The sequence below is a fragment of the Macaca mulatta genome, chromosome 10 (genome assembly GCF_049350105.2).
Source record: "Macaca mulatta isolate MMU2019108-1 chromosome 10, T2T-MMU8v2.0, whole genome shotgun sequence".
Classification (NCBI taxonomy): Eukaryota; Metazoa; Chordata; class Mammalia; order Primates; family Cercopithecidae; genus Macaca; species Macaca mulatta.
Window position 1 is genome coordinate 81,653,654 of NC_133415.1, and position 58,727 is coordinate 81,712,380.

At 45.1% G+C, this 58,727-nt stretch overlaps 1 protein-coding gene across 1 annotated transcript; it reads right to left on the bottom strand.

Moving 5' to 3' along the window:
* Positions 1 to 596: 596 nt before the first annotated feature.
* On the bottom strand, positions 597 to 57,050 carry TGM6 (transglutaminase 6). Its single transcript, XM_015149406.3, has 13 exons — positions 56,960 to 57,050; positions 43,016 to 43,189; positions 42,208 to 42,450; positions 40,739 to 40,857; positions 39,321 to 39,449; positions 37,622 to 37,799; positions 36,921 to 37,059; positions 33,849 to 33,952; positions 33,525 to 33,767; positions 17,381 to 17,722; positions 4,281 to 4,435; positions 3,863 to 3,996; positions 597 to 2,406 (listed from the first exon to the last, which is right to left on the bottom strand). Exons 1-13 carry the CDS (start codon positions 56,964 to 56,966, stop codon positions 2,253 to 2,255), a joined length of 2,121 nt encoding a protein of 706 aa, XP_015004892.3. The 5' UTR covers positions 56,967 to 57,050; the 3' UTR covers positions 597 to 2,252.
* Positions 57,051 to 58,727: the final 1,677 nt, after the last annotated feature.

A 58,727-nucleotide genomic window follows, 5' to 3' on the forward strand; every position in this document is an offset into this window, starting at 1 on the left:
CTACATTCCCCTCCCTAAACACCTACAAGGGGACTTCAAAAGATGCATGGAAAAGTAACGTTAAAATATAAACATAAAAAGTAGAAACTTTATTTCTCAATATGAGCTCTGTCAAGTTCAAGATATTTTTGTAAACAATAATACCTGCCATTTAGTCCATCCCTAAGGAACTGAGGGTCCAAGGGATTTAACCATGTTAACATAGTCTTTTTTTTTTTTTAAACACAATTAACTGAAGAGAAATGGGCACCTTTAAAGATTTTGTTTTTAAGATTAGGAAACAGGCCGGGCACAGTGGCTCATGCCTGCAACACTTTGGGAGGCCGAGACAGGAGGATCACTTGAGGTCAGGAGTTTGAGACACACCTGACCAACCCCGTCTCTACTAAAAATGCAAAAATTAGCTGGGCATGGTGGCACACGCTTGTAATCCCAGCTATTCAGGAGGCTGAGGAGGGAGAATCGCTTGAACTCGGGAGGCAGAGGTTGCGGTGAGCCTAAATTACACAACTGCACTCCAGCCTGGGTGACAGAGCAAGACTCTGTCTCAAAAAAAAAAAGAGAGATTAGGAAATAAAAAGAAGTCAGATAGAAGTCAGATGGAGCCAAATCAGGACAGTATGGTAGATGCTTAATGAATTCCAGTCAACACTCTCACAAAATTGCCTTTGTTCGATGAGAGGAATGAGCAGGAGCATTATTGTGGTGGAGAAGGATTTCTGGTGAAGCTTTTCTGGGGCTTTTTCTGAAAGCTTCAGCTAACTTTATCAAAACACTCATAATAAGCAGGTGCTCTTCCTCTTTGGTTCTCCAGAAAGCCAACAAGCAAAATGCTTTGAGCATCCCAAAAAACAGTTTTCATGACCTTTGTGCCTGACCGGTCCCCTTTTTTTTTTTTTTTTTTTTTTTTTTGAGACAGAGTCTTGCTCTGTTGCCCAGGCTGGAGTGCAGTGGTGCAATCTCAGTTCACTGCAAGCTTCACCTCCTGGGTTCAAGTGATTCTCCTGCCTTAGCCTTCCGAGTAGCTGGGATTACACACCACAATGTGTGGCTAATTTTTGTATTTTTAGTAGAGATGGGGTTTCACCATGTTGGCCAGGCAGGTCTCGATCTCCTGACCTCAAGTGATCCACCCACCTCAACCTCCCAAAGTGCTGGGATTACAGGTGTGAGCCACCACACCCGGCCGGCTGGTCCACTGTTGCTTTGACTGAACCACTTCCCCCTCTTGGTAGCCATTGCTTTGATTATGCTTTGTCTTCAGGACTGTACTGGTAAAGCCACGTTCCATCCTGTTATGATTTTTTCAGGAAATGCTTCGGGATCTTGATCCCTTGTTTACAATTTCCACGGAAGGCTCTGTTCTTGTTTGCAGCTGATCTGGGGGCAACAGTTTTGGCACCCATTGAATGAAACATTTTCTCAATTTCAATTGTTCAGTCAGAATTGTGTAAGCTGAGCCCAGTGAGGTGTTGGCTGTTGTTTGTGCTATTAGTCACTGGCCCTCTTCAGATTTAGAGCTGCAGATTTTAGGGGAATGCAATCCAGTTTGGGCCCTTCCTTTATCTTCTTAGATTATTCCAGGCAGCAGTTGTGCCTCAGATCCTGGGCCTGTGTCTTCACTGAGGGAAAATCTCCCTTTGCTTAAAATCTAATGCTTTTTAGGATAGGGACTTAGGAGGTATAAATGGCACACAAAAGGGGCCTCAACTCTGCCTCTAGCTCACCCTGTGGCCTCAATAAGTTTCCTTCTTCTCTGTAATGGGAGTGTTGAGGGATGGTTAGGTTCCAGCTCTTATACTTTTGGGTTCTCTGTCAGGACTGTGGGGAGGATCCTTGGCTTTTGATGTGGCCAGGGCATTTGAGAAGCAAGGAGAGTCCAAGGGTCAGCCAGGGTGACCGTGAGCTGGCAGAGCGGAGTACGGCAGAGCTGAGTGGGCCAGGGTTACTGTGATGCTTGGATCTGTCAGCCTCCCAGCTATGGGTATGAGACATGAAGGTTGGAGAGGCTCCCTAGGTTCTTACATCATCTATGGTTGTCCAAAAGTTTAAGGATTACTGAGTGCAACACTTCATTTTACAGAAGAGTAAACTGAGACCCAGGAGGAGAAGGAACTTGCCTAAGTTTACCAAGTAGGGCAGAGGTTGAAGCAGGATTAACTGAGGCCCCCTGGCTCCCACGTGGAAGAGACAAAGAATGGGCAGGAGGAGGACAGGGGCCGAATTGCCCCCTCTCAGTCCCTCATGATCCATCACTTGGCAGTGGCCACATGGATGATCACAAAACCCTTGATGTCCGGAAAGTGAGGGCTTACAAGGTCCACCTGCAACTGCCTTGGGCCACTCTTGGAGGGGGTGATGTCAAACTGGACTGAGGCCCTCTCCTGAGGCTCCAGGGTGGGCACGCTGGAGGAAAAGGAGGTGAGAAAGGAAGACTGTCAGTCCTCTTGCCATTTTGAGTCTAGCCTGCCAATCCACGGCTCCCCAAACTCCTCAGGATCAAGTTCACCTTGTGGCTTGACATTCAAGACTTATCAACATGTTTCCAGGCCAGGTGCGGTGGCTCACTCCTGTAATCCCAGCACTTTGGGAGGCCGAGGTAGGTGGATCACCTGAGGTCAGGAGTTTGAGACCAGCCTGACCAACACGGTGAAACCCCATCTCTACTAAAATACAAAAATTAGCCGGGAGCGGTGGTGCACACTTGTAATCCCAGCTACTCAGGAAGTCGAGACAGGAGAATCGCTTGAATCTGGGAGGGGGAGGTTGCAGTGAGCTGAGATTGCACCATTATACTCCAGCCTGGGCAACAGAGTGAGACTCTGTCTCAAAAACAAACAAAGAAACAAACAAAACCAACAAAAAAACATGTTTCCAATTTAATTTTCTCTTCTACCACCTGCATTCTTCCCATCCAGCCCGGCTAGTTTTCTGTCTGTGCCCTGAACTTCCCTCCTCTGGGCTTTCATCGGCTCTGTTCCTCCCACCTAGGATGCCTTTCTTATTCCAATCCACCCAAGGCCCAAATCAAGTTCTCTTCTTCCAGGAGACCTTCCCTGACAACACCAGCCATCAGGTGTTAACACCAAGACCTTTGCCTGGCAAACCGTCCTTCCTTCTTGATACCTGAAAATCTCAATTCATCATTTAAGGCTCAACTCAAACACTAGCTCCACTGGGACTTTTTCCTGGCCCCACCCTCACTTAAGGGCTGCTTTTGCTCCCCCAGACCTTGGACAAGGTCTTTTTCACAAATCACACTGTCCTCATGTGAAGGGCCATCTGTATCTGAGAGCCCTTCTCCAGGCAAAACTCCTGTCAGTGTTCCTAACAATCACACATGGGCCAGAGCACAGGTCAGTATAATCAAGGAACCACATAAGTAGCAAGCAGATGAATGGAAGAAGGAAGGAGTGAATGAATGATTGACAATCAACAAGTAAATAAACGAATCCATGAATGAACAGGAACATGTGTGAATGAATGAGTGAAGCATCAATGTAGGAATACATGAATGAAAAAATGAGCAAATGAGTGAATAAATGAGTAAGCAAATTCAAGAATGCATGAATGAATGAGAGAAAATGAATGAAAGTGAGTGAATAAGTAAATGGATAAATAAGTGAAAATATGAATGAATGATGTGAGTGAATGACTGAGTGAACGAGTTATATGATTTGAGTAAATGAATGAATGAATGAAGGAATAAATAAGTGAATGCAGGCTGATATGGATAGGCTGTGGGCTGGTTCCTGGGGGGTCCAGAATCTCTCCCACACCCCCCATCCCTGGCAACTTCTCTCTGGCTCATCCACAAGGAAGGGAGCCCCATTCCCTGCCAACCCCCCAGGCTGGCACTTACTCGATGCTGAGCTGTTCCTGGAGAAAGCCGCTGCCCTCCACCATCAGCGCACAGTCCTTCACTCTTTCTAAGAGGGGGTTGACTACTGTCACTTCCACCGTAACTGCCACTCCCACCATGGCTGGGCCCAGAACCTGAAAGGGGACAACACCGATGAGCCATCGCGCCTACTCCTCCTCCCTCCAGGAAACCGATGGTCCTGGCTGAGTTAGAGGATGTCATGTCCACCTCTGCCTCCATATACCCCATTACTGAGTGCCACCATTGCATTCATCCCCTTATGTCCAACCCACTCCTCCCACCTTGGAGAGCTAAAGCTGGAGTTAAAGGCACAAAACGCCCAGCTTCTGACGCTCTCCCCCAGCTCCGGAGAATGGGTGCTGCTTGGAACAGCATGGTAGGTGCAGGCTGAGGTTACCTTGATGGTGATGAAGTCCTCTAGAGTAATGTCCTTCTCCACCAGAAGCTTCTCTCCTTTGGTGACGAGGCACATGGCAGCCAACAGGATCTTCTTGTCCTCTGTCAGGTCTTCTTTATACTTAGAGTAAGATATTGTAATTGGGATTCTCTTCTCTGGAAGGGAAGCAGAGGTGGGAGTTGGGGCTTGGTGTCTTTCTTCAATGGCACTGGGAAGAAGGAAGGGAATGCCCAACTAATAGCTCCTTTCTCTCTGGTCCTTGCAACCATTCTGTGACAGGCTTTATTCTCCTCAGTTCTCAGATGGAGAAACCTAAGGCCCAGAGCGGGTATTTTCTTGTCCAAACTCATATAGGAAGTAAACCAAGAAATTAGGATGAGGTGGGAGTCAAATTCAGGTCAGGGAGCTACCACAATACCAGACTATTTCTCCAAGAGCCCCCAGAGATGCTTCCAAACTTTCCCTACTTATTCAGGATGGAAATCTCTCAGACCATCAACCATTCATCCCCTCCTTCACTGCTTATTGAGCACCTATTATGTGCTAGGTGTAAAGAAGAGGAAGACCAAAGGCCTGCCTCAATCTTCCAATCCTGTGAGGCCAATTTCCCTACACTTTTCCAAATGCCCCCCTCCACGAAGGCCCAGTCCCGGTCAGCCCCACCAACTGAGGGAAGTCTTCACTGACGGCTCCAGCCAGCGCTCTCATGCTCTCTGAGCTCCTGTGGTCCTGGCCATCTCTATCTCCCTCTCACCAGTCACAAACATCCTGCCTAGGTATTCTTTTCTTGTAAGCATGGATCACCACAAACCTCAGTCTTTTTTTTTGAAGACGGAGTCTTGCTCTGTTGCGAGGCTGGAGTGCAGTGGTGGCATGATCTTGGCTCACTGCAACCTCCACCTCCTGGGTTCAAGCAATTCTCCTGCCTCAGCCTCCTGAGTAGCTGGGATTACAGGCACGTGCCACCACATCCAGCTAATTTTTGTATTCTTAGTAGAGATAGGGTTTCATCATGTTTGCCAGGATGGTCTCAATCTCTTGACCTCATGATCCTCTCGCCTTGGCCTCCCAAAGTGCTGGAGTTATAGGAGTGTTTTTTTTTTTTTTTTCTGACTACTATGTATTCTTTCTTTCAGGTTCAATGTGCTCTTTCTGGTTTGCTCTCAGGCCCCCTCATTTCCTATTGTTCTACTCCCACTGCTTCCTTTATTTCGTTTTCTTCCTGACTCTGAAGGCATCTGAGTTTTTAACTCATGGAAAAGGTCCTTAAAGGGCTCAACACGGTTCATGCACTCTGCTACCCCAGGGCTTTGCATATCATATTCTCCTGAATGCCAGCAGGCCGATTCATGTGTTAAAGCATGATTTTTTTTAATGGGCTCCCTTAGTTCGGTTGGTCATTACTGGAAGAACTTTATTACAATAACAGTAATAAGTAATAATTATAGGCCAGTGCAGTGACTCACACCTGTAATCCCAGCACTTTGGGAGGTGAAGGCGGGTGGATCACCTGAGGTCAGGAGTTCGAGTCCAGTCTGACCAAAATGGAGAAACCCTGTCTCTACTGAAAAAACTTACAAAATTAGCAGGGCGTGGTGGTGTGTGCCTATAATCCCAGCTACTTGGGAGACTGAGGCAGGAGAATTGCTTGAACCCAGGAGGCGGAAGTTGCAGTGAGCTGACATTGTGCCATTGCACTCCAGCCTGAGTGACAGAGCAAGACTCTGTCTCAAAATAACAATAACATTAACAATAATTATTATAAATATAAAAGCTAACTTTTACTAAGGGAATAAAGTGTACTGCGCTTGGAAGTGCTTTTGCAGACTGACTTGTTTAAACCTTACAACAATTCCGTGAGCAGGTATTATTATTTTTATTTTATTGATTTATTATTTTATTGATAGTATATTATTATTGATAACAATATCAAAAACACTGATAATAAACATCATAAATTGAATGTTCGTCAGGTAGTAGGAATGATGCCAAATACTTTATATACATTATATCATTTACTCCTTGCATGGTGATAGATCATGGTTCTCCAAGTGTGGTCCTGGGACCAGCAGCATCAGCGTCACCTGGGAACTTGTTAGAAATGTAAATTCTCAGTGTCCAGCATGAAGAATCACCATATGCCACCATATGATACCCATGAGCAGAGCTCTGGGCATCAGCTCAGACCCTGGGAGAAAGGAGGAGAAAAGTTGCCCTTTAGAATGTTTGGATCAGGGCTTCTTGAAGTCCTTTGACTCACAGACTCCACTAACAATCTAATAAAAGCTGAGACTCCTTTCCCTAGAACAATGGTTCTCAATAGCACCGTCACTCAGCTGGACATAACTGACATCTGTAGAATATTGCATCCGACAACAGCAGGATACACATTCTTCTCAATCTCACATGGAGCATTCACAAAAATGGATCACATTCTGTGGCATAAATGACACATTAACCAGTTTAAAATAATAGAAATTATGCAATATATGCCCCCAGAACACAATGAATTCAAACTGGAAATCAACGACAGACAGAGAGCTGAAAAATCTAAAATACCTAGAGATTAAACAACACACTTCTAGAAGAACACATGGGACACAGAAGAAGTCTCAAGAGAAATTTAAAAGTATTTTGAAGTAAATGAAAATGAAACTACAACTTATCAAAATTTCTGGGTGCATGCCTGTAGTCCCAGTTACCTGGGAGGTTGAGGAGGGAGAATCACCTGAGCCCGGGAAGTTGAGGCTACAATGAGCCATGATTGTGCCACTGCACCCCATCCTGAGTGACAGAATGAAACTCTGTCTGAAAAGCAAAACAAAACAAACACCCCTCCCCCAACACACACATTTGTAGGATGCAGCAAAAGCAGTGCTTAGAGAGAAGTCTATAGTATTAAATACATATGATAGAAAAGAAGAAAGATCTAAAACCAATAATCTAAATTTCTGCTTTAGGAAACTGTAAAAAGGAGAAAGTGTTAAACTCATCTTAAGCAGAAGAAAAGAAATAATAAAAATTAGAGCAGAAATCAGTAAAATTGAAAATCAGAGATCAATAGAGAAAATCAGCAAAACCAAAAGCTGGTTCTTTGAAAAGATCAATAAAGTCAATAAGCTTATAGCAAGGCTAACTTATAAAAAAAAGAGAGAAGGCACAAGTTATTAATATGATAAAGGCAAGAGAGGACATCTCTCCAGATCCCATGAACATTAAAAAGATAGTAAAGGTAACAAGTTTGGGGAGTTAGGAAAAAAACAGATAGTAAAGGAATATTATGAACAACTTTATGCTCACAGGTTTCATAACCTAGATGAAAGGGACCAGTTCCTGAAAGAAAAAATCAGCTAAAATTCACATAAGAAGAAAAAGACAACCTGAATAGGCCTATATCTATCAAAAAATTGAATCAGGACTTAATAACCTTCCAAACCAGAATGCGTTAAGCCCAGATGGGTTCACTGGTGAAATATACCAAGTATTTAAGAATAAAAAATTATAGCAATTCTCTACAATCTCTTCCAGAAAATGGAAGCAGAGAAATACTTCCTAATTCATTCTATGAGGTCAGCATTACCTTAATGCCAAAAACCAGACAAAGACATTGCAAGAAAAGAAAACTACAGACCAATATGAACATAGATGCAAAAATTCTCAACAAAATATTGGTAAATTGAATCAACAATGTGTAAAAAATTATACGCCATGATCAAGTGGGATTTAGTCTAGGCATGTAAGGCTGGGTCAATATTAAAGTTCAATTAATATAGTCCATCAAATCAACAGGAAAAAAATAACATGATCATATGAATAGATGCAGAAAAAGAATTTGATAAAATCCAACACCCATTCCTGATAAAGCTCTTAGCAAACTAGGAATAGAGGAAGAATTTACTTAACTTGATAAAGAATATCTACAAAAAACCTACAGCAAACGTTATCCTTAATGGTGAGAAACTGCAAGCTTTCCCATGATGATTAGGAACAAGGCAAAGATGTGTCCCCACTTACTATTCCTTGTCAACATCATATTGGGAGTCCTAGCTAATGCAATAAGATAAAACAAGGAAATAAAATATATACAGATTGGGAAGGAAGAAATAAAACAGTCTTTGTTCACAAATGATATAATTGTCTATGTAGAAAATCCAAAAGAATTGTCAACAACAACACACAAAAAATCCTGGAACTAACGAGTGGTTATAGCAAGGTTACAGGGTATAAGATTACTAATATACAGAAGTCAATCACTTTCCTATATACCAGCAAGGAACAATTAGAAATTAAAATTAAAAAGATAATACCATTTATGTTAGCACCACCAAAAATGGAATACTTAGGCATTAATTTAACAAAATATGTACAAGATCTACACAAGAAGAACTGTAAAACTCTGATGAAAGAACTAAATAAATGAAGAGATATTCCATGTTCATGGATAGAAAGGCTCAATATTGTCAAAATGTCAATTTTTCCTAACTTGACCTATAGATTCAAAGCAATCTGAAGAAGTTATTTTGTGGATATTGACAAACTGATTCCAAACTTTATGTGTGGGTGGGAGGCAGGAATGAAGAGAAGTTGGATAATGGGTACAAGATAGTTAGAAAGGATAAATTCTAATATTTCATAATACAGTAGGGAAATTATAGTTAACTATGATTTATGGTGTGTTTCTAAATAGCTAGAATAAACTGTAATGTTTCCAACACAAAAGATACAGATAAATGTATAAGGTGATGGATATCCCAGTTACCCTGATTTGATTGTTACACATTCTATACATGTATCAAAATATCATGTGCACCCACAAAATATGTACTACTATGATATATCAATTAAGATTTTTTTAAAGATCCATGACATAAAAAAAGTTTATGTCAAGAGGCAAAAGACCCAGAGTAGTCAACACAGTTGTACAATTGTAAAATATTGAAGGAGAGGAACAAAGTTAGAGGACTGGCACTACCCGACTTCAAGATTTACTATAAAGGCACAGTAATCAAGACAGTGTGGTATTAGTGAAAGAATGGACAAAGACAGGCATACCTTATTTTATTGTGCTTCATTTTATTGTACTTTGCAGATATTGCATTTTTTACAAATTGAAGGTTTGTGGCAACCCTGAGTCAGGCAAGTCTATAAGAGCCATTTTTCCAAGAGCATGTATTTGCTTCTATGATCAGTGATCTCTCTTTTTTTTTTTCTCTTTAAGACAAGGTCTTGCTGTGTCACCCAGGCTGTAGGTGCAGTGGTGTGATCATAGCTCATTGCAAACCTCCAACTCCTGGGCTCAAGCAATCCTCCTGCCTCAGCCTCCAAGTAGCTAAGACTATGGGAACATGCCACCACACCCAGCAGATATTTTTTATTTTAATTTTTGTAGAGATGGGGTTTTGCTGTGTTGCCCAAGCTAGTCTCAAACTCCTAGGTTCAAGCAATTCTCTCACTTTGACCTCCAAAAGTGATTGGGATTGGGATTACATATATGAGCCCCTGTGCCCAGCCCTTGATCAGTGATCTTTGATGTTACTATTGTAACTCTTCGCTGGCACCACAAACTATGCCCTATAAGACATTGAACTTAAATGATAAATGTTGTGTGAGTTCTGGCTGCTCCACTCAATGGCCATTTCCCCATATCTCTCCCTTTCCTCAGGCCTCCCTATTCCCAGATACATAACAATATTTAAATTAGGCCAATTAATAAACCTACAATGGCCTCTAGGTGTTCAAGTTAATGAGAGTTACATGTCTTTCACTTTAAAACAAAAGCTAGAAATGATTAAGCTTAGTGAGGAAGGCACATAGAAAGCCAAGATGAGCCAAAAGCTAGGCCTCTTGTGCCAAACAGCAAGGTTTTGAATACAAGGGAAAGTTCTTGAAGGAAATTAAAAGTGCTACTCTTGAAGGAAACTAAAAGTGACTTAGGAATTATAAGAAAGCAAAATAGCCTTATTGCTAATATGGACAAAGTTTTAGTGATCTCCATATAAGATCACACCAGCCATAACATTCCATTAAGCCAAAGCCTAATCCAGAGCAAGGCCCTAATTCTCTTCAATTCTATAAGGATTGAGAGATGTTAGGAAGCTACAGAAGACAAGTTTGAAGCTAGCACAGATTGGTTCATAAGGTTTAAGGAAAGAAGTCATCTCTATAACATAAAAGTGCAAGCTGAAGCAACAAGTGCTGATGTAGAAGCCACAGCAAGTTATCTAGACTCTAGCTAAGATCGTTGGTGAAGACGGCTACATAAAACAACAGATTTTCAATGTAGAAAAAATAACTTTATATTGGAAGAAGATGCCATCTAGGACTTTCACAGCTAGACAGAAGTCAATGCCTGGCTTCAAAGCTTCAAAGGACAGGCTGACTCTGTGCATTAAAGAGCTAATGCAGCTGGTGACTTTAAGATGAAGCCAATTGCTCATTTACCATTTTTAAATCCTGGGGCCCTTAAGAATTATGCTAAATCTACTTTGCCTGTGGTCCATAAAGGAACAACGAAGCCAGGATGATAGCACATCTGTTTATAGCATGGTTTACTGAATATTTTAGGCCAACTGTTGAGACCTACTGATCAGAAAAGAAGATTCTTGTCAAAGTATTACTGCTCATTGACAATGCACCTAGTCACTCAAGAAGTCTGATGGAGGTGTACAATGAGATTAATGTTATTTTCATGCCTGTTAACATAACATCCATTCTGCAGACCATGAAGCAAGGAGTAATTTTAATTTTCAAGTCTTTTTATTTAAGAAATACATTTCATAAAGCCATAGCTGCCATATATAGTGATTCCTCTAATGGATCTGGGCAAATTCAATTGAAAACCTTCTGGAAAAGATTCACCATTCTAGACATCATTAAGTATATTCATGATCCATGGGAGGAGGTAAAAATATCAACATTAATAGGAGTTGGAAAGAAGTTGATTCCAACTCTTATGGATGACTTTGAGGGATTCAGGATTTCAGTGCAGGAAGTCACTGATGATGTGGTGGAAATAGCAAGAGAATTAGAGTGCAGCCTAAAGATGTGACTAAATTGCTCCATCTGATGGTAATACTTGAACAGTTGAAGAGTTGCTTCTTATGTGTGAGCAAAGAAAGTGTTTTTCAAAGATGGAATCTATTCCTGGTGAAGATGCTGTAGACATTGTTGAAACGGCAACAAAAGATTTTGAATATTACATAAACTTAGTTGATAAAGCAGTGGCAGGGTTTGAGAGGATTGACTCCAGATTTGAAAGAAGTTCTACTGTGAGTAAAATGCCGTCAAGCACCATCACATACTACAGAGAAATCCTTCGTGAAAGGAAGAAAGTCATTCAGTGTGGCAAACTTTATTGTTGTCTTATTTTAAGAAATTGCCACAACCACCCCAACCTTTGGCAACCACTACCCTGATCAGTTAGCAGCCATCAACATTGAGGCAAGACCTTCCACCAGCAAAAATACTATGACTCAGTGAAGGTTCAGATTTTTAGCTTTTATTTATTTATTTTTTTTAAATTTATTATTTTTATTTTTTTTGAGAAAGAGTCTCCCTTTGTTACCCAGGCTGGAGTGCAGTGGCAGGATCTCAGCTCACTGCAGCCTTGACCTCCCGGGCTCAAGTGAGCCTCTTGCCTCGCTTCTGAGTAGTTGAGACAACAGGTGTGTACCACCATGCCTGGCTAATTTTTTTGTTTTCTTTCTTTTTTTTTTTTGTAGAGATGGAGTTTCACCATGTTGCCCAGGCTGGTCTTGAGCTCTTGAGCTCAAGTGATCCTTCTGCCTCAGCCTCCCAAAGTTCTGGGATTACAGGTATGCACCACCTGTGCCTGGCCCCAACTGTTAGCATTTTATAGCCATAAAGTATTTTGAAATTAAGGTCTACACTTTTTTTAAAAGGAATAGTGCTATTGTACACTTTATAGACTATAGTATAATATAAACATAACTTTTATATGCTCTGGGAAACCAAAACATTATTTGACTTGCTTTATTGCAATATTCCTATTATTGTGGTGGTCTGGAACCAAACCCGCAATATCTCTGAGGTATGCCTGTGGATCAATAGAATAGAAAAGAGTTCAGAAATAGACCTGCACAAATATAGTCAGTTGATCTTTGACAAAGTAGCAAACGAAATACAATGGAGAAAAGATAGTCAACAAATGGTGCTGAAGCAACTGGATATCCACATGGGGAAAAGAAAATCTAGACAAAGGACTTACATTCTTTACAAAATTTACTAAACGGAATCATTGACCTAAATGTAAAATGCAAAACTATAGAACTCTTAAAGATAACATGGGAGAAAAATCTGGATGACCTGAGATTGGTAATAATTTTTTTTTTTTTTGAGACGGAGTCTTGCTCTATTGCCCAGGTTGGAGTGCAGTGGCATGATTTTGGCTCACTGCAACCTCCACCTCCCGGGTTCAAGCGATTCTCCTGCCTCAGCCTCCCGAGTAGCTGGGATTACAGGCACTCACCACCATGCCCAGTTAATTTTTGTATTTTTAGTAGAGATGGGGTTTCACCATGTTGGTCAGGCTGGTCTCAAACTCCTGATCTCAAGTGATTCACCTGCTTCAGCCTCCCAAAGTGCTGGGATTACAGGCGTGAGCCACCATGTCCAGCCGGTAATAATTTTTTTTGATACAGTACCAAAGGCATGGTCCATGAAAGAAAAAATTGATAAATTGGATTTTATTAAAACCAAAAACTTTGCTCTGCAAAAACACTGTGAAGAGACTGAGAAGAGAGGACACAGACTGAGAGAAAATATTTGCAAAAGACATCAGATAAAAGACTGTTACCCAAAATACTCAAAGACCTTTCAAAAACCAGCAATGAGAAAATGAACAACCCAATTAAAACACGGGCAAAAGATCTGTACACCTCACCAAAGAAGAGATACAGATGTCAAATAAGTATATGAAAAGATGCTCAATGTCATATGTCATTAGTGAATAGTAAACTCTGATATACTATTTATTACACACCTATTACAATGTCAATAATCCAAAACACACAATGCCATCTACTGCATAGAATAGGGAACAACAGGAATTCTCATATATCCCTGGTGGGAATTCAAAAGGATACAGCCACTTGGGAAGACAGTTTGTCAGTTTCTTACCAAACTAAACATATTCTTACCATAAGATCCAGCAAGTGTGCTCCTTGGTATTTATTTAAAGAATTAAAAATTCGGGCCTGGTGCGGTGGCTCATGCCTGTCATCCCAGCACTTTGGGAGGCTGAGGCAAGTGGATCATGAGGTCAGGAGATCAAGACCATCCTGGCCAACATGCCGAAACCTTGTCTCTACTAAAAATACAAAAATTAGCTAGGTGTGGTAGTGTGTGCCCGTAGTCCCAGCTACTTGAGAGGCTGAGGCAGGAGAATGGCTTGAACCCGGGAGGTGGAGATTGCAGTGACCAAGATCTCGCCACTGCACTCTAGCCTGGTGACAGAGTGAGACTCTGTCTCAAAAAAAAAAAAAAAAAAAAAAGAATTAAAAACTCAAGCCCACACAAAAACCTGCATAAGGATGTTTACAGCAGCTTTATTCATAATTGCCCAAACTAGGAATCAACCAAGATGTCCTTAAGTAGGTGAATGGATAAACTGTGTACATCCATATAATGGAATACTATTTTGCAATAAGAAGAAATGACCTATCAAGACACAAAAACCATAAGGGATCCTTAAATACATATTGCTAAGTGAAAGAAGCCTGTCTGAAAAAGCTTAATTATACTGTATGATTTCAACTAGACGACATTATGGAACAGGCAAAAGTGTGGAGACACTGAAAAAATCAGTGGTTACTGGGGCTTCAGGCAAGGGAAGGAGGGATGAATAGGTGGAACATGGGGATATTGGAGAGGGGGTGAAACTATTCTGTATGATAGTGGAATATTAGATACATGCCATTATACATTTGTCAAAAGCCACAGAATGCACAACACAGAGTGAACCCTAATGTAAACTATGAATTGTAGTTAATAATACTGTGTCAACATTGGCTTATTAATTGTAACAAATGTACCACACTAAAGCAAGATGTTAATAACAGGAGGAGAGGTGTGGTGGTGGGCAGGGATATGGGAACTCTCTGTACTTCCCACTGAAAGTTTTCTGAAAACCTAAAACTACTTAAAAACCCAATAATTTAAAAAATTATAGGTTTTAGTAGTCTATCATTTGGCCAAAGAGTTTCACTTTTCTTTTTAGACGGAGTCTTGCTCTGTCGCCCAGGCTGGAGTGCAGTGGTGAGATCTCGGCTCACTGCAAGCTCCTCCTCCCGGGTTCACGCCATTCTCCTGCCTCAGCCTCCCGAGTAGCTGGGACTACAGGCACCCGCCGCCACACCCGGCTAATTTTTTTGTAGTTTTAGTAGAGACAGGGTTTCACTGTGTTAGCCAGGATGGTCTTGATCTCCCAATCTTGTGATCCGCCCACCTCGGCCTCCCAAAATGCTGGGATTACAGGCATGAGCCACCATGCCCCGCCCAAGAATTTCACTTTTGTGATATAGTCTAATAAAAGTCCAAAATCCAGAGGAAAAAAAATGATTTCTTTTTGCATCAAAATGTTTACTTGCTTGCCTGACACTCTGTAGATAAATTAAACAAAAGTTTAGTTTTATTTTTAATAGCAATAAGCTGATAACTACCTAAAAGAAGAGAAAAGATAGGTCACCATGTATTTATTTAAAGATCTATTAAATTTTATTTAAACATCCATTAAAATGGTGTTTGTGAGGAGCTCATAAAAATATTTAAAATACAATGTAATATGAAAAGAGCAGGGCATTAATGACTATTTGCAATCTTTAACTAGAACTGTTTTTCAAAAAGCAAACAGGCATTAAAAATTTGGAAGTAAAATACATTAACAGTTTGTAGGTGGGTGGCAGAATCATAGGTGATTTTTCTCTTTTGCTTTCCAAATTTTTATGAATATGTATTACTTTTAATATGAAAAAAATTGCTAAAAGCCAGAGGGAAGTGTATGTTAATTAAAATTTTATGATGAAGTGTTATTTTGTGATTTAGACTTTGTGAAAAATAAATGACAAAAAAAGCTAAAGAAGTGTGACACCTCCTTCATACATTTTCACACCCTGTGAAAATCCACAAGCTTCACTTACCAGAAACTGGCCCAGAGCAACAACTTCTTTGTTTAATTGAATCCTTAGAGTTCAGAAAGTATGTGAAAGGAGAGGGAGGCAAAGGAGAGAGAGAGAGACAGAGATAGACTGAGAGACAGAGAGAGAGGAGAGAGAGAGAGACAGAGATAGACTGAGAGACAGAGAGAGAGGAGAGAGAGAGAGACAGAGATAGACTGAGAGACAGAGAGAGAGGAGAGAGAGAGAGACAGAGATAGACTGAGAGACAGAGAGAGAGGAGAGAGAGAGATACAGAGATAGACTGAGAGACAGAGAGAGAGGAGAGAGAGAGAGACAGACAGGCAAAAAAGCCAAAAGGACAGAGACAGAGAGAGAGACAGGGAAGGAGAGACAGATGGAGAGGGAGACACAGGCAAAAAGATAGACAGACTAGGAAAAAAGTGCAAGAATAATCAAAGAGGACTCATTTAATAAATCATCCATGAAGTGCTATGTGTTCAAGGATCACGAAAAAAATCCTTTAACCTCAGCCTCCTGGGTTCAAGTGAGTCTCCTGCCTCAGCCTCCTGAGTAGCTGGGACTGCAGGCGTGTGCCACCACGCCCGGCTAATTTTTTGTATTTTTAGTAGAGACGAGGTTTCACTGTGTTAGCCAGGATGGTTTCGATTTCCTGACCTCGTGATCCACCCGCCTTGGCCTCCCAAAGTGCTGGGATTACAGGCGTGAGCCACCGCGCCTGACTTCGATATATTTTTTAAGAAGCAGTTGGAATAAGGTCAGTTAAAAAAATACAAAAACCTTTAAAAAGACTGAAGCCATTCTCTTCTGCTATGAAATACTAAGGATAAATTTTAGGCAAATGTACCATTAGGCGTGTTGAGCATATTTGGTGTGGGCTCTGACCATTCCATAACCTGCAGTCAAGCAATTGCATCAGCTGAGTAAATGTGCACTGTGGTCAACATCCCTGGCCTTGAACCCTGGCTTTGCCCCTTGCTGGCCTTGGTCAGGAGTGTGTCTGTCATGCCAGACTGCCTGGATTTGGGTCCTGCAACTATGCACACTGACTGTGTGACTCTGAACTCGTGATTCCACCTTTCTTGGTGTGAGTCTTCTCCTTTCAAAGATGGAGCTAGCACTAGTACCACGCACAAGGTGGCTGGAGGGATTATGCTGTCGCATGCAGAATTCTTGGGACAGGGCTTGGCACATGTAAGCACTTAATAAACATCTGTGGCCTGGCTCAAGCCTGTCATCCCAGTACTTTGGGAGGCCAAGGCGGGCAGATCACTTGAGTCCAGCCTGGGCAACATCGCGAAACCCCTTCTCTACTAAAAATACAAAAATTATCTGGGTGTGGTGGTGCATGCCTGAAGTCCCAGCTACTCAGGAGGCTGAGGCAAGAGAATCCCTTGAATCTGGGAGGTGGAGGTTGCAGTGAGCTAAGATCACACCACTTCACTCCAACCTGGGTGAGAGAGCAACACTCTGTCTCAAAAAAAATCGAAAACCAAAACAAAGAAAACCATCTGTTACCAGTCCAGCCCTCTCCCACAGATCATCTGGAGCCAAATGGGCTCCAGAATTTTTTTTTTGTTTTTTGGATTTTAGAAAAGTAACGCATGGCATATTCCATACATGCTGAAATACCCCCAACCTGTATTTATTTGGTGTGTAAATATTCATTCTAATTAAAACAAATAGAAACTATAAATCACATATTCATCAGATTGCCACCAGATGCATGTGGACTTGTATTACTGTTATTATTGTTTTGCCCCTCCAAGTCTCAGTTTTCTCATCTGCAAAGTGGGGACAAGAGGCAAGGCACTGAGCACAATGCTCAGGAATGTCCCCTTCCTTCCTGGGGATGAATGCAGATCCTGGGAAATACCCCCGACCTCCACAACCCTCCTGAAAAAGGAGGTGGCTTGGCCTGATTCCACCAAGCCAGGGTACACTTACCTTCTTGTCGTCCCAGCCTCACGGCGTGGGATTCATGCAGGATCTCTGCCACCGGCTTGCGGGTGTAGAGGATGGTGGCACCGCTCAGGTTGACCCTCACCTGCTGGACCCGGGAGGTGAGGTTGGCCAAGCACAGGGCCAGTCTCAGGTCGTGGCCCAGCATGGGAGGCTCTAGCAGCTTGAACTTGCCAGTGATGCTGGGCTTGGTGGTGGGCTCTAGGAGGTCATCATGCCAGAGACAGCGCCCCCCAGCCCTGCGGATCCAGGTTCTCCTTCCAGAGGCTTTCCCGCTGAACAACCTCTTCACCGCCTTGCTGTACACCTGCCTCTCTTTCCGGGACCCTGCAGGGCATTACACAACATCAGCAGCAGGCACCCCCTTGCTCCTTTAATTTACCACGGCTTGTGGAAGTCAAACTGGCAGTTCAAGAGCCATATGCACAGCGGTGCCACATGCCTTGTGTTGGATTCTCTATGTAAATAAAATTTTAAATCCGTTGCCAACAACTTCAGGTCAGGAAATTTCACATAAAAATGCAAATTTCCAGCTTCTCTGACAGCTGGGTCAAAAGCCTCATATAGTAATGATAGCTAGCACTTTTGCAGATTTGCTATGTGTACTATAGCACTTGGTGCTGTGTTTTTTTTTCTCTAGGAGGTACTACAGAGGTATTATTATCACCTACATTTAACAGACGAGGAAGCCAAGACACAGAGAAAGAAGTAAAGTAACTCCTCAATCACACAGTTTATGTGTTAAGTGAGGGAGCTGGGACTTGAACCAGGCAGTAAAGCTCCAAATTCCATTTATGCTCCCTTACCACTCTCTACATGGCAATAATGGTCTTGAGGCAGGAGGCGGGACTTGACTCCGGAGTTGGGGCTCAAACTCAGGACTAGATTAAAGATGAATGGAAACAGGGAGGAGGCAAAAGCACTTCTCTATAAGACACACCCACCAGTGCTATGGCAACACCCAGAACTTACTACCCCTTTTCAAGGCAATCACCTGGAAGTTACCACCCTTTTCCTAAAAGTTTCTGCATAATCTGCCCCTTAATTTGCACATAATTAAAACTGAGTATAAATATGACTACAAAACTGTAGGGTATAACAACTTCATTCTTTTGCATGTGGATATACAGCGGTTCCAACACCATTTGCTGAAAAGACTATTTTTATTCTTTCTCCATTGAATTGTCTTGACACTCTTGTAGAAATCAATTGAACATAATTATAAGGGCTCATTTTTGGACTCTCAGTTCAATTGCTTTGATTTGTATGTCCATTCTCATGCCAATACCACACCGTCTGAGTTTCTGTATATTTGTAGTACTTTTTGTCTGTCTGTTTTTGAGACAGGATCTCACTCTGTCACCCAGAGCTGCTATGCTGGGCATACTGCCTATGTGGTAGCCCTGGCCCACAAGGAGCATCACCTTCGCTGTTGCTGCACACTGCTTCTTTAAGAAAAGTTGCTAACACCACTGGCGCATCCTTGAATTCTTTCCTGGGTGATGCCAGGAACCCTCCTGGGCTAAGCCTGCATGCCCTAAAAGCCTGCATGCCCTAAATCAGTGTAGAGTTGAGCAATAGCAGCGCCCCCTAGAGGGAATGTACTCTCTGGTTGTCCATGATCTTCACCCCGTAATTCTCACTCACGGGGTTCTATCTGTGGGGCTCCTGTAGACATGTGAGTTTAGGGCCCCCGATACACCACTTTCCCCGCTGCTAGCACAGACCTCTCTTTTGAGCTCCAGAACAATACGAAGAACTGGACAGCACCCCCCAGGTGTCCCACAGGTGCCTCAAATCCAACCAAACCCACCAACTGCCCAGCATCATTCCTCATCCCAGCCAATGGTGCAGCCATGAGCCCAGGTGTACAAGCCAGAAGCCTGGGGGTGTTCTTGACTCTTCTCTCACCTTCATCACTCACAACAGAGCCCTCATCAGGTCCTGCTGAACATCCTCCTTAGGCTCTGGAATTTGTCCTCTTCTCTCATCTCTCTTCCCCCATCAGACCACCCTACAAACAACCTCACCATGAGGTCAGCGTGTGAATTTTATCACTGTTTTCATTACTCTGTCCCTGCAAGCTTCAGTTTTCCTCTCTGTAAAGTGGGGACAAGAGGCCCACAGGCAAGGCACTGAGCACGACAATCAAGAACGTCCGCTCCCTTCCTGGGAATGTAGGATCCATCCCGTTCCAGTTCTGTTTCCACTCTGATGATTCCAAAATCCAATTCTGGTGGTTCCCCTTCCCTACCTGAAACCTGCGGCATGTGGTCTTCACACCACTCTCCCCAAAAGGTACCCTGATACTGTGTGACCCTGGTCAGATCACTTGGTGATTGCTTGGTGTTGCTGTGGACACCAGGGTTCTTTAACACTCCATGTTTCATTATTTAAATGTATGTGAACTCTGCTACTGCATAATGTATTTTTTACTATGAAAATGTTTCATTTCCCTGCCAAAGAATTTAATGCCACCTTCTCATGGAGGCCTTCTCTGACCACCTGACTTTTTAAAACAACTTTATTGAGATACAATTCCATAACATACAATTCACCCATTTTAAGAGTGCAATTCAATGTTTCTTAGTATGTTCACAGAACTGTGCACCCATCACCACAATCTTTTTTTTTTTTTTTTTTTTTTTTTGAGACGGAGTCTCGCTGTGTCTCCCAGGCTGGAGTGCAGTGGCGTGATCTCGGCTCACTGCAAGCTCCGCCTCCCGGGTTCACGCCATTCTCCCGCCTCAGCCTCCCAAGTAGCTGAGACTACAGGCGCCCGCCACCACGCCCGGCTAGTTTTTTGTATTTTTAGTAGAGACGGGGTTTCACCATGTTAGCCAGGATAGTCTCGATCTCCTGACCTCGTGATCCACCCGCCTCGGCCTCCCAAAGTGCTGGGATTACAGGCTTGAGCCACCGCGCCCGGCCACCATCACCACAATCTAATTTTTGAACGTTTTGGTCACTTCCCCTAAAAAAATTCTGTAACCATCAGGAGTCACTTCCCATTCCTCCCCACCCCAACTCCAGCCCTAGGCAACCACTAATTTAATTCATAATTTGCCTCTTCTGGACATTTCATATAAAGGGAATCATACAACATGTGGTCTTTTGTGAAATTTTTTCCACTTAACATAATGTTTTCAAGGTTCGTTCATGTTGTAGCATATATCAGTAATGAATTCTTTTTCATTTCTGACTAGGATTCCATCAGATGGATATACATTTTATTTATCATTGATGGGTACTTGGGCTGTTTCTACTTTTTATCTATTTTAAATAATGTTTCTATAAATATTCATGTAAAGTTTTTGTGTGGGTGTTTGTTTTCATTTCTCTTGGACATGTAGCTGGGAGTGCAATTGCCAGGTCACAGTAACACCACGTTTAACATTTTGAGAAACTGTCAAAGTGTTTCCCAAAGTGGCTGTGCAATTGTAAATTCCCACCAGCAATGTATGAGTGTTTCAATTTCTCCACATCTTCACCAACACTAATTGTCTGTCTTTTTGATGACAGTAGATCTAGTGGATGTGAAGTGGCATCTCATTGTGGTTTTGACATGCATGTTCCTAATGACTTAATGATGTTGAGCATCTTTTTCTGTGCTTATTGGCCATTTATATATGGTCCTTGGGGAGATGTTCATTCACTTCCTTTGCCATTTTAAAATTGGATTATTTATTTATTTATTTTGTAGAGATAGAATCTTGCTATGTTGCCCAGCTGGTCTTGAACTCCTAACCTCAAGTGCTCCTCCTGCCTTGGCCTCTCAAGGTAATAGGATGGGCCAAGCATGGTGACTCATGCCTGTAATCCTAGCACCTTGAGAGGCCAAGGTGGGAGAAGCACTTGGCCTTTCCAGTGCTCTTAAATTATTTTTTAAATGGTTGAGTTTTAAGAGTTACATATATATATATATATATATATATTTTTTTTTTTTTTTTCCTAGATAAGAGTACTTTATCCATTCAATACATGATTTGCAAATATTCTCTCCTATTCCATGGGCTATCTTTCCACTTTCCTGATGGTACTGTTTGCAGGACAAGTTTCTAACTTTGATAAAGTCCAATTTTCTCCCTTGTTACTTGTGCTTTTGGTGTTGTATGTGAAAAGGCTTGGTCTAATCCAAGATTATGAAGATTTACTCCTATGTTTTCTTCCAAAAATTTTATAGTTTTAGCTCTAACATATAAGTCTATAAAGCATTTTGAGGAATTTTTGTGTATCGCATGAGATAGGAGGCCAACTTCATTCTTTTTCTTTTCCTTTTTAAAATTTTTCATGTGACCAGTGGGGTATAACAACTTCATTCTTTTGCATGTGGATATGCAGTGGTCCCAACACCATTTGCTGAAAAGACTATTCTTATTCTTTCTCCATTGAATTGTCTTGACACTCTTGTAGAATCAATTGAACATAATTTTTAGGGCTTATTTTTGGACTCTCAGTTCAATTTCTTTGATCTATATGTCCATTCTCATGCCAGTATCACACTGTCTGGGTAACTGTATATTTGTTGTAATTTTTGTTTGTCTGTTTATTTTTGAGACAGAATCTCACTCTGTCACCCAGGCTGGAGTACAGTGGTACAATCATGGCTCATTGCAACCGCAACCTCCCAGGCTCAAGCGATCCTCCCACCTCAGCCTCCTGAGTAGCTGGTAGCCATGCCACCACACTCTGCTAATTTTTAAAATTTTTTGTAGAGATGAGGTCTTCCATGTTGCCCAGCTGGCCTGAAAGGAGATTTCCTGACCTGGAGGGAGTCTCCTGACTTAGCGTCCTAAAGTGCTGGAATCACAGACATAAGCCACCATGCCTGGCTGCAGTAAGTTTTGAATTTGGGAAGTATGTGCCCTCCAACTTCTTTTTCAAGACTGTTTGGGCTATTTGGGGTCCCCTTACATTTCCAAATGAATTTAATGATCAGGTTGCTAATTTTGGGAAAAAAACTCAGCTGTAACTTTGATAGGATTTTGTCGAGTCTGTAGATCAATTTTGAGAGTCTTGCAATTTTAACAATATAAACCCTTTCAATCTGAAAATGGGATGCCTTTTCATTTATTTATATCATTAATTTCTTTCAACAATGTTTTGTAGTTTTAGCATATAAGTCTTGCTCTTCTTTTGTTGAATTTATTCCTAAGTATTTTATTCTTTTTGATACTATTGTAAACAGATTTATTTTCTTAATTTCATTTTTGGATTATTCATTGCTAGTATCTAGAAATATGATTAATTTTTGTATATTGATCTTGTGTTCTGCAAACTTGCTGAACTTGTTTATCATTTCTAATAGCTTTTTAATGGATTCCTTAGGATTTTATATATACAAGATTATGTTGTGTGCAAATAGAAATAGTTTTATATCTTTCTAATTTGGAAATGTCTCTATTTCCATTTCTTCTTTCTCTCCCTCTCTCCCTCCCTCTCTTCTTTTCTCTTCTTTCTTTTTATTTTAAAAATTGTGATAAAATACACATAACATAAAATTTACCATCTTAACCATTTTTAACTGTACACTTCAGTGTCATTAAGTACATTCTTATTGTTGTGTAACCATCACTGCCATCTATCCAGAGCTCTTTTCATCTTGATTGAAATTCTGTACCTATTAAACAATAATGCCCATTCTCCCCAGATCTTAGCTCCTGGCAACCACCATTCTATTTTCTGTCTCTATGAGTCTGGCTACTCTAGGTACTTCATAGATATAAGCAGCATCATAGAATATTTGTTCTTTTATGTCTGGCTTATTTCACTTAGCATAATGTCCTCAAGTTTCATCTGTGTTCCAGCATTTGTTGGTATTTTCTTTCTTTTTAAGGCTAAATAATATTCCATTGTATGTATATACCACATTTTGTTTGTTCATTCATTCAATGATGGACATTTGGGTTGCTTTCACCTTTTGGCCATTTTGATGAGATCGGGCACATTCAGGGTGGTATGGCCGTAGATGTTTTGGCTACTTTGAATAATGCTGCTCTGAACATGGGTGTACAAATATCTCTTCAAGGTCCTGCTTTCAATTGTTTTGGGTATATACCCAGAAGTTGAATTGCTGTATTGTATGATAATTCTATTTTTGATATTTTGAGAAATAGCCATATTATTTTCCACAGTGGCAGCACCATTTTACATTCTCAACTCCCACCAATTCCACTCTCTCCACATTCCTTCCAACAATTTTTTTATTTGATAGTAGCCATCTTAGTAGGTATGAGGTGGTACCTCATTGCGGATTTAATTTGCATTTCCCTAAAGATCAGTGATTTTGAACATCTTTTTATGTGTTTATTGGACATTTGTATATCTTCTCTGGAGCATGGCTACTCAAGCCCTTTGCCTATTTTTTTTTTTTTTTTTTTTTTGAGACGGAGTCTCGCTCTGTCGCCCAGCCCAGGCTGGAGTGCAGTGGCGCGATCTCGGCTCACTGCAAGCTCCGCCTCCCGGGTTCACGCCATTCTCCTGCCTCAGCCTCCCGAGTAGCTGGGACTACAGGCGCCCACAACCGCGCCCGGCTAATTTTTTGTATTTTTAGTAGAGACGGGGTTTCACCGTGGTCTTGATCTCCTGACCTTGTGATCCGCCCGCCTCGGCCTCCCAAAGTGCTGGGATTACAGGCGTGAGCCACCGCGCCCGCCCGGCCCCCTTTGCCTATTTTTTAATTAAGTTATTTGGTTTTTGTTGTTGAGTTACAGGAGTTTTTAATATATTCTGGATAGTAGTCCCCTATCAGAAATATGATTTGCAAATATTTCCTCTCATTCTCTGAATTGCCTTTTCATTCTCTTGAATGTATCCTTTGATGAACTGACATTTTAAATTTTGATGTAGTCCAATTTATATATTTTTTGTTGTTGCCTATGCTTTTGGCAACATATTCAAGACATCAGTGCCAAATCCAACATCATGAAATTTTTCTCCTATGTTTTTTTCTAAGAGTTTTATAATTTCAGCTCTCACGTTTAGACCTTTGATCCATTTTCAGTTAATTTTTCTATATAATGCAAGAGTCTAACTTCAGTCTTTTGTACATAGATATCCAGTTTTCCCAACACAGTTTTTAAAAAGATATCTATTTCTTTTTCTTGCTTAATTTCCTTGGTTAGCACTTCCATCAAAATGATGAATCAATGTGGCAAAAAAGGATATCTTGGTCTTGCCCTTGATTTTGGGGTGCAAGTGTTCAACCTTTCACTATTAAATATCATTTTAGCTGTGGCTTTTTTATGGGTGACTACTTCTATTCTTAATTTGCTGAGTGTTTTTTCTTTTTAATCATAAAGGGGTATGAGAATTTGTCAAATGATTTTTCTGCATCTATTGAGATGATCATGTGGTTTTGTCCTTATTTCTATTGATACAGTGTATTATATTAGCTGATTTTCAATGTTAAACCCATCTTGCATTCCCGGGATAAATCCCACTTACTCATAGCATATAATCTTTTTTATATGTTGCTGAATTCAGTTTATCAGTCAACTGAATTCATTTCATATTCATGAATTTTTGCTCTCATTATTGATTTTTGCTTTCACATTCATAAGGGAGATAGATATATAGTCTTCTTCTGACGTTGTCATCTGGTTTTGGTATCAGGATAATACTGACTTCATAGAATGAGTTGAGAGGTATTCCCTCATTTTCTAATTTTTGGAATAATTCATGAATAATTGATACTAGTTTTTTTAATATTTGGTAGAATTCACCAGTGACTGATTATTTCTGGGCCTGATTATTTCTTTGTGGGAAGTTTTCATATTAGTAGTTCAGTATGAACTGTTACTAGTTCTTTACTTGTTGTGAATCTATTCAGATTTTCTATTTCTTTTTGAGATAGTTTTGGTAAGTTGTGTCTTTCTAGAAATTTACCCATTTAATCTAAAGTTATCTAATATATTGTCATACAGTTGCTCATAGTATTCCCTAATAAACTGTCATTAATTATAGCAATTCTGACTCCAAATGTGTGTGGGGTTTTCATACTAACCAATTCTCCAACTCTCTGGACACCAACTGGGTCTCCTTCCATTCCATTCCATTCCATTCCATTCCATTCCATTCCATTCCATTCCATTCCATTCCATTCACTAACTACCTGGAGTTAGCATCAGACTCCACAGGTTTAAAGGCTCAGTCCCACAAGACTGAGACTTCAGACTCCAGTCACAAGTATTGGTTACCCAGGGTTACTCACACTTCTGTCTAACTTTGCTACAGATTTGGGGTTATCACAACTGCCCACAGCCTTAGGTTTGATAATTTGTTAGCGTGGTTCACAGAACTCAGAAAAACAGTTCAGAGTTTCATTACACAGGCATGACTGATTAAATCATAGGCCTTTGGTGATTAACTCAATCTTCAGCCTCTCTCCCCTCCCTGGAGGTCAGAGGTGGGGTTTAAAGTCCCGAATCCCTAATCATGTCTTGATTTTTCAGGCAACCAGCCCCATGCTGAAAGTGATCTAGGTGCACATAGTCATCTACTAACATACTACAGCTGATGCTCTTCTCATTCTGAAGACTCCAAGGGTTTTAGGAGCTGTGGGTCAGGAACTGGGGATGATAACCAAATACTTTTCTTTAAAAACCACACTCTTTATAATTCTTTTCGTTTTTGTAGAGTTGGTAGTGATGTCCTCTCTAATTTTAGTAATTTGATTCTTCTCTTAGTCTAGCTAAAGGTTTATCAATTTTGTCAATCTTTTCAAAGAATCAACTGGTTTTGTTGATTTTCTTTAATGATTTTTCTGCTCTTTATTTCATTTACATTTATTTCCACTTTAATCTTTCTTGTTTTCTCTTTCTGCTTTTTTAGGGGTTTACTTTGCTCTTCTTTTTCTAGGGTTTTTTGTTTGTTTGTTTGTTTTTTGTTTTTTTTTTTAGACAGAGTTGTTTTTTTTTGTGGCCCAGGCTGGAGTGCAGGGGCCTGATCTAGGCTCACTGCAACCTCCGCCTCCCAGGTTCAAGTGATTCTCCTGCCTCAGCCTCCCGAGTAGCTGGGATTACAGGTGCATGCCCCCATACCCAAATAATTTTTGCATTTTTAGTAGAGACAGGGTTTCCTAATGTTGGCCAGGCTAGTCTCGAACTCCTGACCTCCGGTAATCTGCCCACCTCAGTCTCCCAAAGTGCTGGGATTATAGGTGTGAGCCACTGCACCCAGCCATTTTTGTAGGTTCTTAAGGTAGAAGATTAGGCTATTGGTTTGAAATCTTTCTTCTTTAATATAGGTTTTTATGGCTATAAATTTCCCTCTGTGTACTGCTTTAGCTGCATCTTATAAATTTTGGCACATTGTGTTTCATTTTCTTTCACTGCAAAGTATTTTCTAATTTGACTTGTGATTTTTCCTTTGGCTCATTGGATATTTAGATGCATGTGTTGTTTAATTTTCACATATTATAAATGTATCAAATTATTTTCTGATACTGATTTCTAATTGAATTCTATTGCAATAAGATTATACACTTTGTATGATTTCAATCTTCTTGAGTTTATGAAGGCTTATTTTATGGCTGAACATATGGTCAATTCTAGATAATGCTACCCTTGTACTTTCCAAGAATGTGTATATGTTGCTGCTATAATGTGGAATCTTCTATAGGTGTCTGTTAGTGTCCACCTGATTTTAAATGACAAATGCTCGCTTCCTCTCAACCAGTCCCTAAACTCTTTCCCTTCTTTATTTCCCCCCAGAATACTTATCACTAACTGAAATACTAGTCGTTTTACTTATTTGTTTACTTTTACCTGCCCCACTAGAATGTCAGCTTCTTTAAGATAAAGATCATATGCATTTTGCTCACTGGTTGGCTGGCGCCCGGTAAGTGCTCAATAAACACATGCTAATAGAAAACAATGTGAAAATGTGGCTTACATGTCCTGTAGCTTCACATAAACCAGTCCTATAATCAACAAAGCAAGGCCCTTCTTGATACAACTCAAACTCCTTATGACATTAAAAGCCCTTCATATGTTGTTGGCCCCAATTCATTCATTCCATGGATCTGTACTGAGCACTTACTATGCAGTTGATGCTGCTGTAGGGGTTGGGGATAAAGCAGTGAACAAAACAGTCAGGCTCCCCGCCATCCTAGAACTCTCAGTCTAGGAGAGTTCTAGGTAGACAATAAAGATTCAAGCAAACATCAGGTTGTGATATGTGCTTAGAAGGAAGTCAATAGGGTGCTGAGACCCCTGGCCAGGCAAAAGTTTGGGGTGAAGTCAGCAGGTCCTTCCCAGGCAAAGAAAGCGTCTTGTGCCAAGTCCTTTAGGTATAAAAGAGCTGCTAATGACCTTTCCCTCTTACTGTTACCTGAACAAGCACTGTCCTCCCTGCTGCTGTAACCTGATCATTCTGTACCTCGGCAGCCTGACCTCATCACACTGCATTGGGGTTATCTGCTTTCCTGTGCTTCCTGTCCACCCTCCCACCTGGTATTTGGGGGTGCCCACTAAATGCAAGAAGGGAGGGAGAGAGAAAGGCACAGTAGAAAGGCAGAGAGCAGAATGGCTGGGAGACAGAGAGTGTGGAAGGAGAGTGTCCTGGGCTGGTCACAGGGTCTCTGCATCAACCTCTCAGCAGCTGTAGCCCCACAGCCACTGCACTCACTATTTCCTGTCGGCTTGGCCATCCAGGCCCTGGGCAGCAGGTGCTTGGTCTTCCCACACAGGCTGCAGTGGGTTGAACAATGTCCTCCTCAACAATATGCCCAAGTCCTAACTCCTGGTATGTGTGAATATAATCTATGAATAGGATTTTTGAAGATATAATTCAAGATCTTGGGATAAGATCATCCTGGATTTAGGGTAGGTTCTAAATCCAATGACTTTTGTCCTTGTAAGAGAAAGGAGATAGGAATTTGAAACACATAGGAGGAAAGAAGGCCATGAGAAGGTGGAGGCAGAGATAGGAGTGATGTGACTACAGGCCAAGGAATGCCTGAGCCACCAGAAGTTAGAAGAGTCAAGGAAAGAATCTCTCCTAGAGCCTCTGGATGGAGCATGGCCCAGCCGGCACCTTGATTTTGGACTTCTGGCCTCCAGACTGTGACATAATAAATTTCTGATGTTTTAAGCCACCCAAGTTTGTGGTAATTTATTATGGCAGGCCCAGGAAACTAATACACAGGACCAGAAGCTGATGGCTGGACAGGTGCACCAGCTTTGCTTCCCTGTTGGCTGCTGGTACCAGTCTTACCAACTAAGATCTTGGCTTTGTATTTTCTTTGCTTAGAAGGTTCATTCTCTGTTTGCTTAGTCTCCAGGCTATCTTAGGAGTATGGGCAAAGCACATTGTACCCAGGGGCTCTGAATCTTTGTGCTCTAGCATGTGTCCTGGTTCCACAGACAGAGCAAGGGCTCATGACTCAGAGAGGCATAAGCCCCTGTCATTTCATCTGTAGAATACTGCTCATGCAAGTCAAGGATGTCTTGGCTTCCATGAGCAGTATTGCCCAGCATGAGTCTGGAATCTGGCTGGACCCTGTCTTCCTGGAATGCCTTCTCAACCTTTCATCTCCTGGCTGAATCTTACTCCCTTCAGCATTCCCTCCCATACGCTGCTTTTCCTGATACCTTCTGCCCTGGCCGAGTTAGAGACTCTTCCTCTCTGCTCGTTTAGCCTCTGGACACCCCAGTACAGTGGCAGTCACTCTGAATTGTTCCGTGTTGTCAGCTCACCATGTGGTGTGCTCTCTGGGGACCTCTCTTTGTCCCCTTGCCTCTGAATCATGCCTGGCACTCAGGAGGCTCTCTACTTTGAGAGCACATGAAAAAAGCCTAGCATGGTGTATGGCATACCGAGGCCACTCAGCGAAGAGGGGCAGTCTGGCATAGCGGGGAGGGCAGAGGCCCTGAGATTAGACTGCCTCATTAGAACTCCAGCTCCTCTGGGCTTTGAAAACTTGGAGAAGTTACTTAATCTCCCTGTGCCTCAGTTTGATTATCCATAAAATGACTTTTTTATTTTTTGAGATGGAGTCTCGCTCTGTAGGCTGGGGTGTAGTGACGTAATCTTGGCTCACTGCAACCTCCGCCTCCTGAGATCAAGCAATTCTCTTGCTTCAGCCTCCTGAGCAGCTGGGACTACAGGCAACCACCACCGCGCCCTGCTAATTTTTGTATTTTTAATAGAGATGGGGTTTCGCCATGTTAGCTAGGCTAGTCTTGAACTCCTGACCTCAGGTGATCTGCCCACTGTGACCTCCCAAAGTGCTGGGATTACAGGTGTGAGCCACCATGCCTGGTTCATAAAATGATTTTAAAATAAATATTAAGGCCAGGCGTGGTGACTCAAGCCTGTAATGCCAGCACTTTGGGAAGCTGAGACGGGCAAATCACGAGGTCAGGAGATCAAGACCATCCTGGCTAACACGGTGAAATCCCGTCTCTACTAAAAAATACAAAAAAAAAAAAAAAAAACAAAAACTAGCCGGGTGAAGTGGCGGGCACCTGTAGTTCCAGCTACTCGGGAGGCTGAGGCAGAATGGCATAAACCTGGGAGGTGGAGCTTGCAGTGAGCTGAGATCCAGCCACCGTACTCCAACCTGGACAGCAGAGCGAGACTCCGTCTCAAAAAAACAATAAAAACAATAAAAAAATAAAATAAAATAAATACTAAATGAACTAATGCATGGACATTGCTTACCATTGTGCTTAGCAAGTTCTAGATACTATTATTATTATTTTTGTTAACCTAGATGTGAAATCACGTTGCCCACAGTAGGCAGTCAATAAATAGTAAACAATAGTATAATTAAACAGTGGCAGTGCCGTGCAGAGTGAGGAGCATGGGCTCTGGATTCTGCAGGGGAGTTCTCCCTTACTAGCTATGTTCTCTGGCTGGGTCAACTTGCCTCTCTGTGCCTCTGTCTTCTCCTCTGTAAAATAAATGCTGTATCTGTGTCTCACTTAAAAGCTCATGGTAAGGGCTTCATAAACATTTGTTACATAAAATAACTACATAACTTGTGGAAATGGCCAGCCCACAGCAGGTGCTCAGTGACAGTGATTGCCATCACTGTCATCATGTAACAGGATGTTAATTTCTCCTGTGGCTTTTTTTTTTTTTGAGATGGAGTTTTGCTCTTGTTGCCCAGGCTGGAGTGCAGTGGCACAATCTTGGCTCACTGCAACCTCTGCCCCCCAGGTTCAAGTGATTCTCCTGCCGCAGCCTCCCAAGTAGCTGGGAATACAGGCACGTGCCACCATGCCTGGCTAATTTTGTATTTTTAGTAGAGATGGGGTTTCGCCATGTTGGCCAGGCTGGTCTAGAACTCCAGACCTCAGGTGATCTGCCTGCCTCGGCCTCCCAAAGTGCTGGGATTACAGGTGCGAGCCACTGCACCCAGCTGGTCATGGTTAAATCTTAGGACAAAAGACCCACAGATCTCATGTTTTTTTGTTTTGTTTGTTTGTTTTGTTTTGTTTTTTTTGAGACAGGGACTCACTGTGTTGCTCAGGCTGGAGTGCAGTGGCACAATCTTGTCTCATTGCAACCTCCGCTTCCCAGAATCAAGCGATCCTCCCACTGGAGCCTCCTGAGTAGCTGGGACTACAGGCACATGCCACCATGCCTGGCTAATTCTTTTGTATTTTTTTGTAGAGATGGGGTTTTGCCATGTTGCCCAGGCTAGACCCCACATTCTAAGTTCCAGAAGCTCCCAGCAGAAGGGACCCAGCCATCAATCTGTAGGTCTTATCAGAGAGGTGCCAGCTCAGAAGAGGCCTTACCACATACTCCCCTCATCCATAGCCCACCCCAAGACAGTAAGAAGATGGCTAAAGTGGAAGATGTCTTTGACAGTCAAGAAAGTGCCATGTTCCCGGAGATAGGAGCTAAAGTGTGAGTTGGGGGTGTGTGTAGGTGTTTAAAAGAATCAGTGTTAAGGTTTGGGGGTATCTTCAGCAAGAAATGACTGGCTGATCAAGATTGGGGGTGCCTACAGAAAGGGAAGTTGGTATTCCCCTCCCTGTGGGAGATCTGTTCATCCCGTCTTACTTACTAAGCCGTGTACTATGTGAGCAGGGAGAAGAGAACTGAAGAGAGACAGCAGGTGGGAGACAGCCAGTCAAGACTGCTCCTCCTACCCACAAGTGTCAGGTTTCAGTTCCCAGCCTTGGAGTGGGAGACAGTGGAAGTTAGGGTGGGGCACCACAGCCTTGTAAAACCTCGGCAGAACTTGGGGACAAAAGTCACCATGCATCAGAAAGAAGCCGTGTTGAAAAGGCCCAAATAGCACAAGAAATCAGCAGTGTCTACAGGAACAGCACAGGAATTAGCCTTGATGGCAGCAGGTTGTGATGGAGCCACCATCTGTCCTCAGCAAGCATAGATAGGAAACTAGGGCAGCAGTATCCGCCCACTTAGCCAGCACTGAATCCTCACCCAGTTAAGACAAAGGCATCTGCTCTCTTCTCTCCTCTTTTCCTCCCCCTTAGCCTAACAGTGCTCTCAGCATTGGTAGCACACTAGAGACCACCTGGGAGCTTTAAAAAGTCCCAATGCCAGAACCACATCCTGTAGAGACTATGATTCAATTAGTCAGGGGTGCAATCTGGACTGCTGAGGTAGATTAAAAATGGCCATAATGCCTTGCAACTTCCCACCCCTTGAATCTGGATTGGGCTCATGAATTGCTTTGACCAATAGAATGTGGCAGAAGTGACATGGTGCACATTCTGAACCAGGCCTCTAGAAACTTCACAGCTTCATCTCTCACCTTCTGGGAATGTTGCTGCTATTGGGACAATAGCAAGGGCTGGCCTGTTGGGACAAGAGAGGCCAAGTGGGAACACAGACCCAGCCATCTCAGCAGTCCCATGTGACAGACATATGTGAGATCCCAGCCAACACCACCTGGAGATGAACCATCCCAGCTGAGCACAGCCCAAATTGCTGACCCACAGAATTGACCAAATAAGTAATTATTGTTTAAGATACATAACTGAAACAGCTCCCTGGATAATTCAAATGAGCAACCAGGGTTCGGGTGCAGTGGCTCACATCTGTAATCCCAGCACTTTGGGTGGCCGAGGTGGACAGATCACCTGAGGTCAGGAGTTCAAGGGCAGCCTGCCCAACATGGTGAAACCCCATGTCTACTAAAAATACAAAAATTAGCCGGGCATGGTGGTGGGCTCCTGTAATCCCAGCTACTTGGGAGGATGAGGCAGAAAAATCGTTTGAACCCAGGAGGCGTAGGTTGCAGTGAGTTGAGATCACATCATTGCATTCCAGTGTGGGCAACAAGAGTGAGACTCCATCTCAAAGGAAAAAAAAATGTGCAACCAGAGCTGTAAAATATGATGCTAGAGAGTAGAAAAGGGAGGTGAGGAGGTGTTCAGAGCAGACTGTGTCTCCTCTTTAGCAATCTTCCAGGGTCATTGCTGTAGCTTGTGCTCAGGGGACAGGAGGAGATAGGGTCTAATTCAAGTTTGAGCTTGAAGTCGTAATTACTTGGTGACATGGCTTTAACAAGCAGAAATGGTTGAAAATATGTTAATCAGATCATAACATTGCTAAGGAAACTGTTACACAGTGGGAAAGGGAGATTTTTAAAGTGTATAGTTGGAAGCAGCTGTAAGAAAAAATACAACTGTTTTGTTTTTGTAGCCTAACAAGTAAGGGCTCTTCAATAAACCAGTGGCCATAAATTGGTATCATGGCACAGGCCCTGGCAGATGCCAAACAGGAGATGGTATTATTATTAGTCTGAATTGGGCCTGTGCCATGCATTTGTCCTAGGTGTTCAATAAATAATACCTGCTACTATCATCATTATTACTAGTAGTGATTATTATTGTATATGAACATACCTAATGCAGTGCCTGGTATATGGCAAGTGTTCAAGGAAATGTAGCTATTATTATTACATACGGGAAATCTTCTAAGGCAGAAGAAGTGCTTAGCAAACAGAGGAAGTTATTAATGTAGCCTAAATAAAGGCACTTGGCTCAGAGCACAGAGACAATGTGCATGGAAGCTGCTGTCAGCGTCATATACATGGGGCGGGGCCTGATCCCAGGCTACCTGCAGTGGGATCTCTGCAGCACATGGGCCATACTGGGGAAGGTAATAAAGGTAATAAGGGCTGCCATGTGGCCCTTACCTTCCGGATACTTGTAGAGGTCGGTGATGTCCACACGGGAGTCGCTGCCTACCGCCTTAGTGCTGATGCATCTCCCAATCTTCTTCGTGTTCGAGTATACACGCTCTCGGCTCTCATCCTCGTGCCACAGCCAGGTGATGTAGTCAGCGTTGACCTCCGCAAACACGAAGGGGCCATCGTGGGCCAGGTGCACATCACCCTCGCGGATGGCAGTGACTGAGGCTGGGCCGCACCGGAACACACCTGGGCAGGAGGGGTGGGCCTGAGCAGCATGGGTAAGGAAAAAGCAGGGATCTGGAACCTACCCCACCCAGCTGAGCGTACCTTCACTCTCCTCCTGGGGGGTGGCATCCAGAACCTGCCAGCCATTGTAAGAGGGGCCTAGGTCCTGCCGGGCAAACCAGGTCTCATTCCAGACATGGAAATTCCTGTCACAGAGAGAGGATGGGTGAAGCTGCCTAGAGTGAGGGCACAGGAAGGGAAGATCCTACTGAAAGGCAGGCCCTGGGCGCCTTACTCTGCACAAGAACTGTGGCTGCATCTTGTGAATCATTCATTCAACCACACTAATGAACACACGGCATTCATATATGTTTGTATATATGTGTATGTGTGTATATAGATGTGTATGTATATTTATCAAGAACCTGTTGTTCAAGGTACTGCAACTAAGACAGAAGATCCTTACTCTCATGCTGCTTACATTCTAACAAAGGAGACAGGCAAAGCTAAGTCAGCAGATAAAGAAATGCAAGTGACAATAAATATTATGAAGATAAAGAGGGGCTTGAGCTAGAGAACAACCCCTATAGACCTACTCTAGGTAAATGACATTGAAGATGAGACTTAAGTGAGGAAGAATAAGCTATAGGAAGAGTGAAGGAATAATATTCCAGGCAGAAGGAACAGCATGTGCAAAGGTCGTGAGTGAGACGAGAAAAAGCCTAGTGTGTTCAAGGAGCAGAAAGTATTTAAGTATCTCTGGGATATGGCCAGCAGAGAGGGCAGGTAGGGTTCTGATTATGCAAAGCTCTATAGACCCTGGTAATTCCAGCCTTATTTTTAATTCCCTGTGTTAAAGATGAGAATATGAGTAGGAAACGTGGTATCACTTGCTCAAGGTCTTGCAGAAAGAAAGGAGCAGAGAGAAACCTGATTCCTGGTTTGCCTGTCTTGGCATCTTTACAGCCGGCCTCAGAACTCCTCTTTGGCAGGCAACTGTCTTTTTTGGGGGAAAGTATCTTAATTAGCATTTGGGGATTAAAAGTGGGACCCTGATAACCTGGGTGGTGACAGAGTCCTCAACATCAAAATGAAGTGTCTGTGCTTTCTGCATGAAGAAAAGAGAAGAATGTGAGTATTTTGGGCTTCCAGGGAATGAAGAGAACCAAAAAAGAGGCGAGACCAAGGGGAGCAGAGATGGGCTGAGCTGGAGGCCAGCTTGGGAAGGGTTCCTGGCAGGCTCCCCTGGGGAACAAGGATACAAGGCTCTCTGTGTCTCTGTGTTGTGTTCTCTTCACCATCTCTCCTAATCTGTATTTTTCTATTTTTATTTATTTATTTATTTTGAAATAGAGTCTTGCTCTGTCCCCTAGGCTGGAGTGCAATGGTGCAATCTCAGCTTACTGCAACCTCTGCTTCCCAGGTTCAAGCAATTCTCACGCCTCAGCCTCCCCAGTAGCTGGGATTATAGACGTGTACTAAGAATAAAAAATACTGTACTAAGAATAAAAAATAGCCACACCCGGCTATTTTTTATTCTTAGTACAGATGGGGTTTCACTGTGTTGGCCAGGCTGGTCTCAAACTCCTGACCTCAAGTGATCTGTCAGCCTCGGCTTCCCAAAGTGTTGGGATTACAGGCATGAGCCACCGCGCCCGGCCGTCTCTTCTAATCTTTAGAAAGTTGGCTTTGAGTGGCAGACTTGCACACATGTGAACAGACATTTGAACAAGGTTATTCACCGAAGTGTTGTTTGTAAAAACAAACTTATTTTTAACTGAGGCAACTGAAATGTCCATTTCATATGGGATGGTTAGATGAACAATGGCTTTTTCATGTAACTTGAGAGGCCGACTGGGTTCATACCCTTATGCTTCCACTCACTAGCTGTGTGGCCTTGGATGGGTTACTTAACCTCTCTGTGCTTCAGTTTTATCATCTGCAAAATAGAATCAATGATCTTAACTTATTCACAGGTTGTTTGAAGAAATACATGAGTTAATCTATATACAGCACTTAGAACTAGACCTGGCACAGGCTAGGTGTTTGGTGAGTGTTACGTTATTACTTTAAATATTATGGAAAATAAGGAAAACTCTTTGTGTATTGATGTGGAATTGTTAAATGTTCCAGCAAGAACAGTATCACATAAAGCTGCCAATACTGTTTAAGTGGGGAAAAGGCAGGGAGGCACTGCAGGTACGTATGTTCTCGTGTCTACAGAGCATCTCTCTGATAGGAGATGTAGAAGACAGTGATAATGTTGCCTCCAGGAGGAGGATGGGGAGGCTGGGGAACTGGGCGGGAGGGAGACATCACTGCAACCCATTTTATACTTTTTGAATATTAAACCACATAAATGTATTTCCTATTTCAGAAAATTAAGTTAGAAGGATTTTTTTTTTGTTTTGTTTTTGAGACGGAGTCTCACTCTGTTGCCCAGTCTGGAGTACAGTGGTGTGATTTTGGCTCACAGAGGCAACCTCTGCCTCCCAGGTTCAAGAGATTCTCCTGCCTCAGCCTCCAGAGTAGCTGAGACTACAGGCGTCTGCCACCACGCTTGGCTAATTTTTGTATTTTTGGTAGGGATGGGGTTTCACTATGTTGACCAGGGTGGAGTGGAATGGGGTGATCTCAGCTCACTGCAACCTCTGCCTCCTGGGTTCAAGCAATTCTCCTGCCTTAGCCTCCCGAGTAGCTGGGGCTACAGTTGTGAGCCACCGCGCTCAGCCTAGAATGAATTTTTTAAAGCTTTATGTGAAGAATTTTGTTTTAACTGAGGAAGGAGTCTGTTTCCCACCTGAGACACACAGCACGGAGAACCGCAGCTGATACGGAAGCAGGAGCCTGATCCAGAGTTACCTGTGTGGATGGAGTTCCCACCCCACCTCAGGAAGCCACAGATTCCCAGAGAGTAGAACCAGGCATTCGAGGCAATCAAATCTTGAGGCCCCTCCTGACCTCTGAGTCTACATCTCTTGACCTCAGACCTTACATCTTGGAAGAGGTACCACTCTATCCGCAGGGCGCCTCTCACTCCCTCCAGAGCCGGCTCAGACTCAGGAGAGCTGGGCTCTGGGCCTGCCGCTCCCTGGTGGTGTTATGGAAGATGACGCCTTACTCCACCTGCAGGGCTTCCGGAGCCCTTGGGCCTGGGCTGGGGGCAGGACCTACCACATGCTGTCTTCTGTCAGGTCCTCCAGGGTCCGCCCGAAGGAGTCCACGTATTTGTCCACACTCAGGTTCTGGTCTGTGTCGTGGGCTGAGTTGAAGTTGGACACGACCCGTGTGGCTATCCCCAAGCACCTGAGGACTGCAGAGCCCAGACTGAGAGGCTCGGAGCAGGCGGGACCCCGGCCCCTGAGGGAGGGGCCTGGTTTCCACAGGTGCCCTGGCTTATCTGTGGCCAAAGCCTTCCGCCCCCCATCTTTGTCTGTCTGTCTACTTCAGCAGGTTCCGGGGCTGAGACTCCCATCTCCACTCTCAGAAATGCCACCATCTCCTGCATATTCTCTCAAGGACTTCAGGAGATGCTGCTGCCACCTCATGTGAGCAGACAGGCTTTGAGGCTGGCAGGAACTTGGAAGCCACCTGATAGAGCCCACTCATCTTCCTGAGGGGACTGGAGGCCAAGGGAGCCACAGGGCTCGCCCAAGGTACTCAATGAATGAGAGACAGAGGGAGGTAGGTAACTCTTTCAAAATAAAAGATCTGATGTGAAGGAAATAAATTCTCTGGCTTCTCTCTTCATTAGCCAGACTTGGTTCTCCCCCTCAATGAATCCATCAATGAAGATGGGTTGCAGCATATGCAAATATATGTAAATACATTTAGATAGAGGAGGCTGGGGGAGGGGCCCTTCTCTCCCAGGGTACCTGTGCACATGACTCCTGCGAAGACCCAGCACTGGCCGTACTTGACTGGCTTGTACCTGCCCTTGAGCCACTTCTGCAGAATGGCCACGCTGCCACGCCAGTGCAGCGGGCTGGTGCCACCGTCGTACTTGCCCTGCCACTGTCCTTGCACCACACCTCGGTCATTGTTGCTGTTCACCTGGGCAGAGGAGGGCACGAGTCCACCACCAGACAGGGCTTCCTACCTCAAGAACCACATCGTGGTAAAATCCTCTCCAACTTTGGACCACCAGGTCAATCAGGGTCACTCTTGCTTTTAACTGCCTGAAAATTAGGGGCATCTGTTGCCTTAAAATACCTACTTTTTGGTAGCACTTGTCATTTTCAATTATCTTCCATTTGGATACTGTGTTGTAAAAATCATTACAACTTCAGAGCATTTCTTATGTTAAATGATCTGTTTTGGGGAACTGTTGGCATAGTAATTATAGGGACAGCTAACATTTATTCAACGCTTATTGTGTGCCAGACACCACTATGCCAAGAATTTTGTGGACACTATATTAACCTGTTGAAGTTTACAATGTGGGCTTGATTATTTATCCTTTTTCTTTTTCTTTTTTTTTCAGATGTGAAAACTGAGCTTCAGAAGCATTCAGGGACCTGCCCAAATCACACAGCAAGTTAGTCCAAGTGGTGATCCATGAGTCTAGGACTTGGACTCGGGAGCCTAGAGTTCAGGACTTTCACTGTCCTCAGGGCTGTGATGCTCTGCTGTTTGGGATTGTCACTCATGTTAATTCTCTGTGCTCCAACTGCTCTCTGAGGTCTTGAGGAATTGAGAGTATCAAATAGGAGAAATATAGCTTTGTGCAATTTTGGAATCTCAGATACCACCCACTGACCTTAATACCTGCATGTGGTAGAGGGAGCTGGTGGGCCCTGCAGACATCTTTCTGGAGGAAACACCATGGCCTGAGGCCTGTGATAGATTAAAGTTGTCATACCTCCCATGGAGAGGTGGGTCTATGTCCCACTCAAGAGGAGGGGTCCTCTTGAGTCTGGGCTGGCCTGTGACTACTTTGACCACTGACTATGGTGGAAGTGATGCTGTGCCAGTTTCCGAGCCTAGGCCTTATAAGACTGGGAGTTTCTACTTCCTCTTTTTTGGAAGCATTGCTTGGGGCAGGGAGGTGGGGGTGAGGGAGCCATTGCTATGCATGAGACTGCCATATTGTGAGGAAGCCCAAGATAGCCACATGGAAAGGCAGTGTGGAAAGAGTGATGACTGGTGGGTCCCAGCTGCTACAGCCACCCCAGCCCAGGGCTTGACATGAGGGTGAGGAGGCCATCCTGGACGTTCCAGTTCCAGGAGACATGACATGGACGACAACCTAGGAACTGCCGACCACCAGAACCAAAGCCCCTGACAGAGGTCCTGTCAAACCATCCCAGACATATGCAGCCATTAAGACACCCCCAGAAAAAGCATCTTGGAGCAGAGACAAACCATTCTCATGGCGCCCTGCCCAAATTCCTCGTCTAAAGAACTGTAAGCATAATAAAGGGTTGTTTTACACTACTGAGTTTTGAGGTGGTTGGTTGTGCAACAACAGCGAATTAAAACAAGGGGTGATGGGAAGAATCACAGGGTGTGGCCCCAGGGTTGGCTGGGGGATCCTTGAGGAAGTACATGTGCAGGGATGAAAGGGCTTCTCACCATGGCGCTGATGACCCTGGTGACGTAGATGGGGTCGTGGCGGCAGGACACGTCGGTGGCTGGGTTGTTTTGGTGACCGGGGCTTCGATCCAGGATGGAGAGGCAGATGTTCAGGATGTCCTCCTCAAACTGCTCCCCAGAGAGGCTGTGCTTAGAGGCTGTGCTCAGTCACCTGTATTCCAGGCCCTCCCACAGCCCTCACCCGGTCAGTCACCCCATCTGTGCAGGGCAGTTTGCTGCCCCTTCCAACCACCAGGGGCAGCACAGAGTACCCCCTAGTCTTGGAAACCCTTCCTCAGAGAGTCACCTGGGGAATCAGAACCTCAGCCTTAATCACACGTCTCCCCTGCTCAACAACTTCCCATGGCTCCCTACTACCCACAGTAAAGTCTGGGCTAAAATCGATGGCTCTTGAGCCACATCTACCTCACTGATACGCTCGTTTGGTCTACATGATGTTTTCAAACACATTTGAATTAGTTAACAATATTTAAAAACTGGGGGATGTTTGCATACACATTTAGGTTTCTGGTCGCTGATAATTTGCAAGGTCTGGCAACAAAAAGTGGGTACTGGGTAGTGGCTACCCTTTAGATGGACCCTAAACTCTTCCCTATATCTTCCCTGTCCAGCACCCGAATCCCGAATGCTTTAAACCCCCGGCCTGCAGGGCAGTGCGTGACTCCTTAGCCTGACAGTCAAGTCCAGTCTTCCTTCCGCTGGGCACCTGGAGCTCAGGCAGACAGAACTCCTCTAGCAGACTCAGGACTCCCTACTTCACACCTCCATGTGGCTCTGCCTCTCTTCCCTATGCCTGGGCAGATCCCGCCTCACTGTAGAGACCCAACCCCAATATCATGCAAGCCTCCACAATGGCCGAGGTGGAGGTTCCTTTCACCCTCTTCTGAACTCCCTTTGCTTCCATCCCTATCATTCTTTTTCCTTCCCCTCTTGCACCTGGTATTGGAACTGCTTATCTAAGCCAGTGGCTCTCAGAGCATGGTCCCAGACCAGCAGCATCAGCATCACCTGGGAACTGGTTAGAAATGCACATTCTCAGGCCCTGCCCGAGACCTACTCAGTGGGCAGCTCTGGGGGTGGGGTCCAGCACGCCATCCCTCCTGGGATTCTGATGTATGCTTGAGTTTGAAAACCACTGATCAGAGCTGTTCATTTTTCCACAACAATACTGACCTATTCTGTGTCCATACCGTGTCCAAAGCAATTCCCCTTCCCCAGGATGCAGCGCATGCCCTGGCCCAATGAATAGTAGATGAATGAATGAACGAGTGGATTTTCTCTAGGAGTGAGTCCCCCTTTGTCCCTCCTGAGAAGAGTGAGCAGACAGAGGGACTCCAGTCCCACCGACCTCCCCATGCCCCAGCCCACGTCCCTGTCTGGCCTGTGCCCCTGGAGACCTGCCCGTAGTTCCAGCCCTGGGCTCGTATGTGCTTCTCCACGCCTCGGAAGATGATGCCGCTGTCGTTGAGCACGTACTCCTGTCTCTCCTCCTCTGAGGCCAGAAACACATCGTCCTCTGAAAAGCAGTCATCAGGCCTGGTGTGGACCGGGGCTCTGGCCTTGCTGGCCTGGGGAAGGGCTGCATCAGGGATCAGCAGCAGGACAGCGCCCGGAGGCTGACTGGGGCAGGAGAGGTCAAGAGGGGGCTTGCAAGCTCCCGTGCTGCCTCCCTGCCAAACTCCATCCCTCCCGGCAAGTCTTTATCCAAGCAGGGACCAATCCCAAAACAGCCCAAGACTGGAGAGTTTTATGGGACCTGACACATTAGCCTCATTTCTTTCTCTTTCTTTCTTTCTTTCTTTCTTTCTTTCTTTCTTTCTTTCTTTCTTTCTTTCTTTCTTTCTTTCTTTCTTTCTTTCTTTCTTTCTCTCTCTCTCCTTCCTTCCTTCCTTCCTTCCTTCCTTCCTTCCTTCCTTCCTTTCTTTCTTTCTTTCTTTCTTTCTTTCTTTCTTTCTTTCTTTCTTTCTTTCTTTCTTTCTTTCTTTCTTTTTTGCTTTCTTTCTTTCTTTCTTTCTTTTCTGCTTGCTTTCTTTCTTTCTTTCTTTCTTTCTTTCTTTCTTTCTTTCTTTCTTTCTTTCTTTCTTTCTTTCTTTCTTTCTTTCTTTTTTGGTTTTCTTTCTTTTTGAGACAGAGTTTTGCTCTTGTTGCCCAGGCTGGAGTGCAATGGCTCAATCTCGGCTCAATGCAACCTCCACCTCCTGGGTTCAAGCAATTCTCCTACCTCAGCCTCCCGAGTAGCTGGGATTACAGGCATGCGCCACCACACCTGGCTAATTTTGTATTTTTAGTACAGATGGGGTTTCTCCATGTTGGTCAGGCTGGTCTTGAACTCCCGACCTCAGGTGATCCACTCACCTCGGCCTCCGAAAGTGCCGGGATTACAGGTGTGAGCCACTGTGCCCGGCCATATTTCTTAGATATTAATAAGAATACTGATCCTGGCCACCCCTTACTAAGGCCTTATGATGCATCTCATACGTTACAAGTTTTAGCTCTATGGATTTTTACCACAGTCCTAAGAGGTAGGCACTGTTATTTTTCCCATATTACAGATGAGGAAATGGAGACTGGTAGAGGGGAGCAGCTCAGCAGAGCTGGGACTAAACCAAGCCAGTCTGATTCCCAAGTCCTGGCTCTTACCCACCCCTGGGCCTCTCCTGCCCACTGGGTCCTCTAGCACAGGCTTTGAAACCTGCTACCAGGTTTCTCTGACCATTGCCTACCTCTTCCTAGGCCAAGTACTTGCCCAGCTCTTGGCATTCACCTTCTTGTCCTTTAACCCACCTCCCAGGCTCCCTCCAAGGGCAGGCCCTCCTCTGAGGATGTCTTTTGGAAACACCTCTACCTTGGACTTGGCCACTCCTACCTGCACACCATGGGTTGAAAAGAAGAACAAACTCGCCCAGCCTCCGGTTGCTGTGTTTGCGGTGAGAGGAAAGCCTGATGCTCAGCAGGTAGCGGCCAATGACAGCATTGGGAGGGCTGGCGAGACTGACGGTCAGAGTGTTCTCCATCTGAGCCTCCTTTGCTGCTGTCCAGCCCTCACCCAGCTCCAGCTCCGATGTCTGGAACACAGCTTTGGTGTGGAGGGCCTCAGAAGCCCGGGGTCCTGGAGGAGGGGAGAGGGACTTAGGAGACCCTGCCCCTGGGAAACCCAGCTTTAGAGAAGCGAAAAAAGCTACAGGCCTGGAAGCCCCACCTTCACCCTTGAACTTTGGGAGAAGGCTTTGGGAGAAGGACCTGACCAAGAGCAAGAAGGCCAGTGGCCGAGTGAGGGTCCACCTCAGCTGCCCTGACACCCCAGCCACTTCCAGGCTAAGGAGAAAGTGACAGCATCCTTTGAAACCAAAGTGTGCCTATGTCGGGCCAGGAAAGGAAAGAAAAGCTTGGGCTTCAAAGTGCTTGATGGTTTTTCATACCCTTCCAGAGCCCTGGGTGTCTGGTACACAAAGGGTTCCAGAGACGTCATCCCATCCATCCCACTGTCTGCTGGCAGCACCTGCCAACCACCCCCAGAAAGCTGCCACCAGAAGCCTCCAGGTGGGCTCCGTCTACCTACAGGGACTTGCTTCCCCCAGAGCCTGAGCTGCTGACTGCAAGGTCTCAGGTTACTGGGTCATAAGACAGGTCCCTCCAGGTGCAAATGAGAAGGGGGCGCTGGCGAGCTCAGTTACCTGTCTCCACCATGAAGATGAAGGTCTCCTCGCAGTCCGGGGCTCTGCTCAGCTCCAGCGTGAGGCTGAACGACTGGCCCCTGCGAACCACCAGCTCAGGGCAGGGGTACTCCTGGGTGTGGTGGGCAGCGCCATTCCTCGACCGCTGCCAGTCCACCTTGGTGACTCTGATCCCTGGGTGGGGAGAGGACAGGGAGATGAGGACACGGCCTTGTGTTTCTCACCCACTCTGGGCTTGTCCTCCCATTCAATCCCAGCCAGTCATTTATTCATCCAACTGCTATTTATCATATGTCAGCAATTCTCTGTTTTTTTTTGTTTTGTTTTGTTTTTGACACAGGGTCTCACTCTATCACCCAGGCTGGAGTGCAGTGGTGTGATCTTGGTTCACTGCAACCTCTGCCTCCTGGGTTCAAGCAATTCTCGTGCCTCAGCCTCCCGAGGAGCTGGAACTACAGGTGTACATCACCACACCTGGGTAATTTCTTTGTATATTTTTGGAGAGATGGGGTTTTGCCATGTTGGCCAGGCTGGTCTTGAACTCCTGACCTCAGGTGATCTGCCTGCCTCGGCCTCCCACAGTGCTGGGATTACAGGTGTGAGGCACCGTGCCCAGCCTTAGTCATTAAGTTCTGTAAAATCACTGCAAAGGTTGAATTAATGAGAACTGACCCATTGCCCTTAGGGAAAATAAATACAAGTTTAGGTTCCTGTGAGCCTCTGGTCCCAACTTATTCATCAATTGATCAGTATATAAATGTGCATTTCTGTTTAAAGATACATTATTCAGGCTGGGCGTGGTGACTCACGCCTGTAATCCTAGCACTTTGGGAGGCCGAGGTGGGTGGACTGCCTGAGCTCAGGTGCTCGAGACCACCCTGGGGCCAACATGGTGAAACCTCATCTCTACTAACATACAAAAAAATGAGCCGGGCATGGTGGTGGGTGCCCGTAATCTCAGCCGCTCGGGAGACTGAGGCAGGAGAATCGCTTGAACCCGGGAGGTGGAAGTTACAGTGAGCTAAGATTGTACCACTGCACTCTAGCTGGGCCACAGAGCAAGACTCTCCCTCTCAGAAGAAACAAACATTATTTAATATATATTGTTGATTCATTAATATTGAACTTGTGGCCAGCAGCGCTATAGTTCATGCCTGAATGTTCACCTAACACATATTTTTCATGTAAGGCACATTGCAGCTTTACTGCTCCTGCTTTTCCCGCTTTTCCTGCAGCTTTCCTAGGAACATGAGACAGCACTTTAGTCCTGTGCTCAGCGGCCATTTTAAACAGAGAAATCACCAACAAAAAAAGCACAAAAATGCAAAAATCCCCTAGTTTTAAATGGACAGAGAAAGGTTATTTGTTTATAGTATGAGAGCTGAAACAAGAAGGCAGAATATTGCCTGTTCGGCTTCAGCTGGGAATATGCATGTCAGGTCAGGCGACAATTTTTCTGCACTCTGTGCATGTCTGTGAATGGCTAAGAAAGTGCAGAGTATAGATTTTGGATTTAAAAATAAATATTAGCAATGTGCATGTACAGAATCCACAAGCATTGAGGATTGACTGTATATTCTCTATGCCAGGCTGGTGTCTGGTGCTGAGGATGTAGATGTGGGCTTGCCTTCAATGCATGGTGCGGTGAGACTGTCTGGCTCAATGGTTATGAGCAGGTCCTCTGGGGGCAGCTGATATGGGTTCAGATTCTGACTTGGCCATCTACTGGTTGACCTACCTTCCTTTCTTTGTTTGAAACTGAGTGTGGCTCTGTCACCCAGGCTGGAGTGCAGTGGCGCGATCTCGGCTCACTGCAATCTCTGCCTCCCAGGCTCAAGTGATCCTCTCATCTCAGCCTCCCAGGTAGCTGGGACTGCAGGCACATGCCACCATACTCAGCTAATTTTTTGTATTTTTGGTAGAGACCAGGTTTCGCCATGTCACCCTGAACTCCTGAACTCAAGCAATCTGCCCAACTTGGCCTCCCAAAGTGCTGGGATTACAGGTGTGACCACTGTTCCTAGCCTGCCTTCTTGACCTCTCTGCCTCTCAGTTCCCCACTCTGCAGAATGGGAATAATGCCTGTGGCGTGATTGTGAGGATAAGGGCTCCTGTCATTTAGAGTCCTCAGAAGATGAGAGCTCAATAAATGTTACTTATTATGTTCCAGGGGTGACACCTAAGTAGGTGAGTCCACGTAACTAATTCTCGCTTTGATACATGCTATCAGGGAGAAGGATGGGAGCTGAAAGAAAAGTAATGGAGGGCTTGTCCTGGTCTGAAGCAGGACAAGCAAGCCTTCCTTGAGAAGGTGGAATTGAGGCTGAGTCTTAAACTGGATGGGTATCTCCAGGAAAGAGTTGAGTGATGGATCTAGTCTCAGTCCAAGCATCCTCTTCCTCTATTCAGCGTTCATTCATTCAAGTGCTGGGCATTGTGCTGGATGCTACAGACCCAACAGTCCATCAAATACCCTCTGGCCCTGACATCACACAGTTGATAGCCCAGTGGAGAAGACTGGCATTGAGCAGATAGACCTCAAACATTTAGGGCAAGCTTTGAGATGAACCCTACGGGAGAGGCATTGGGAGTCCCAGGAGCACAGAACACCTAAACTAAAGTAGTTAGATTAACAAAACTATTCGCTAGAGTACTATAAGCAACAGCTTAAAACTCTAGGATGTGTGCAGCCTTGAATTCTAGCCAGCAGCTATGGTGCTAGACAGAGAGACAGGAGGGAGCACGGTGACTTCTAAAATTTGAGAGAAAGCAGATGTGTGGGGAAGGCAATGAGGTTGGAGGGGCCCATAGTCGGCAGACCACCAACGCTTCGAGTGGGATGAGAAATCTGCCTTTTATCCTAAGGACTGTAGTTAGCCAAATATTGTTTTAAGCAAAGCTGTGATGTAATCAGATTTGCACCTTAGAAAGATCATTCTGGTGCCATGTAGAAGATTAATTAGTGATATCTGGTGAGATGCTTTAGTAAGCAAAGGGATGTTTCATGAAACTGCTGTTTCATTTTGTCAAACATCTGCTCCCAAGCCTCCACTGGATGCCCCATTGTCTGTTATGATCTGTCCAAGATCTGACCCCTCCAGCTCACACCCATCCCCTCACAGCTCAGTTACTCTTTGCTCTGGCTGCATCAGACTCTACCTCTGCAACCTCCTGCCCTGACGTCTCACACATCTCTTTCCTGCCTTGTGCTTTTCCTAAGGTCCCTCCTGGTTGGGGTGCCTGTGATTGTCCCCTGAGATGTTCCTGCCTCGGCCCTGCCACCAGAGTTCATCTCTCCTTTGTCCAATCAGCTATTAGATTTGGGATAATACAAACAACAATAATAAAATCTTTGTATGTATTCAAGTGCTTATGCCTTCTAACATACACCTAAGGAAGGCACTGTGACCCTTTTCATTTTCTTTTTTTCTTTTTTTTTTTTTTTGAGATGGAGTCTCGCTCTGTCGCCCAGGCTGCAGTGCAGTGGCCGGATCTCAGCTCACTGCAAGCTCCGCCTCCCGGGTTCCCGCCATTCTCCTGCCTCAGCCTCCCGGGCAGCTGGGACTACAGGAGCCCGCCACCTCGCCCGGCTAGTTTTTTGTATTTTTTTTAGTAGAGTCGCGGTTTCAACGTGTTAGCCAGGATGGTCTCGATCTCCTGACCTCGTGATCCGCCCGTCTCAGCCTCCCAAAGTGCTGGGATCACAGGCTTGAGCCACCGCGCCCGGCCGACCCTTTTCATTTTCTAGATGCCGTCATGCTTACTGAATTCCCTATTTCACCTCCCCTGTGCCCCCACCCCTGCATGTCCCCAGGGCTCATTCTCAACATGGAAGTCAGAAGGATCCTGTTAAAATCTAAGATCACTTGGTTGCTCTCAAGCTCTCCATTGGTTCCTGTCTGTCTCAGCAGAGTTGAAGTCCCAACAATGACCCTCAAGCCCTTCAAGATTGGGCACTTTGATATCTTTTTTGGGCGTTCTGTTTCTCATCCCCTCTCTCATCCCCTTAAGCCACACTGACCTTCTTATTTCTCTTTGAACCTGTGGACAGGCTCCTTCTTCAGGGCTTTTGCACCTGCTGTTCCCTCTGTGTGGATTGCTCTCCTTTCAGATTCCTGCAGAACCTGCTCCCTTGCCTCCTTCTTCAAATGTCACCTTTTCAGTGGGACCTTCCCTGACCACCCCTTTATAAATTGCAAATCACCCCTACCCTCCTTTTCCACTATTTTCCTCCACGGCACTTACTGACATCTTACAATATATTTTATTTCTTTATTTTAATTGCTTACTTTCCCTTTCAAAAATATCAACGCCAAAAGGGCAGGGAGCTGTGTCTGTTTTGCTCATTGATGAATCTTCAGTGCCTGATACGTGGAAGGTGCTCAACAAATATTTCTTAAATGTGTTAATGAATGAATGAGGAAACTGAGGTCAAGAGAAGTGAAATAACTTGCCAAAGGGCACACAAACAAGCAAGGGCTGGAGTGGAGTCTTCCAGCTGTTGACCACTGGGTCAGTGGTTATACTAGTTTTATTGTGATTGACATAAGAAACAGTTTTAAAAGTTCCATACTCCATATGCCTGCAAACATATATACATGCACAGATATAAACTGAAACAAAAGTTTCATTACTATTTCCCCTTATTATGAATGATGAACACTGCAATTTATTTTCTTTTCTGTCAAAGCCCTCTAGCCAAAGACCACCAGCAACACATCAGTACAATGAACAGGAAGGGCTCATCGCTCATGGCAATGAGAAAGAACGCTCACCACAAAGAACCACGGAACATCTTGGGAAGAGGATATTAGAGAGGACTTACAGATTGTGACTTGTGTTAGATGGTTTTGGGGAAGTTCAGAGAAGCAGGGCTTTGCTCTGGATTGGAGGCTGATCTTGGAATGAGGCAAGTCTATATCTGAGTATCTTAATAGTCCTACATAGAAGGTGGGAAGAATGAATTGAGGCTAGTGTCATAAGTGATAAAGAAGCAGCCATTATTCATATTAGCCCAGCTATAGGGCTAATATGTCAGTAAATGGAGACCAGTAAATGGCTTAGACAATGTTCATGTTTTTGTCTGTGTTCACTCATGATTATGAAGTGGTCTTGTTTTTTTCTTGATTCACTACAGTCACAGGATGGCATCTGATCACTTCATCATGTCTTCTGGTAAAGTTTCAATAAGCATTTACATACTTAAGTATGTTTAGTAAAAACTGATTTCCTTTTATTTACTATTTATATTATAGTTAGGATACAATTTTTTAAAAAGTGGCATATAGAGGTAGGTAAGCTGTGTCAATTCAATTTCAGGTTGGTGAAGGGACACTATTAAATATTTGTTATATTGAGAGGGAGGGCATTAGGGACAAAAGAGTTGATGTTTTACTCATCTATTGCTTCTTAACCAATCTGTTTAACCCAGAGTTTAGCTTGGAAAAATGATAATCATATGTTATCTTTCATGGTTTCTGTGGGTCAGGAATTTGGGCAGAGCTCCACTGGCTAGCTGTTAATTGGAATTGCTTATGCAGTTGCAATCATATGTTAGCTGTGGCCATACTCATCTGAAGGCTTGACTGAGGCTAGAGAATCCACTTTAAAAGTGACTAACTTACATGGTTGGCAAATTGGTGCTGAATACAGGTTGAAGCACCTTGGTTCCTTTCCATGTGGATTTCTCCATGGAAATGCTTGAGTGTCCTCCTGGCATGGTGCTTAGTTTCCCCTGAGCAAGTGACCTGAGAGACCATGGTGGAAGATGCAATGGTTTTTATGATCTAACCTCAGAAGTTACACAATGTCACCTCCACCTTATCCTATGGGTCAAGGCAGTTACAAAGGCCTACCTAGGTTCAAAGAGAAGAAACGTGCCCCATCTCTTGCTGAAAATGTACCAATGTCATGTCCCATTGTAAAAAGAACACTGAGATGAGATGTATACTGATATGACCACCCTGTGAAATATAATCTGCCACAGTTGAGAACCACTGAAGTTATATCACCAAGTACTCCCCACCCAAGGACACTTGTCATGCAACTCTTAACTGTATCTTATTTGATGCCAACCATACAGGAAATGTTCAGTAATTGTTGGCTAGACCATTGGATAGGTTTTATTTAATAAAACTTCCTATGAACCAAGTGCTTTTCCAAGTATTTTATAAATATTAGCTCATTTAATCTTAACAAACCATATGAGGGAGGTACTACTGTTAACTCAATGTCACAGATGAGAAAAATGAGGTACAGAGTTACACAACCTGTTTTCTTTTTTTTTCTTTTTTAATTTGAGATAGGGTCTTGCTATGTTGACCAGATTGGTCTCCAAATCCTGGCCTCAAGCAATCCTCCCATCTCAGCCTCACAAAGTGCTGGGATTACAGGCATGAGCCACTGCACATGATTCAGAGTTACACAGCCTTCTAAGTGATGGAGCAGGGAATCTGCCTCCTGAGTCTGTGGCTTTTCTATCCCCAGGTTATGGTGCCTTTATCTTTGACTCCATAGGAGTCACAGCCTAGAAGTTCCAGACTATAAAATTCAACATGAGCTTCACCACAGGCATCAGAACAGTGGCTTGTGTGTGCAAGTGTCTGGACAGGGCTGGTCAAAATGTTTGACTTTTTAAATATTCCAGCATCTTTGTACAATCTTTTGGTTAATAGCATGTGGCAGATTGCATTTTCCAAAGATGGTTGCAGTAATATCTCCCATCCCACATACTCTTCTTTCAATATGATGTTGATTCTCCTCTCATTGAGAAGTAGAGTATGTATTCCCACCCTCTGGACCTGGAAGACTTGTGGCTAAGACACAGTGACACACTGTGACTTCTAAGGCTAGATTATAAAAGTTAATACAGCTTCTTTCTGGTTCCCTTGGGTTGCTTGTTATTAGAACCCAGCCACCATGCAATGAAGAAACCCAAATGGCCCATGGAGAAGCTCACCTGGAGAGCCACCAAGGCTTCCAACCCACAGCCCACTGAGCTCCCAGCTGACAGACAGAACTACTTGGAAGCCATGGGACTGAGCCATCTGGCAAGTGGGTCCTTCAGCCCCTAGGCAAGCTGCCCCAGCTGATGCAGACACAAGCTGTCCCTGCTGAGCTCTGCCCAAATTGCAGGTTTGTCAGCAGGAGAATGATTGTTGTCTGAAACCCCTAAGTGCTGGGGTGGTTTGCTACACAGCAATTGATAACTGAAACATAGAGAGAGCCAAGATTCTTGTCTAGACCACAACAGCCTCCCAACTGCTCTCCACCTGTGAGCTGTCTGGGCTGGTGCTGTGGTCTCAATACTCAGGCTTGAGATTCATGGAAAAAACTAGTTTTAGCTTAGCTTAGGCCGGAAGCCCCTGCTGGCATCATGATATGGGGATAATGACTGAACATGTGGGTAGGAACTCACATGACTGACACATGTGTCCCAAGATTGTGTCCCCTACAGCCCCTGTTGTGGTGAGTGAGCAAAGACTGTGCAGGACCAGTGTTCAACAGTGACCCCATGTGGCATGAGCTGGAACAACAGTGCCAGGGGGCTTTCCCATTACCCTTCCCAATTCTCACAACGGAAAGTAGAACCAAAGCTTTCACATCAAGTTAGCCCCAGTTATTCTAGGGCAGGCACAAACCTCTGAAACTCCAAAACTTTGAGCTCAGATGACCTTGGTTTAGTCAGAAAACACAGGCAGGATCCTCTCCCCCAACCAGGTACCTTGTACATAGAATTGTCAAGTCTAATATCAGCAGAGCTGGAAGAGCCATTAGGAGCTCAGGTCTCCATTTACTGACATAGCAACTGAGATCCAGAAGTGGGAAGAAAGGGACTTCTTGCCTGAGGACACACTGGATTTGTAGCCCACAATTCATGTTGCTACTTCCCAAGCAATGTATGTAGGGACAGGCCAGAACAGGATGCTATTTTTTCAGTGGGTGAGTCAGAAGCAGGGGATGAGGTTGTTGGGTGGTAATTATCTCAGCCCTGGTATGCCCCAGGACTGGATACAAGGGGAGTTTGGGATTGGATGAGGACTGCTGGATCCTGGGTCATGGGTTTAAACCCTATGGATCCTGCACTTGTTTCCTCCGTTCCCTGCCACAGCCCAAAGCAGCTCCCATCACCCTCTGAGGCATCTGCATCCTTATCACAGACGAGCAAGAGGAAGTGGTGGGATGAGTCAGAACTGTCATTATCATCACTGTCCTCGAATCTCAGAGACCATCTCTCTCACAACTTCCGGCCCAGGTGCAAATTCCCTTGGCCGAACTCTTGGTGGATACTTGATCATGGTCCCAGCTTGCCATATCTCTGAGAGGTAGCTCACTCACCGCCCAATGTTAGAAAGTCCTTCATTCTGCTGAACCAAGCTCTTTCTTCTTGCAACTTCTCCCCATTTGTCCCTATTTTGCTCCCCATCATCCACATAGAACACACTTCTTCCTTTGCTCTTTGATGGGGTTTTGCAGAAACATTACCTAGAAATCCCAACCTGCCAGCCTCCGGCCCGTCCCCTGCCCAACTCTACACTCACCCCATAACCCAGGAGGTCGCTGTTCTAATCCCCGTGGAATCTGTCCCTGGGGCTGCTGCTTTGGTGATCTAAGTCGCCCACATACATCAGCATCTCACCTCCATGACCTGCCATTTGTGGGGTAATGGCCAGGGCTGGGGTCCAAGATTCTGCAGGGGGAACTACTGGTGATTACAGATAAGTTCTGCCCTAGCCAGTGTCCTTCCTGGCCCTCATGGGGACAGTGAGACTGATGGGCATAGGCAGAGGCTCCTAGGTATAGGGTAGCCCAAGGCGAGGAGATAGATGTGCACTTGGGATGGTTTCCAGGCCCCTTATCAAAATAAACCCGGTATCACCCCTTCCATGTCCTCAGCTCAAATTCTGTTAAGGTGGAGGCTTCTGTCCCTTATCTGTGATCAGGGATGCTGTGTTATAGTTGTTTGCTTACATATGTCTCTCCCCACTGGACTGAGAGCTCCATGAAGGCAAAGGCTGAGTCTCCTCCTCTCTGGGTTGCTAGAACCTGGCTAAGGGCCCAGGGCATATTAGGTACTCAGTGAATGTTGGTTGGATGAATGGATGAATCTCCTTCCCCATCCCTCAGCTGGGGTATGGAAGGGGAAGCTGATGCTCTGCAGCGTCCCAGGTCCGCCCTCAAGAATCAGCACCCACACCCTGTCAGCTGCTCACGCTCCGACAGTCCACACCCCACCCACCCTATAATCCCTCTCTCAAGCTGTCGCATTCCGAAGCCTGCCTTTCCTTCTTAACTTCTTTCCTTCCACAGAGTGAGAAAGAGGAGGGTGTGTGAGGCCTCTGACATGGGCAGGCAGACGGATCACTGACCACCCACCCCCACGCATTGCCTCTCTGGGTCTGTTTTCTTCTCTGTGAAGTGACCCAGAAGGACTCTTATGGTTTGGATAGTCTGTGGTTTGCTGAAGCAAGTGCCTCTGATTACCCGCAAGGACCCTTCTCAGCCTTGAGACACCCTTCTCAGGTGTCTTCCTCCCTACAAGACACCTCCCCCTGCACCCCCAACCCCACCAAGAGTGTGCTGATGTGAAGATTGTCACATCGCCCCTGGGACATGGTTTTCCTGCACTGGTTTTCCCCCTTCTCTGCCACAGCCCAAAGCAGCTCCCATCACCCTCTGAGGCATCTGCATCCTTATCACAGACGTGCAAGAGGAGGTGGGATGAGTCAGAACTGCCATTATCATCATTATCCTCGAATCTCAGAGAGCATCTCTTTCACAACTTCCTGCCCAGGCACAAATTCCCTTGGCTAAATTTTTGTTGGATACTGGATTATGGTCCCAGCTTGCCATACCTCTGAGAGGTAGCTCACCCACTGCCCAGTGGAGGGGATGGGAGAGGCAACATCTGCTCTGAGACTGCTCCAGTTGACAGTGAACCCAAGACCCTGAGGACAGAATGGGCAGCCTGTTTTCAGCCCCGGGGGGCCTTCACCCTTGAGATATGCAGGGTGAACTCCCAGCCGAGGGCTGAAGGCTCGCCCACCTCAGGGCTGAAGCTGTACCCCCCAGGCACAGGGAAAGGATGTGGTAAGAGTGCTCCCTCCACCTGCCTGTTACCCCAAGCCTCATAGCCCCTCCAGCTTGACTGTTCTCCTCCCCTTCTCCCTCTCACCATCTTCTCGGGGCTGCCTTTCACTCTGCACAGCAACTAGGAGCCTGATTTCAGAGGCACACACTTGAGCTCTCATGCAGGCTTTGCCCCTTGTTGGCTGTGTGGCAAGTGAGTGAGCTCTGAAACTCAGCCTCCTGGTGATAATGTGGGTGATGATCGTACCCGCCTCGTCGGGTTGGGAGGATTCACATAGAGTATTTAGACCGATACCAGGTACATCCTAGGTTCTCAGGAAATGTGAGTGTTATGATCATTAGTATTTACACAGGACCTCCTGGCTGCCATTCCAGTGCTCTGCCAATTCCTGCCATCCTGAATCATCTCCTTGTTGGCTGTGTGGCCCTGGATCAGTTATTGGGCCTCTCTGAGGATCTGATTTCCTCTTCTAGAACATGGCAATAATAGTATCTTTCTTCTAGGGCTTTGAGGAGGATTAAGTGAGTTAGTAATTATAAATAGGGTGGTGATAAAATGCATCACTTAAACCAGGAAATTCTGAGAGTGAAAGCAGAAGCCATTAATAAACACGCTAGGGCAACAGGCTTCCACCAGGATGAATGTCTCCCTATTCATTGAGTACGTAGCCTGGTGCTGGGTCCACAGTGATGAGCTCTACAAACAGGGATTGTTTTTTTCTTTGAGACGGAGTCTCGCTCTGTCGCCCAGGCTGGAGTGCAGTGGCACGATCTCGGCTCACTGCAAGCTCTGCCTCCCAGGTTCATGCCATTCTTCTGCCTCAGCCTCCTGAGTAGCTTGGACTACAGGCACCTGACACCATGCCTGGCTAATTTTCTATATTTTTAGTAGTGATGGAGTTTCACCGTGTTAGCCAGGATGGTCTCAATCTCCTGACCTCGTGATCCACTCGCCTCAGCCTCCCAAAGTGCTGTGATTACAGGCGTTAGCCACTGCACCTGGCCTACAAACAGGGATTTTTACATCATCATCTCCTTTCCCCACATTTCCCCCATCACTTTGGTCCTCCCCTCCCCAGTTCCTACATGCACCGGGTTTCTTGTTATTCTCCCCTCTTTGCCTCTTGCTTAAGTGACTGCATGGCCCCAACAGCCTCAGAGTTTTTCAGCTCATCCTGTTCAATCCATCCCATCACTATGGAGAAACTGAGATTCAGAGAGGGGAAGGGACTTTTCTGAGTGTCAGCATGTAATTTTCCCTGCTCAATCACCATGGAATCTACAACCATCTTGTTGACATTCAAGGTCCTTGACAGGCCCTGCCCATCACTTCTGGCCCTCTGACCTCCTCCCCTCCTCCCCATCTCACTTGCTCACCAGCTGGCCCCAGAGCTCCACCGAAGAAAGGGAAGTGTCCATGTGCAGAACATTGCCTCCTGCCCACTTAGCTCTCCACCCATCCCCACCCCAAGGCCTAGCTCGTCCATCTTCCTTCTCCTGCCCTTGGGTGACACCAGAGAGCTGAGTGATATAATCCTCCCCAATTCTTTGTCTCAGCCCAGTGGGGTTGAGCCCTGGAAGCTCTGTTGAAGCCAGCAGCATCTCCCAGACTCTGGACTAAGCATAATTGGTTTTTAATGGGCCCCATTATGATCCTATGCTTAGTACGCATCATGGGCACCTGAACTCCATGACTAAATGATTAATCGGGAGTTGCTTGGGGACTTTCTGGGGCCACTGCCCCATTTCCCTTTCCTTCCTGGTCTTGTTGGAAGCTGCTGGTCTCTCTCTCACCAGGAGGCAGTGACGTATCAACTCCAACCCAATGTCCCAGCCAGAGCCAGTCTCACACACAGTTTTCCACTCAATTCTTGGAATCTCTGAGCTGAAAGACGATCATAATTTAATCTTGGCAAAAGGGTCTCACCTCCTTTGCCAACTGATCAACTGGTACTTGAAGAACTGGGTTGAGCATTCTAGGGCCACATCCAGGCTCCAGAGGGAAGAGCTCTGGGGTCAACTAGGGATGTCCACCATGGACGGAGTGAGGGAGAGGGGATAGGAGGAGCTCCAGGAAGATGAACACACTTTCCATGTAGGATGTGATGTCTCAGCCATTCAGGCACAGAGCATGTAGTAGGCATGACCTACTGCTCTGATAAGCAGATCCTCCCAAGAGGACCCAGAAGACCCAAGCCAGGGAATTGAATCCAATCCAACACATAGTCCGTTTACATAGGCATGACAACTCCGACGCTGACATTTCACAGACAGAGAAACAGAGATTCAGAGAGAGGAACCCAGCAAGTTAGTTACAGACCTGGCAATAGGCATCATCATCAACTTTTTTCCTTCCTCAGCAGTTAACCTTGGCACTGTCAAGTTTAAGTCTGATAGGTTATCAAAAGCCCAGAGAAAGGGATCATCTAGGTGAGCCTTGAGAAGCAGATCTTGGAAGAACAAAGGCAATCCCTTCTGCACCAGGGCCATCAGGGAGGCAACCCCAGCTCTGGAAACAGGCAGTCTGGGCTGTAAGCTGGGGTTGGCAAGGCCTGGTCTTCAGGAGAACAGACCTATCCTAGGGGCCTGAAGGGCCCAACATGTCCAGCAATGCTGTTAACTGCCAGGAGGAAATATGAAGAGGGAGCTAGACTATGATGAGGAAATTAAAATATCTGCCTTTGAAAGTTAAAAAAAAAAGTTGATTGATGAAACTGTCACATTATGCTGAACAATTAAAACTGGCAGACACAGACTCAGACAAGCCCCTTGAATACCTGAGTGTAGGACCCCCGGTTCTGCTGACTTGCTCATTACTGGGCCCCAGCATCTAACAGAAAAGTTCTTTCGGAGGGAGTTTGCTGCCCACTATATTGAGGTCGTGGGGGACACGTTTTCTTTTTTTCTTTTTCTTGAGACAGGGTCTTACTCTGTTGCCCAGGCTGCAGTGCAGTGGCACCATCTTGGCTCACTGTAGCCTCGACCTCCTGAGCTCAAGCGATCCTCTCACCTCAGCCTCCCAAGTAGCTGGGACTTCAGGTGTCCACCACCATGCCCAGCTAATTGTTGTATTTTTTTAGTAGAGATGGGGTTTGCCACATTGCCCAGGGTGGTCTCGAACTCCTGAGCTCCATAAATCCACCCCCAACTCAGCCTCCAAAAATGCTGAGATTAGAGGTGTGAGCCACTGTGCCCGACCCACATTTTCTGAGTCTACTGTTTACAAGTCCCCACTTGAGATGTGTGGTGGGAGAACAGCACACATGGTCTCACCAACTCCTCACAGCAGGGCTGTGAGATAATTTGCATTATAATCCCCATTACACAGATCAGAAAACAGAGGTACCAAGGGCAAATTTTCTTGCTCAAGGTCATATAGCTCTTTTCACTTCAGCCAGAGCTGCTCTTGCCAAGTGCTTGGGGTGGGAATCGGGCGAGGATGCAGCCTGTGGGGGCCTCTCACTCCTTTCCACCCAGGCCACAATTCCCAGCTATGCCCAGAAACGTCTCTGGATCCATAGAATGTGCATGGGGTGCGAGAAGATTTTCTTTCTTCTGCCCCTGCCGTCCTGTGCCCGCCTCTTTCAGTCCTGTGAGGCACAGGGGTGAGACCTGGCCCCAGCCCAGAAGATAGCGCTTAAGCCAGCCTCTGCCATGGACTTGCTGGGTGGCCTAGGGCTGGTTTTTTCATCCTGGGCCTCATGAACACACATGAAGAGTTCATGTGTTCACGGTGGGCCGTCCAGCTATAAAACCCTAACAATCAATGATCAAACGTCATCCCACAGACCCGTGTTTCTTGAAGCCCCTCTCATACGCCCTGGTGCCCCAAGGTCCCAGGCTCTGCCCACTCACCTGCCATGCGATGGCCAGCTGGACTCCTCTGTTCCTCCCCACAGTGGTGTGTGCACCGTCAGGGCAGTGTAGCATGTCACAGCAGCCAGCCAGACCAATTTTAACAAGGAAAACCTTGGGACACTCCTAGGCCGGAAAGTCAGAATTCAAAAGAGGAGGCGTGGCCCTCCACCCTAGCAGTGACACCCACGGGACACAAAATCATCCTGTAATTGCACCTGGAGGGGTTCACTGTGGAAGTGGCTCCATCCAAGAGACCTTGGAAACATGGAGTTGCGAGTGGGACTGTGGAGAAACTGAGGCTCAGAAAGGTCACAAGGCTGGCAAGAAACAGAATGGGGAAGGAGAGAAGAGTGGGAGGGAACTAGGATTTATGGTTGACCATTCTTAGCCTTCACAACAACCCTCAGATGAGAAAAAGCAGGCCCAGTGCGAGGACCCCAAGGTACATGGTTACATGCTGCAGAGCTGGGTCAGTCTGGGGCTCCCTCTCCCCTCCTGGGTGAGACCAGAAGATTCCTGGGCCCACAGCTCCTCTCTGTTCTGCAGACATCTAAAGAGGCAGAGGTCCATGATCCTCCTTCAGGGCCACTAGACTCTCCTAGTGGACACTAGACTCTTGAGAGGAGGTAGATAAGAAAAAGGGAGGGCTGGCTCTGACTCAGAAGCTAGGCCCATCTGCCCTGACTTTGTGAGTGGTCTCCAGCCAGAAGCTTAGAGGCCTGGTGGCCATGGGTGTCCTGTGACCTTGGGCAAGACCTCTCCCCTCCTGGAACCCTGGTGTTTCTACCTATAAACTAAAGAGACTGGACTCAATTATTCTTCAGGGCCATTCTAGCTCAAAGTCTAAGATTCTGGGCTTGAAGATGCTGGAATTCAAGGCATCTAAAGTCTTTTGTGTAATGAAATAAGGGGATTTTATTCTCACGGGAGCTGGTGGGGTAGGTTCCTTTTTGCTGAAGAAATGCTTTGATGCATGACTTGGGGCGATTGGAGGCTGGATGTAGCCTGGGCCAGTGAGGAATGGGAAGTGGGAGGGGGTAGAATCGAGGGAAAGAGACAAGGAGGAGCAAGGAGACGACTGTCTGCTGAGCACAGTATGATGAGGCCGCTCCCTGGGATCACCCCAATATTCAGGAAACTGCATCAAAACCCCAAAGTGTTTGATGTGGTTGGATTTCTTACAGAAAGTGGCAAAGAGGCTGAGTTCTGCTTCCTGGTTTGACGCAGATCGAGCATCTTTAATGGGCTGTCTGCAGGCCCACGTAGCCTTATAATTACGGACATCTGGCACCAGCCCAGGGCCACTCCTTCCTCAACACCCTGCAGGCTGCTGCCCCGCAGACCCCAGGCCCTGCTGAAGCTGCTTTTCTGCCTATGCAGGGTCAGGCTCCTCCCCACTAATGATGGTCTTATTCAGGGCCCTTTTATCTTTCATCCTGGGCTTGCTTGGACGGGAGCTCCCAGAAGACAGGGCATCAAAATCACTCCCTGCCCTGCTCCTCGTGACCCCAAATAATGATTCATATGCCTCAGTTTTTTTTTTGAGACAGGGTCTTGCTCTGTCACCCAGGGTGGAGTGCAGCTCGGTGCAACCTCTGCCTCCCGGGTTCAAGCGATTCTCCTGCCTCAGCCTCCTGAGTATCTGGGACTACAGGACTGTGCCACCATGCCCTGCTAATTTTTTGTGTATTTAAAGTAGAGACAGTGTTTCACCATGTTGGCCAGGCTGGTCTCAAACTTTTGACCTCAGATGATCTCCCACCTC

Excerpts from the sequence above, each read along its gene's own strand:
- TGM6 (XM_015149406.3), bottom strand. Across the intron at positions 17,723-33,524 it reads CCTCTACAAGTATCCGGAAG|GGTCCCGGAAAGAGAGGCAG; the intron begins GTAAGGGCCACA and ends AATGCCCTGCAG. Across the intron at positions 4,436-17,380 it reads GAGGCTGGGACGACAAGAAG|AGAAGAGAATCCCAATTACA; the intron begins GTAAGTGTACCC and ends CTTCCCTTCCAG.